The sequence below is a fragment of the Mus pahari genome, chromosome 1 (assembly GCF_900095145.1).
Source record: "Mus pahari chromosome 1, PAHARI_EIJ_v1.1, whole genome shotgun sequence".
Classification (NCBI taxonomy): domain Eukaryota; kingdom Metazoa; phylum Chordata; class Mammalia; order Rodentia; family Muridae; genus Mus; species Mus pahari.
Window position 1 is genome coordinate 123,097,085 of NC_034590.1, and position 51,301 is coordinate 123,148,385.

General features: G+C 41.3%; 3 protein-coding genes across 4 annotated transcripts in view; all 3 read right to left on the reverse strand.

Moving 5' to 3' along the window:
* Positions 1 to 8,509: 8,509 nt before the first annotated feature.
* On the reverse strand, positions 8,510 to 23,596 carry Ms4a1 (membrane spanning 4-domains A1). The gene is made up of 7 exons (XM_021209110.1): positions 23,478 to 23,596; positions 17,291 to 17,464; positions 16,739 to 16,858; positions 15,192 to 15,251; positions 13,105 to 13,341; positions 11,925 to 12,026; positions 8,510 to 10,687 (listed from the first exon to the last, which is right to left on the reverse strand). Exons 2-7 carry the CDS (start codon positions 17,447 to 17,449, stop codon positions 10,469 to 10,471), a joined length of 897 nt encoding a protein of 298 aa, XP_021064769.1. The 5' UTR covers positions 17,450 to 17,464; positions 23,478 to 23,596; the 3' UTR covers positions 8,510 to 10,468.
* A 7,291-nt stretch (positions 23,597 to 30,887) lies between these two features.
* Ms4a5 (membrane spanning 4-domains A5) lies at positions 30,888 to 40,152 on the reverse strand. Of its 2 annotated transcripts, XM_021220670.1 has the most exons (5): positions 39,925 to 40,152; positions 36,380 to 36,508; positions 34,946 to 35,002; positions 33,886 to 34,038; positions 31,157 to 31,291 (listed from the first exon to the last, which is right to left on the reverse strand). In XM_021220670.1, exons 1-5 carry the CDS (start codon positions 40,075 to 40,077, stop codon positions 31,190 to 31,192), a joined length of 594 nt encoding a protein of 197 aa, XP_021076329.1. In that variant the 5' UTR covers positions 40,078 to 40,152; the 3' UTR covers positions 31,157 to 31,189. The 2 variants fall into 2 exon arrangements, with proteins under 2 accessions (XP_021076338.1, XP_021076329.1); XM_021220679.1 differs by lacking the exon at positions 36,380 to 36,508 and having other exon boundaries at positions 30,888 to 31,291; positions 39,925 to 40,091.
* Positions 40,153 to 48,981: 8,829 nt separating this feature from the next.
* The window catches only part of Ms4a14 (membrane spanning 4-domains A14), a 19,738-nt gene continuing 17,418 nt past the window's right edge, over positions 48,982 to 51,301 (reverse strand). The window contains exons 8-9 of the mRNA XM_021210295.2: positions 49,930 to 50,357; positions 48,982 to 49,785 (exon numbers count right to left, since the gene is read on the reverse strand). Coding sequence (XP_021065954.1) covers positions 48,982 to 49,785; positions 49,930 to 50,357 — 1,232 coding nt within the window. The remainder of the gene's footprint in view (positions 49,786 to 49,929; positions 50,358 to 51,301) is intronic.

Here is a 51,301-nt window from a genome sequence, read left to right on the forward strand (position 1 = left end):
GTAGTGGGAGTGGGTGGGTAGGGGAGCAGAGGTGGGGGGGAGGGGTATAGGAAACTTTCGGGATAGCATTTGAAATGTAAATAAAGAAAATAATAAATAAATAAAAAAAAGAAACAGGGGAAGGGGGGAATAGGATAGGGGTTTCCTGGGGTGGGGGACTGGGAAAGGGGACAACATTTTAAATGTAGATAAAGAAAATATCCAATAAAAAATAGTGTTTGAAAAGAGAAGGAAGTGCCCATGAAGGTGAAGAATATTATGGAATCTAATGCACACATTTTGTTTTCGATTCCTGTTTCTCCTTCATTTCCTTTCATCCCAGAACCAACTGGCTAACCTCCAGGAACTAGAAAAATATCAATATCTTCCTCAAAGAGTGGATGTAAGGGTGAAATGGGGTGAGTATATAATATACTCAGTGTGCTTGCTGCCTAGAGAGGTTGACAAAATGCTGCAATTTTGCCTTAGAGACAGAAGAAAACAATCTTCAATTTTTAAAACAACAAAAAAACTCAATCATTTGATTTTATCAATGAAAACTCATGAGCTGGGGTGAAAGCCTGCTAGCTCAGAGAGGCAGAGAAGGTGCCCAGCTGACCATTCTGCTCTGTATTTGCAGAAGAAATGCCCCTCTCACAGAGTCTCAAAAAACCTCCTTCATACTGAATATCTCTCCCTTCCTCATCTTGTGGGTCTCTCTACCCATCCTCCTGACTCCCTCTTACTCTCTATGCTTTTTTCTTAATAATCCTATATACACTTCCTATCGACTGGTTGCTTGCTCTGCCTCTTGACTTACGGTTGACTTTATTTAATCCTGAGTCACACCACAACTAAAAACATCTTTTTCCATTAAATATCAAAACCTCCAGGTTCACATTGATGAAATATCTTGCAACAACCTTCAAAGCTTGAGTTGAAGTGGATGTGGGGAGCAAGGGTAGTGGGCAGCCATAGAGGAGAAGTGACAGACTTGTCACAGGGGACACAGAGGTTAGGGGAACAGCCTGCTGTGAGGAGTGTGTCTGTGGGGCCTGTATATTTGCTTTAGGTCTCAGGGCTTTATGATTAAGAGGTTCACATACACATGATTTGAAATATTTTCCTCTCAAAACCTAGGAGAAATAGTTCCCAATGTGCTTAGAATTGATATCTGAATTAATAAATTAATTATTTTAATTGGCGAATGAAAAATTGCGTTTGCTCATGGTATACAATATATATGCTTACCTTGTGGAGAGATTAAGTCAAGTTCATTAACACATCTATTTTCTCACATATCTCTCCTTTGCAGGGAAGTTAGCATAGTCTTTGCGTATGAATTTGGTGAGTTAGTGTTGCTGAAGAAAATTGTAATGAGGCGATTCCCCCAGGTTCTTGAAGAATGGAATCTGATGTAGATATTTGAAGATTATTGGCTGAGCAGGTGCTCAGGAGGCTGAGGTTAGCACTCAAGAAAATTACTTCCTAATGAGGGGGGCTGACCCAAGTATGGTGGTTTGAATAAGAATGGCTCTCATGGGCTCATATATTTGAATGCTTAGTTACCAGGGAGTGGTGCCACTTGAAAGGATTAAGAGGTGTGTCCTTGTTGGAGAAAGTGTGTCACTAGGGGTAGGGTTTGAGGTTTTAGAGGCCTAACAGGCCAGCCACTGAAACCCCACAGGCGGTGGTGGATGAGGATGTAGCTCTCAACTACTGCTCTAGTGCAATACATGCCACCTTGCTTCCTGCCATGACAGTAATGGACTAGTCCTCCAAAACTGTAAGCAAAGCCCTAATTATTTTCCATTATAAGAGTTGCTTTGATCATGATGTCTTTTTACAACAACAGAGCAGTGTCTAAGATTCCAGGGTAATGCACAATCCTGAAATCTAGCCTCTTTACCAGAAAAGCATATTGGGTCAGCAGGGAGGCAGGGAGGCAGTTAGCCTGGAATCTGCATGGGCACCGACCTTGTTTTAAGATGCAGGCCCGGGACTCTCTATGGCATACGAGCAATCCTTGGTTTAAAAGCAGAATTTAGTTTTGTTTCACACACTCCTGGCTATGAGTGTCCTCTTTGTACTCTCTTCCTGTCTTAGTTATGTTTTTATTTCTGTGACAAGACACCGTGACCAACACAACAGTTCATTGGGGCTTACACTTTCAGAGGGTGAATCTGTGGCCATCATGGTAGAGAGCATGGCAGCAGGCAGGCAGGCATGGCACTGGAGCAGTAGCAGCCCACATTTCGAGATATAACCATGAGGCAGAGACCTAATTGGAAATGGTGTGGGCTTTTGAAATCTCAAGGCTTGTTCCTAGTGACACACCTCTTCCCAGAAGGCCAACCTCCTGATCTTTTCTAAGCAGTTCTACCAACGGTGAATCAAGCATTCAAAATGTAAGCCTTTGGGGGTCATTCTCATTGAAACCACCACACTCATGGATTCTTCTCCAGTTCTAAGCCCCACTTATCAAAAAGAAGGAGAGCCCAGAGTCCTGGTAGCCATTTTTCTTTTATTTTTATTTTTTATTTTTTTTTTTATTCTTTGGGACTGGCAGGAAAGGAATGGAATCCTGTCCTATCTTTCTGTCGGAGAATAGAAGTGAGGAGTTAGACACAAGGGTGTCCCTGACCTGCATAATCAAACACTCTTCTCACTGCCCACTACAATGCATTGTTCTCTGCAGAAGAGGTGAAGATGGCACGTCTCCTCTTAGGAAGTTTTTCCATTATGGTTTTTCACCAAAGTGAATATCTGGCTCTACGTTATTATTATTATCATTGATATAATAATTTAAATATCTTTTCCAGCACTTTTTTCAAGTGTTAGTCATGTGCCTAAATACTTCATTGAACCTTTCATAGAGGTTTGTTGACATGTCATTATTTTGCTTAACTCTAAGATAGAAAAATTTCACCTACAATATAGTACAAATTTAAACATGTGAGAAAAAGTAAGGAATTAATGCAGTATAGTGCATCTAGGAAAAAGATGTTCAAATGACTCTCTTGCAGTTCTTTGTGGTGAAGGGTCTATAAATACATCCTAGGGTGAGCTTTATTATTTTTGACAAGCACAATAATTGAATTTATTTAAAAGAATTTCTGTTTGGTTGGTTGAAGAAGTTTCAATAAAGTTTTCTAACATATTGCAACACACACACTTTTCCTGTCATATGCTGAGATTCACTGCAGCTGTTTCCTGTAAAATATAAAAGCCAATTTTATCAAGTTTCATTTCCTCCAAAGATGAGGGCAGAGCTTCGCTGGCTAGCTGTGGGTGGCCCCTTACTGTGGGAGCTAACGCAGAGTCAAGTCTGAGCTGTTCCATGACAAGTTACTGTGGGAGCTAATGAAGAGTTGTGTCTGAGCTGTTCTGTGTCTGAGCTGTTCCATGACAAGAGTTTTTAAACCTTTTTCACCCATTCGCCTCTCAGCTGCTCCCTGGAGCTGTGTCCTTCCTTGTTCTTGGTGCTGCAGCCTGAAATTTTATTTTGACTGTGTAGCCATAGTGGTTATTCCTGACAAAGCTGAGGGATCAAGCACATGGTGAATGCCACACACTACTGTCAACATGCCAGTGGGTCATCAACAAACCAGGAGTGACATGACTGATCTTTAGTACCAGGTATGCATTACATACCTTGCTTTAACCACTGTCAAGAAGATGCAGACTAAAACATCTGAATTCTGTAGACCCAATGGAGTCTGTCAATGCTATTCACACCTGGTCTCTGCCCTTAGAATGACACTACCTGGTAGCAGGCAATACATTTCATTTATTTTGCTAAAAGAGGTAGCCTTCTGAGCAATTTCTTGCCCAGATTCTTATGCAAACCATTGCCCATCACTCTCCTTTAAAGTAAAGACATCTCAAAGGCAGAGTCAGCTCTCCGTGTGAATTTTCCATAGCATATTACTTTCCACAAGCTGTACTGTCTTTTCTTATTAATGCTTTCCCAAAGTTGCTTCCCCTAACCCTGAACCCAATGGCCTCTGCTTAGCTCTCGTTCTAGAGTTTCTCTGCAGCAGTGTTCTGCTTCTTCCTTGCTCCTTGAGGCTTCTTCTACTCAGCTTCTTGTGCTGGTTTGAATAGAATGGCCACCATAGGCTCATGTGTTTGAGCACTGGCATATGGCACAGTGGAATTCTTTGGGAAGGATTAGGAGGCATGGCTTTGGTGGAGTCAGGCTTTGAAGTTTCAAAAGACACTAGCCACTCCCATTGTGCTCTCTGCCTCCTGCTTGTAGATGAGGTGTGAGCTGTCAGCTTCTGCCCCAGCTTCATGCTGCTGTACCTTCAATCCACCATCATCAACTCTCTCTGGACTCATAAGTTCACTTAAACTACTTCTTTTATAAGTTACTTTGTTTATGATGTTTTTATCATAGCAGCAGAAAGGTAACTAAGACACTTCCACGTCCTTGCCTTACCTTCTGAGGTCGCTCCTTTATAAATTGTTCTTTGCCTACAGGTAAATGCAGGTGTTCCTAAGGAATCATCACTCTACTGGGGGGCTCTCATCCACCCCATCATATCAAGTGACTAATTCATGTACTTTCATTTTCCTTTTATGTATGATAGTTTTTTTTTCTTTTTCTCTTTCCATTTATTTACACCTATTTGCTGAGAGTCAATTCAAATTTGAATTGTATACTGATGGAAGCCATCTAGGAAAGGCTATGGCAAGCAAGTGAGTTTCCTGGAAATGGCCCACCATTTTGCATGTCTGTGATGGGTGCACTCTGGAGAGGCACAGCCCTAGAGACACCATCCCAGGACAGCTTCTCACTGCTGATATTCCTTTCCTGCCATTATTACAGAGCCTACTGATTCTTGGGCATCAGTCCACCCTATTGGACAAATTTCCTGAAGATCAACATGAAGATGAACTTTCATGAATTAATGTTTAGATGAATTGATGACTTTGTAGCATTCCTGATTTGATTAAAATAATTTTAGGAAAAAAAAGGATTAAGGAGATGGTTTTAGTTGTTTTGCCAGAATGATGTAATAAAGTTAGGATCAAGAATAGAATGTGGCCCCTCCCCATAGAGCAGTAAGTAAAGGCTACATAATAAGGAATACAATGAACTTTCATGAATTCCACTAAATAGAAGAGTAGGCTTGGGACAAATTTGTGATCAAAGAAAAACATTCATTCTAGGTCAGGCCTAAGGATAAAGTCACAGGTGTACACCATGATAAAGCAAGGCCATGTGAAATTGTTGCTTTGAACTCATAATAAGCTTATAGAATGAAATAATTTGAACTTAGTATTGACATTCTTCTGTAACTACACTCTTGTGTAACATTTTATGTACGAGGTAATTTTATAAGGAACTTTTGTCTAAGAAGGTATAAAAAGGCTGAGAGAAGAAATCAAGAGTGGCAATTGGGGCTCCGCTCCAGCTACCAAATATATCTATCTATTTATAGGTACGTAAAAACATATATGCATGTACACTTGTGAAATTGATGAAACAGGTGGTTGGGCCTGGCCATTGTGTGTTGTGTGTGTGTGTGTGTGTGTGTGTGTATGTGCGCGTGCGCCTGACTTCCTTCCTTCCTTTCTTCTTCTTCTTCTTCTTTTTTTTTAATCTCTGGCTCATGAAGAGTTAACTAACCCTGAGCCTCTAGCTTAGCCAGGATCCAGGGAGAAAAGAACTCAAGTAACTTTTTTTTTTTTTAAATCCCCTGATACTATCAGCAGGAGTTGTATTTCCAGAAGCCAGTAGCTTTTGGCCCCATCATCATTGATCATCACATGCCCACTTTCACTGCCTTCTTCTGGATATTGGATGCTGGGTTAGCCCCCCGCCCCCACCGGCAGAATACTTGCTCTTTCATGAAGTTTTCTTGTCAGATTCCACCTTCACTGAGTTCCCTCCTATGCTATATTATTGAACAATTATTTGATGCTCAGCAATGGGGCTTGTTATGTCTGTAGTCATTCCTGACTGTCTCTCATATCATGATAGCTTTTAAAGGCACTTTTATCAATGGGAGATTCAAATACCATTAAAATAACTCTTTTAGGTATTTTTTGAAAAATTGATGCACAGGATTGAGGAAACATCAGCACTCTATAATTCATCAATTAGTATTGACTCATGATTTTCCTCTACCTTTGGTCTCAGGAACCCATTGTGGGCATGCCATGGAAATAGGATCAAACAACATATGAACATTTAAAATGGGCACTTGTTCCCTAACATGATGACTTTTAAGTTAATGAGGAGTGCCTTCTTTTGGTAGATGAAAATTTCATAGTTTTTCCTGCTCACTCATGAGTTGGTAGATATTTGAGTTGTTTCTTTCTTTTTTTTTTTTCATTGTATTGTGTATGCACATGTGTTTTATTTTTCACTACATGCTAGGGGTTACAATTTCAGTCACAATTTGGAAGAACAAATAGGCCTTAAGGTCTCCATCTGCACCCTGGAGTTAACCCTGGGTGTTAACCCTAGAAGTGGCACAGCTCTCTGGACCCAAATCCCTCCTGGAGAGAGATGGTCTCCCAGGAGTGTGGTCACTCCTAAGTTCACAGGTGAGACAAGCATTTTTGCTCCAATAACTGGCCAAAGAGGGATCTGCCAGGAGACCACAGAGCATTTGAGTTGTTTCTAATTTTTAGTTATTTTGTCTTTGGACAACTGTACTCACGTTTGTGTGTTCATAGTTCTATCTTCCTTGGGCATCTGTCTGCCTGGTAGTGAACTCCTGGGTCAAATGGAAACTTTACATTTAGTATTTTTAATAATTGGAAAATAATTTTCCAAAGAAAAAAATATGTGTATACATAAATATGTATATCAGTATTCTATGAGCATTTTAATTCCATTAGATCCCAGCAACACTTTCTTGCTTCTTGCTGTTGATAGTCAATCTCATAAATGTGAGGCCATCTCACATTGAGGTTTTTATTCATATTTTCTTAGTGAATAATTATGGTGAATGGTTTATTTGCTTATTGGCCATTTGTGAAATTTGTTTGGAGAAGAATATGTTCAAATCATTTGCTAATTTAAAAGTTTAGACCACTGTCCATCACCTCATGTTAAATTAATTTAAGCTTTCTTTCTGAATTCTGGTGACAGCGCCTTTGTCAGATTCAGGGTCTGTAAATGTTTCTCCCTTATGTGAGTTGTGTTTACACTTTTAAAGTTTGTGTCCTTTAAGTCATAAAGTCTCAGGGCCCAGGAGATGGCTCAGTGCTTAAGAGCGTTTACTGTTGCTGCAGAGGACCTGGGTTTAGGTCCTAGCACCACATGGCAGCACAAAGGCCACTTTTATCTCTAGTTCCAGGGGATTTAGCACTCCTCCCTCTGGCCTTTGCAGGCTCCAGCACACATGTGGTACAAATAAACTCACAAAAGCTCACAGAAGTGCACATAAATAAAATAGTTTTTAAATATTGTAAAAAATTATAAAACTTTAAAGTTTTGGTGGCATTTAATCTTGTTTGTTGCTTATTCTTTTGCTTACTTAAGAAACTATTGTCAAAGCTCCTAGGGACTAAACCACCAACCAAAGAGTACACACAGAGGGACCCATGGCTCTAGTTGTATATGTAGCAGAGAACGGCCTTGTCAGGAATCAATGGGAGGAGAGGCCCTTGGTCCCGTGAAGGCCCTATTCCCCAGTATAGGGGAATGCCAGGACCAAGAAGCAGGAGTGGGTGGGTTGGTGAGCAGGGGGAGGGGGAAGGGGATAGGGGGTTTCTCAGAGGGAAAAACCAGGAAAGGGGATAAAATTTGAAATGTAAATAAAGGAAATATCTAATTAAAAAAAACTATTATCTAATCCAGGGTCACAAATTTTAAGTCTGTAGTTTTTTTTTTAATGGTAGCATGTACATTTATGCTTCTGATCCATTTTGAGTTATTTTTTTATTCTATATGAAGTAAACTTCCAGTTTATTTATTTAATTTTTTTGTAGCTATCATGAGTCTCATGAGCATTTGTTGAAATGGTTATTCCTTTCTTGGAGTCCAACTAATAGTCTTTGAACACCTTTTTTATTTTCTTCAATCAGGCACTAACATTTTTGAAGTTGCAGATCTCTGTCTTGTCTTTATAACCTTCTTAACAGTATTCCTTATCATATGTTGTGATTTGGATCTTAAATACCCTCTAAATATCTACTGCCAAAGCTCAAAATACCCTTGAGGGGCTATGGGGACCCAAACCTTTGCAGCCATCTTTTTGCTTCTGACCTGTCACAAGGTGGGCAGCTTTGTGCCACCACATGCCCCCTTGCTTGGTATTCTTCTGCCTCATTATTGGTCCCCAAACCACGGAGCTGATCAGTCTCTTCACTGGTGGGGTAGGGGTCTAGCCAGTGGGTGAAAGTGATTTTTTTAAAGCTTTTGTTTTTTATGGTTACAAAATTGTTTTTATAAAAATAAAAATTGAGAGGAAAATCTAACTTAAAGCTAAAGCAATACTTCTGCTTTGATAAACATGTCTGCCATTGGGTAATAAGATTTGATTCTACATTGACAGAGAATTCTTGAGGGAGGCTCACAAGATTTTTATTCTCTTTAAATAGACACTAAAATTATCTCATAGTCACGAGAAATTGACAAATACTAATTATTTGAGAATCTGATGATGGCTAACGTAAAATCCTTAAGGAAATGAGTTTCAGAGAGGGGGAACTTTTCAAATTGAATTCTGCATTTAAAATTTTCAGCTTGATACTCCTCCTCCCACCTCTCCAGGCACTGCCATATCTTCTTTAGTTCAGGGTACCTTCCATGTGCTGGATATGGAGAATCATGCTGTGGCTTGTAAAAGTGGGCAGTACTTAGTAATGACCTACTGGGTGAATAATTTCCTTGGGAGCATGTGTCAGAGATGTAGGAATAGCTCAATATGACTGGATGTGCCACTATTCAAACACAGATTAGTGTTATGCTGCAGAAGCATCCCATTGTTTGATGTTATGAAGAAGAAAGAAACATCCAAGGTGGAGTATCCATCGCAGGCATGGACACAAAGTTTTATTTACTTAGAGCTTGTTTTGAAGACCACACAGGGGAAAAGTTCTACTTCCATTTTCTTTGTAATAGCAGGAAATATCTCCCACTAGTAACCTCTAATAAAATAGAAATATTCCAAGGAGTGTAACTTAAGCTGTTCATATACCCATCATGAAGCAGACTTGTCATGGTCTCTGAATGATAGGCTATGGTGAGATCTTCTTAGGTTAACAGTGTTTCCAGGCCAGTGCTAGCACCCCTGCACAGGAACAGGGGCAGGAAAGTATGGTGGCCTGAGAGTTTGTATTTTAACTGTGTTGTTTCTAAGCATGATCTTTTTGTGGTCATTTATAGTTCATAGAAGATGTGTTTATAGTGCATCTTATAACTTTCCAGATAATTGCATATTAATGTCATGACTAGTTTTCCAAATGTTGTAAGATTCTGGGTGTCTATTAATACGGTGTCAAATCCAATTCTGACTCTTTTGTGACTCAACACATTGCTCACAGAATATGCTCTTTGATATAGCTTATACAGACATATGGGCATAGATAATTTGGTTATTTCAAACATCACTAGAATTTGAAGAGCTGGGTTTGACTCAAGTCCCCACAATTATTATAGAATATCTTGACTTGCTTCTTACGTTCAACTGAATTGCAAAATAGTCATAGGGTTTTTTTCGTGGTCGTGAAAGACCAAATGAAACTATTTCATAAACTACTCTGTTATCTGGAGAGCATCTCGTAAGCACAGCTGTTGCTTATGAGTTGAGATCTGGGTATCCATTAATGACATTTCTGTCTCACTATTCTTCTTTCTCTTGACTAAAGAATACAAGTACATAAATGATGTGACCAGAAGCCAAGAAACTGGAGTCGGGCAAAGTTAAGACAGGAAACTTGCTTATGTGTAAGCTATGCTTTTTGTACAGAGACAGGCTTAGGAATAGGCCTTTCACTACTCCCCAAGAAGGAAATAGAAGCTTGAAGAACATGCCATATTTTGTGCCTTCCCCACAGGCATATAGGTGTCTAATTTTCTCTTATTATTAAAACAATTCTCATGAAACAATTTCTCTCATATTCCTTAAAACAATAATGCAAAAGGGATTCCACTAAACATGAAGAAGGAGTCAGAGAATTCAGAAATGACCAGAACAATCATGTGTCTTTTTCCCTCTGCTGTAACTGCTGATGGAGGAAAGGCGGAAAAACCATTACCACTGCTGAGACACCCATCCAAGGAAAAGGTCAATGAGAACTGGGCTCTTCAACATTTCTGCCAGTGTAAGACTCCCTAAGCAAGGAAAAAGACAATCTTTTATAATCACTGCATTCTCCAAATGTGAAGGAGAGCTCAATGTGGCTTCTCTATGCAGATAAGCTGTGGAAATATGGAGAATAGATTGTGGAAGGCCACAGAGATGAGGGTAACTACATGTCTTGGAAGCTCTCTAAACAATAATGCTTATAAAAGAAAAAGAGCTTAAGGAGTGATATCATTTTCCACTGGCAAGGATTCCTGCTCTTGGGGAGGTGCTGGAAAATTTATTTCTGCTTCTTCTTCTTCTTCCTCTTGCACTGGAATAATTTCAATTTCCTCTTCAATCTTTGGTTGGGAAGATATTCCACTTAGCTCAATGATTTCTTCTTTTATTTTAATCGTCTGCTCGTTTTTTTCTCCAGCTGACAGCAGAACCACATTCTAGAACATAAACAAATAATGCCTCTTGGCTTTTACCCTCGACACACCTTCCAACAATCTACGTATATCCAAATGCCAAATTATTCTTAGGCTTCTTGTTTAGTTAACCATATACTGTAGATACCAGGATTGGCTACGTGGATGCTCAAATTCTTATCAAATCACCTACTTGTTAAATCTCAAGTCTGAGTAAATTGTTAAGGGCTTCAGGCATTTGCCATTTTGCCTGGGATAATCATACCACATGAAAAAACAAAATGTCAAAAATAGAGGGGCTTACATTCTAGAACTGATTTGACTTCAGTGATTCTAACCTGGGGAAGTTATTCTCATTCCACTTCTTCCCATATTTGTAATGAACAAATCAGTAATGACTACTAGGTTATAAGCTAAATCTTATAGTCTGTCACTTTGAGGGAGTTTATAATAGAGGTACTATTGGAGCATTCACATTTCCCACTTTTGGACACTCTTTGAAATACTATTGTTTTGGAAGTGGAATGAGGTGAAAGGAGAAGGCTGAGAAGGGAACACTAAAAAATCCAAGAACCAGGACTTTATCAGCCTTCCACTGTCCTATGTTCCACATTAAGATGGGAGAGGGCATGCCATCAAGGTGTGAATAAGAATGTCTACCATAGGCTCAAAACTTTCAATACTTGTTCTGCAATTGGCAGAACTGTTTGGGAATGATCAGAAGTGTGGGAGGGGATGTGTCATTGGTGGTAGGCTTTGGGGTTTCAAAAGTCGAAGCCATTTCTAGTTAGTTCTCCCTATATGATGCTTGTGGATCAGAAATAAGGGCTCAGCTACTTCTCCAGAGCCATGGCTGACTGCTCACTGCCATGCTCCTCCCTATGATGGTCATGGACTTCTGGAACTGTAAACACCAAATAAATGCTTTCTTTTCTAAGTCACCTTGGCCATGCTGCACTGCAGAAGAGGACAAAGTGGGAGTGGGAGTCTGAAGTCAAGTAGAGAGAAAAGCTAGTTGGCAGGAACACTTGTGTACATGTGGAAGGAACTATAGCATCTATCTAACTATAGACTCAGATACTCTTCAAAATATTTGCTGTCACTACTGGTGTTTTCTGGTTTCAAAAAAAAATACAACAAAACCATTTTTTTCCCAATGAAACTCCTAGTTTCAAATTTTCACCAGATCATATTCTATGTAAACATTTTTTTGGGTAGATATCAGTTTTCTAGACTGTATGGACAGGTAACTCCAACTTACAGATTTGGATCTGGTGCACATTCGTTTCCACTCATTCTCCACAATGCCGGCTGTCACAAGTTTCTGGAAGATGGCAGAGATCAGCATCACCGACAGAATGCCCTGGAAGCCAACAGCACGGAGGCAAAGGTGAGATAATAGCAGATGGACGTGCACAGTGTACAGTGATGACAAATGACTGGAACTCAGAGAGCAACACTTCAGTTCAGCGTTCTAGGTGAGTAAACTGAGCTACTGCGGGGAGCCATTGCTACGAGAAAGCATCTTCAGGTGCAAGAAAGCAAGGTGGGAATAGGAAACTGAGAAATCAACTCCTTTTAAGAAAGAGTCTCACATTAATTCTTTTAGCTTGCCATGGTACCATAGCTCAATTGGTAGGATACACCCCTAGCATACTTGAAGTCTTGGGTTCCATCCCACCAGGTAAACTAGGCATAATCGGTATATCCCTGCAAAAGCCCAGCACTAGGAAATGTGGAGTCAGGAAGACCAGAAGTTTAAGGTCATTCTTGAGTACACAGTACAGTGAAGGCCAGCCTGGACTATATGAGACCCTGTTTCAAAGAAATAGCATCATGTTTAGGGGGATGTGATATCACATTGAGGAAACTCCACAACACTCGGGAGATGTATTTCCTTTCCCCTTTAAACTCTGCATTCACAATTCAATGATGACTAATATGTCAATAACATGTTAGGAATTTTTTCATGTTTTTATTAATAATAGTAATTGTTAATGTCATCAATGATATTAACAATGATGAACAAATAAAGCTTGGTGTGCTGGCATGTGCCAGTAAGCCCAGCATTCAGGAAGTAGAGCAGGATTGTTGTGAAATTGAAGGTTGTCTAGGCTGAATAGACAACATTAGACCACCAAGGACTACACAAGAACATTCCTCGGGAGAAATGATAAAGTCACAAATAGAATCTTATACAAATGACACTGTTCTAAGTGTGTTGCTTATGGCAACTAATTTGTTTATCAAATCAACCCAAGGAGATACAGAGTATCACTCTATTTTACAGCAAATGAAATGGGGGTTGTATATGAGGAGGGTTCTGGTCTAAAGTCGCATACAGAAAAAATAGCAGACACAGAATACCTGAATCTGGAGTTGATGTTCATAAGAGAGCACAGCACATTTCTTCTCTGAAGAATCACTGCTTTCATACTTACCAAGAACACAGACTGAATGCTGTTGCAGTACTGTGTAGATGGGGAGTTTTTCTCTGAGGAATCAGATGGTTCACAGTCGTAGATATCAACATATGGCTTGGAAGTTTTAATAAGCTCCAGTCTCCTCATTTTTAAAAAATGAGAAACTGTAATGTTAAGTATGTCCATGATTGAAAGAATTATTCCAGAAATGGCAGCAAAGAGGCTTAGAGAACTCATTATCACTTTTGCTTTGACCTGAAACAGAAGCAGGTTTGTTCACTAGATTTGATTTCTGTTTGGAAAACATAAAGCAGGGTATGGGATTTCAGCTGTCATTCCCCTGAGTCATGAAGACACCACCCCTGAGTTCTAGTTCAGCTCTTGCTATGGGTTTTAGCATAGCCTCATTCTGCCCCCATTTTCCAGTTTCCTTGTCTTAAGCCATCACCATCCCATTCAATTTATGAAACCAAAATTCCAGTCATGCTTTACCCGCATTTTGTATCTCTGAACTTTTCATTGCCACCAACTTCCCAGACATGCAGTAAACACTTACTGAGCAAGTGAGGACTAGTGGTGTCTGGATCATTACCTCTTTGCACAATAAGACAGTGGGCAGAGAGATAAGAGGGCTTTTACATCATGACTAAATCTCACTGAAGTAGATATAGATAGAACCTTCTAGGTTTGTATTATTGTATTGGCTAGTCTTGTGTTAGCTTCTCACACAAACTAGAGTTATCAGAAATGAGGAAACTTTAATTGAGAAAATGCCTTCACAGGATATGGCTATAAAGCATTTTCTTAATTAGTGATGGAAAGGAGAGAGCCCAGCCCATTGTGGGTGGTGCCATCCTTGGACTAGTGGTACTGGGTTTTATAAAAAGCAGGCTGAGCAAGCCATGCGAAGCAAAACAGTAAACAACAGCACTCCTCCATGGCCTTTGTATCAGCTCCTGCCTCCAGGTTTCTGCCCTGTTTGAGTTTATGTATCCTGAGTTCCTTCGGTGATGAACAGCAATGTGGAAGTGTAAGCTGAACAAACCCTTTCCTCCCCAACTTGATTTTTGGTCATGGAATTTTGTCACAGCAATAGAAACCCTGACTAAGACAACCACCAAACAAAATGTATCAGCCATAACAGTAACACCAGTGCTCCCTCCTGATGTCATCCATTAGGGCAAATTTCTCTTGGTAGCACAGTCTGGAGGGCATGGCTGTGACTGCTCTGACCTGTGTGGGTGATAAAAGCTTGATATATCATGTGCCATATGGTGAGGCATTATTGGTGTGTTTCACTAACATTTCACTCCTGGCTATGTGACTTATTAATGGAAATTTGGTAATTTAGGTTAATTTGATATTTGTAAATTCCCCTAAATTGATTTTTTTTTCAGATAATATAAATAAGAAGCATCTCAATCCACTCAGTTCTTTACCAACTCAAAGTGACTTAGTAAGTATAAGTATTGTTAGAGGATTTTCCAGAGAGAAATTTGGTGGTGAGCTCTGGTCACCCATCTAGATTCAGGAATTCTGTAGGTTACTTATTTTAAGAGGATATAAATAAATCCTTATGGATGAGCCACTGTAGGCCTTATGACTACACTATCACACAAAATGCCCCATCTCATCTTTATATTGATTTTCTGTGTCAAGACTTGCACTGCTGTTCATGGAGGTGGAGGGGGCTCTAGGGCACTCCTGTACTCACTTGGGGTTCTGAGTCTAATTCTAAGGCTACAATTAGACTGGAACCCAACTCAAGCATCTGGATCATTTTCCTAAATGGTGTGTCATTTCCTATATAACATTCTATAATATGCCATGTCTGCCATCTCCACAGGGAACTTAGCCTTGAAAGAGCATTAAGGCCGGTCTTCTGACCCTGCCTTTGATTCCCTTGCCATGGACAGACTTAAGGCAGTGCTATTTTTGAGTTTCTTGTGAAGAAAATCACATCACAACCAGAATGATATAAGATCCATTGCTCAGAGAAGAGCCTGTGACTGACTGCAAAGATCTTTTTAGGGTCCCTGAACTTGTTTTCTACTGAGAAAGTAGCTGTGTGTCTTGTGTGTGGGAAAGGACATATGATTACTTGCCAAACTCTTCCTGGAGGTTTTCTCTGCTGCAGCTGCCAGGAGTGATCCTGAAATAATGTACTGCAAAGAGAGAGGTGGGCAGGGAGGGGAGAGGGACAGAATGGGGGAGAGACAGAAAGAATGACTGTTATTCACTGATAACTGGTCGGGAAGGAACCATCTACATTTGTTGTTGTTGTTATGTGTGCCTTTCATTAAACTATGCATTGAATTTTTATCACATTAAATTATTTCTTGGCAGCTATATTTCTGTGTTCTTTAGGTTCATACATGCAGTCTGTGCTGTTCAATATTTGGGACCATTATCTAGGAATAGAATAAAAAAAGAGAGACAGAATCCACACTTTTCCTTGTCTGTGAGAACCCTCTCCATCAAACAGAAACATAAGAAATCACCCCCAATAAGGTGAGGGTGATTCCCCATCTACAAGGCTACAATTATTCCTTATCTACACAGGCTACAATTAGACTTTGTCTCTAGTTTTAAAAACATAATTAGGCCAGGTGCCTAGGAAGCACAAGCAGGAGAGAAGGTGTAGATAAAGACATTTTCACTCTCCTTTTCATTAAAAAAATGAAGTTTATTTATTATTATTTTTTTATGTGTGTGGCTGTTTGGTCTGCATGCTTGTTTACCAAGAGCAGGCCTAGCCAAGGAGGCCAGGAGAAAGTGTTTAATTCCTCTGGAACTGGCATTACAGATGGCTGTGAGCTGCCGTGTGGGTGCTGGAGATTGAACCTGGGTCCTCTGGACGAGCAACTGGTGTTAACCACTGAGCCATCATTCTAGCCCATCTCTCTCATTGTAATTAGTGAAAATGTTCGTGGGGGGGCACAGTGATGTCATAGCCTTGATGCCACTGAGTGATCATGTAGAAGGCAGGACTTGAATATGATAAACTTCACCACATCATTGGTTGCTACAGGAAGCAACAGTGATTATTTCTTGTTTCCTTTCCTAAAGTTCGAGCACTAAAAGTGCAGAAAAGTTTTACAGCCAATCTACCTTGGTTCGCTGAAGCTTCACTTCTGGACTCACTCTTTGAGGGACACGGTCATGAAAAGTGTCCTGGTAAAATAAACACTACCTAGCCTCATGTAGCCCAAAAGAGTGTTGCTGAACTTGTAAGTTCAAAAGATTATTTGAGATGAAAATAATCTCATCAGGTGCCTTAGCAGTTAACAAACTTGTAGGGACATGGGAGGACTTTGGATGTTTCCATTTCTCCTTTCCTTCCAAAGTGCCAAATATCCAGCATCTAGTACCCTGCACTAACCGGCTATGCAGAGACCCTGCTTTGTCCAGTCTTCCTTCCCCGAGAGCAGCTGGCAGAGCTCCTTTCTGTGAATCCACATGGAGTATGGCCACCTTCAACCACAGGAGCCTGGTAGTGTAGTCTACCCTTCTTCCTACTTAACTATGCCAACCCCACAGGATTCTTCCTGCCCATATTATTTTCCTCAACTCAGAAACAACTTAGATCTTTGGGGCTTTTTTTTTCTCTCCTTCAACATCTCAAAAGTTGTTTCTGTTTATTGTAACTTACCATAATGCCTCCCCAGAGTGGGTACCATACGCTCAAACAGATGGGTGCGAAGACCCCTGTGGGGATCAGCAGTAGTCCCCCCAGGGAAATATGGAAGAGACCATTCATGATTTGGACAGCCTGAGGAGAGAAGAAAGGCACAGGTGGTGAACTGAACTCACTGGTGGAGGTCAAAGGCAACCTGGGAAATCCTGAGACCCACGTAGAAACCATGCAAAGGTCCTAAAAGGAGTGCTAGTGCTGCCCAGAATTTTGCCTCCTTGTTCAGGTCTCTCTCTCCCACCACACAGGGCATTTTCAAGGAACCAATATGCATGGAATCTGAACAATGGACCAGCCTGGTCCTCCAAACCAAGAGATGATGTAAGATCATTCTTCAGTGATCCAGGTGCTAAACTGGTGCCCTCTGGCATCGCCCACAGTGAGAAACATAAAGAACACAGCCACTTAAACCTGCCTGTAGAAGGCAGACTGAATTCCATGTACAGCCTGAAGCATCAATGTCTGCAGGCCAGAGTATCTCCAGAGTGTGGAATGGAGGAAAAGTCTTACCCCCAGAGCCTTTGATTCCCTCATGAAGAAGCTTTGTGTGGGGCCCACCAGTGAAGATGTCCTTCTGAGGTTCACTTTTTGAGCAGGTTGCATGGCGAGGGACCCTTTTGTAGGCTCTGCTTGGAAAGGTCCACTCGTTGAGTTTCTGGGTGTTGTCATTCTGTTTTCAAACTCCTGAAAATAAAACAGTGAGGTGAGATCAAAGTCTTTGGCAATCTTTACCTTCTGGCACTATCTAATACTTCTGTTAGTATTCCCTTGATGGTGCCACTGAGACATGTCCACTTCCTAGTAGCTTCAGATGTAAGGCAAGGTCTACTACCGTGTTATAGGAAAGGATCTGGAGGGGCTATCTCAGGCAAGGGCACACAGGCCCAGGAATCTGAGGTAGAATGATAATCATGTTTGGACACATGTTAATGTTCAAGAAATCACAATGTAGTCAGTTAGTCTACCAGTGAGCTATACTCTTAGAACACACTCATACCATGAATTTATGTCCATATGCACTTTTTTCTCTGGTTTGGCGTGAACTCTCTTTGTGACTGCTAAGAAAATACCACAGAGCTTCATCTCTGCTCTATGCATTTGTCTAGCTGGTCCCTCCTTGGGTGTTCTTATGATTTAATATTCCAAAGCATACTTTTATTGGCTTGTTTATATGTTCAGAAGAACAGTGTAGTGGCCCAGAGATGTCATTCCTGATTATGACTAGGACTGTCCTTAAATTCAGGAGGAATGGTTTAGGTCTCTCTCTCCCTCTGACTCTGACTTTGAGCAGGTCACTTCAAGAATATTCTCTGATACCACATGTAAGATCACAGCCGGTGAGTCAGACTGTCTGGTTTTAAACAGTAATTCTAATTACTCTGAGGTATTGGGCCTCAGAGTCTTCAGTTCTAGACCGAACATAGTAAGAATCCTTGTCTCACAGCGTGGTACAGGAGGTAGATGATGATGGTTCATGTTGGTGAGGGTTTTTTTTTTTCACCCAGGTGTAGCTTAAACACCAGCTATCCCCAGAGGCCTTCTGTAAACCCTCAACCTATCACACATGCTCTTGTGTATGCCCCCTGCCTCAACACATCCTGTTCTAGTCACCTCATTTCAGTCATGACTATGGTAAATTACCTTATATGTGAGTTTATTGCAGTTCTCTTTTGACAGAAACAAATGATGTTGTTGCTTCTTGACTAGTATCTAAAACAATGCACACGTGTTATAGCTTCTTAACATCAAGGGGATGCTAGATTCATGAAAAGCACCCATATCTGAATAAATATTAGCTGCTCTGTTGAAATTCCTGTTATACACCTCTAAGCTGTAATTTTACTTTATGCATCTATTAAACAAGAGCAGGGTCCCTCCCATAGAATTATCATAAGAAGTGAGTGGACATACGTGGCTAGGACGGGGTAAAGGGCAGCGAGTACCATTTGCTAGTAGTGATCATGAGCTGCTTCTGAAGTGATGAGACAATGGGTCACATTCATTCCAGCTCTGAAGGTTAGGGCTATTTAGCTTTCTTTATGTGTCTTGTGTTGGGAGTATCCATCCACTGGTTATGTCAGCCACGTATTTGAATTTCGTTGCTATTTTATGCACTCTGGATATCCCTCTGTAGGGCCACACATCTGGCTAATTGTAAACTGTGGAATTTATATGCCCCAGTGCAGGGGAACACCACCAGGGCCAAGAAGGGGGAGTGGGTGGGTAGGGGAGTGGGGGGGGAGGGTATAGGGGACTTTGGGGATAGCATTTAAAATGTAAATGAAGTAAATACCTAATAAAAATTGGGAAAAAAAAAGAGTGTCTACCCAGGTTGCTGAATCTTACTAAGACATGGAGGGCTGGGTGGGTGAATCTCTTAACTTCATCCTATTTTATACGTACAAAGAAATTCCTCCTGGGACATCTCTTCTGACCCCAGCAGAGGAGACAAGGGGTGAATCGTTGCCTCTGTTTTACAGAGGAGGGGACAAGGACAGACAGGTTAGGTATCTCACTTGAAGTTATATAATTACTAATGATCTGAAAAGAAGACCCTAACTCGTCAACTGAAGGGCAGATTCACTGCTCTGACTCAAATGGGGAAAAGTTTTGTTTCTCTTCCTTTCCCTTCAAAATATGCACACTCCGAATGACTTAAAGCCACACAGAATGTGACCTGTCTGCAACATCATGGGCTTTAGGGAAGCATTTCTTACTTCATTTCCCTCCTGTCCTAAATTAGCAGCTGTCACTTGGCCCAGGGGAATCTGTTTCATACCACAGACCATCCCATGAGACCACTAACCAAAAAAAAAAAAATTTATATAGCCCACCAAGGAGTTTGCAAATGAATACTGGTTTAGAAGTAGAAAAATCACAGAAACCAGTTTGTTCATGTCACAAATACCAATCCTTCCCCTGGACACGGGACATCCTTTTGCAAAGACCTTATACCTCACTCTGTGGTCCTCCAGGCTAGATTGTGTGACCACAGTTGTTTACTTGAACATGTACTGTGTCCCAGGGTTATCAGTTGTGCTAGTTCCAGTTTTTCTCATACCTCTCTCCCAGGAGGCATTGTATCACCTTTTAGTGGATGTGTTAATAGAAGTTCACATGAGTTATTTTCCCAAGATCTTTGGCAACTACGGAATGAGATAGAAGTCATTTCACTCCATTCTAGGGAACTAATTTTACTGATGGTGACTTACAAATGCAAGGTCATTAATTGTTCAGGGTGAAGGAAATGATTGGACCACCATTATTATAATTTCACCTGAGTTATCAGCTGCTCATTAAGTCTTGGGTCTGTGTTGTTACTGAGATAAACCTTTTATTTAGGCAAAGTCAAGTGGGGGTGTCTGTATGGCCTACTGGCAGTAATAATATGGAGAGAAGAACATCGTTCTTTTAGAAAAATATCTTTGTAATAGTTGTATATCTACAAAGTGTTGAATAACTATTACTACAAAATAATATTTTGTAGTCAAAATAATAACTTTTATATGCCATCTTATGCTAATGATCTCCCTCTTCTCCCTCCCTTTCTCACATATGAGAGCACTACAGGCTGGTGTAATAAAATTACATTTAATGGCAACAGAAGCTAGAACTGGTCTACATACTCCCACAAATGTAGGTTTTTGCATCATTGCCTTATTAAAAAATCATACAAAATTGCTTCAATAGACAGCTCACAGCAAAGATTGTTTGGTAGATTAGTAGAGTTATGGACCACATTGGTCTAATATGACAATATAGGCTTTATTTTCACAAATAAAAAAATCAATACTGATACTGAAATGATTTAATTTGCTCACACACTGTTCCATCTTATCACCCACTGCAGCTCCCATGAACCCTTTTGACTTCTAAAAGCATGACCATCTTTTTGTTTGTTTGTTTGTTTGTTTGTTTATCCCCTCAAGATCTCACAGTATCTTCTCTGGTTTGGGCTTAAATAATGACTCTTAGGTCCAATAATTCCATCATCTTCTGAGACACTTGAGGCCCCCCACCCTCAACTTCCCCCTTTGCCACTCAAAAGAGTTTTGCATTTATTCTCCCTGCCCTGTGCTTTTGACTGTGGTAAATCTTACATTCTTCTTAACTTTTTCAGTCCCTTTCCTTCCACCAGATGTTTGTTCTTTCCAGAATTCTCTTCTTCCTGGGACCTACTCTCTCTCCTTGTGAGACAGTATTGTAGTAGAAAGAGCTGTCTATATTTGTGATCTCTCTAAATTAGGGTAAGTTGTAGTTGTCCTGCGATTGATACGATAATAAACATTCAAGGAATAATTCTCACTACTGGTTCTTATTACACTACCTGTCTCCCAGTCCCCAAACTCTCATTTTAAAATACAGCAATATACCCCATTACTACCCCGTTTCCCCTTTTTTCACTTCAGCTTTTAAAATTTTTGCTTTTTACCCTTTTCCCCAACTTCCTCCTCACTCACACAGTCCCTGATACTCTTCAACTAGAGCCTGCCATTCAACCGAAACTTCTCTGTACAAAGGTTGTGCTGTAGCCTGTGGCCCTTTCTGCACAGTACCTCAGGTCATTTTATTTTGCCAGCTGTTCAGACTTAAGACGTTGGAACCAGGGGGTATGTGAGATGGTTCGGTCATGTTTCACAAGCATGAAGACCTGAGTATGGATTTCAGCATCTTCTCAAAACACCCGCTGTGGTAGCATGCACTTGTAACTTCAGTACTTAGGAAGTATAGATGGGCAGAACACTTAGGCTTGCTGGCCAGCCCGTCAAGTCAGATATATGTAAGTTTCAAGTTGGAGAGAGACCTTGTTTTGGGACTGAAGAAGGTATCTAACATTAATCTGTCTTCCACATGTGTGTGCATGGATGAGTGTGTATGTGTGTGTGTGTGTGTGTGTGTACATACATACACACACACACACACACACACACACACCCCAGAGGTTTGAAGGCAGATTTTACTCCTGCTCCTTCAGCTCCCTTACATATTCAGGCAATAGCAACATCACGCCATTTCCACCTCTGTAATACCTCTTACACATGGACCTTTCCCCTACATAGTATCACTTATATATTGATTCTGATTTCCTTTCCTGGTATAGCATAAGAAAAAAAATCTTGTGGGTCAGGCCAGCCAGGTGGCTTACTGCTAAGGCTGATGACCCAAACTCCATCCCCAGGACTCACATGATAGGAGGAGAGAACTGGTTCCTGCAGATTGTCCTCTGACTTCCACATATGTGCGCATGTGTGCATGCATACTAAATAATAAGCAAATAACTGTAAGAACTGCTAGAAATGCTGTGGTTATTGTTTTCCAATATTTGCTCCACAAAGCAACAGTGACACATCAACTTAAATCTCTAAGTCGCGCTCTCCCTGGGCTCCGCTCTCACCAACCCACCCCACTGTCTCTAACTCTCCTTTGCTTTCTTGAGATACCCTTCTGACTCTTCAGATGACTTTCAGAGCCCATGTCCTCAGCAGTCATGCTTGGACACGTCTCCTGTCCACTTTGCTGAATCTGCAAAACCTTTGAGCTAGTCCTTCCCATTTCTCTCCACATTCTGTCAACCCCCACAAAAGGACCATCATGTTACCTCAGGCTGTTCCTTGGCTGATGGTAAGGATTTCTTCAAAGTCAACAGCTGTTCATGTTTATCACTTTTCTACAACTACTTTTATTGTAGTGTGGCATGTAACTCCTGAAACACAGTGCCAATCCAGTATGGGAACTGTGCAGGATTATCTGGCAAACCTGCCTCTTGTGAGGCTGATGCTGTGAGCTCTGTCTTACACAGACCGTTAAGCTCAGCTTCCTCCTTTGGCAGATCAATGCTCAGGATGTTTTCTAGTCACAAAATGATAACCTCCACTTCACCTGACCATCAGTGAGACAAAACCATTATAAGGAAAACAGAGAAAGTCTCTCTGTCTTTGTGTCTGTCCATCTGCTGTCTCTGTCTCTTTCTCTCCCCACCTCACCCCTACATACATACTTACTTTACTGTTTAATTTCAGGAGCACATTAGCACCTGTTTAAAGTCAATCCCTCTATCCTGTCTCTAGCACCCACTCTCACCCTTGGCTTCTTCATAGAGAGAAAACGGGATTTGTGCTCAGTATTCCAATGCCACGTAGAAAATGCTAGGTAGTAAGGATAAAGCCATCTATGATGGTGATTACACTGAAGTTTTATCTTTGGAGACAAACTCAATGGAAGCAAGAGGAATGGGGGTAGATTCCTGTAGCCAGGATTATTTTCTATTTGGTCTTAGGCAGTCCTAAAAAGATTCTGTGTTCTAGGTTTACTCTTCATGATGCAGAGGACCTTGATATTGTTCCCATTTTATGGGTGAAGAAATTGAGGCATGGAGAAGTTTAGTAACTCACCCAAGGTTATGCAGCTTCTAAGTGGTAGAGCCCCAGGCTGAACACAACATTCTTGAGACCTCATCTCCATGTTAGAATCCACTCACCACCCATTGCCCAGAGTCATTTTTGAGAGAGGGAGCAGATAGGATAGGGGTATCCCATTCAGCCTTGAAATTGCCACACTTCAAATCATGCTGCCATTTGAAAGTCTCACCAGGGACACCCCAGACTGAGAGCTGACTCTCTAGTCACTAAAACCACTCCTCTTTTCATCCAGCCTTTCCTTTTATTAGAGTCAGTAAAACAGCAGATCTAACCCTTACCTGGGTCTCCAAGGTTCCAAGGGGGCCAAATTAACCGCTCACAGCTGAGATCAGCTGGCCTCTTCTATCTCAGGTACTTGAAGATGAGTGAGATAGACCAGGCCGGGAGTGGTACCTCTGATGGACACCAAGTGACAGGAAATTAGCAGCGTCTGCTACCTTGAGAATTGCTCCAATCACTTTGCTTTGCCTTACCAGGTTTCACTTCTTAAAAATTACCCTGGGGACTGCCTGGTATGCTTCATGCTACCTTAATTAGAAGAACTTCTGCAGCCCCCACCCTGTAAGCAGGTGTGGATGGTGGGTCCCTAAGGGCTGGAAAAGGGCAAGAAATTCTCCAGAGATGGGCTGTTAGAGCCTGACCTTACCTTCATGCTTCACTTTTGGGGCTGAGTAGGTGGTGGTGGGGCACCCATGCAAAGAGTCAGAATCCCTTATGAGGTACACTTGGGAGCACTGTATCTGTTGGTTTTTTAAACAGTACCGTCATCCGCTCATACTCAAAGCTCTAGAGGGCCATGTAAATCTCATGTCAAATTTAGCAGAAATGGCCTGAAATCTAATTTGTCTCCATAGAACAATGCACCCAGAAGCGTGAGGCAAGACTCAGCTCCCATTTCAGGTGCTGTGAACCAATACAGCACTTTTACATCCAAGCCCACCCTTCTCCTTCCTGCTTCCCTCTCTTTGCAGTATTGCTTAGAGCTGTGGTGGCTGTCTTCAGTGTTAGAGCAAGTAGCAAAGTGGAAGAAGTTGGTGACGTGGGGGAAAGTCTATAAACATTTAGGAGGCAAATATTAGATTTTTCTCAAGACTTATCCTCTCTTCCATATACAACCTCATGCATGTTAGACTTTTTATTAATTTTTTGTTTAAAGCTGTTTTTGTTTTGTTTTATTATTATTTTTTTCTAGTCCAGTCATTACTCCCTCCCTGTCCATCCTCCCACAGTTCAACATCCCATTCCTCCTGCTTGGCTTCAAGAGTATGTGCCCTCCAACCCCCACCAGGCCTCCCCACTCCCTGGGGTGGAGAGTTAGTTAACCCTCTCGAGGGTTAGGCGAGTCTTCTCTCACTGAGGCCAGACCAGGCAGTCCTCTGCTGTGTAGGTGTCAGGGACCTTAGACTAGCTAGTGTACGAAGCCTGGTTGGTGGCTCAGTGTCTGATCTCAGAGACTGCTGGTCTTTCTATGAGGTCACCCTCCTCAACTTCTTCCATCCTTTCCCTAATTCAACCAGAGGGACCCTGGACTTCAGTCCATTGGTTGGGTGTGAGTATCTGCTTCTGTCTCAGTCGGCTGCTTGCTGGGCCTCTCAGGAAGCAAGCAAGCTGGGCTCCCATCTGTGAGCACACCACAGCATCAGTAATAGTGTCAGGCCTTGGAGCCTCCCCTTGAGATGAATCCTAAGTTGGACCGGTCACTGAATCTCCTTTCCCTCAGTCTCTTCTCCATTCTTGTCCCTGTGGTTCTTTTAGACAGGAACAATTCTGGGTCAGAGGTTTTGACTGTGGGATGGCAATCCCATCCCTCCACTTGATGCCCTGTTTTTCTACTGGAGGTGGATTCTATGAGTTCCCTCTCCCCACTGTTGGGGCATTTCATCTAAGGTCCCTCCCTTTGAGTCCTGAGAGTCTCTCACCTCCCAGGTCTCTGGTGCATTCTAGAGGGTCCCCCCACCTCCCACCCACCAAGGTTGCATATTTTCATTCATTCTACTGGCCTTCAGGGCTTCTCTTTGCCCTCCCCCCAATATCTGATCATGGTCCCCTTTCCCTTCCTCGTCCCACCCATATCCTTCCCTCCCTCTGCTGCCCCTGCCCCCATGATTGCTTTCTTCTCCCTCCAAAGTAAGTAGATTGAAGCATCCTCACTTGGGCCCTTTGGCTTGTTAACCTTCTTGAGTTCTGTGAATTGTATCCTGGGTATCCTGTATATTTTTGGCCTATATCTACTTACTAGTGAGTACATACCATGCATATCCTTTTTGGGTCTAAGTTACCTCACTCAAATGGACACTATCTCCATTTTACCTAAAGGTTGAAACACAGTAACTATAGTAATATGAGGCTATTTCACCCCTCTCCCTCTTCTCTTTTCTCCTCTCTTTCTGCCATTTAAGATGGTTTAGAGCCATATGGTTAGGATTACTAAACAGAAGTATTTCTGGGGAGGCTGGTTTTGGTGGAACATAAACAAAAGTGCTGAAGTTGCTGAAGTTATTAGTGGACCACGCTGCTAGCTAGGTAGAGAACTTATTGCCATTCAGAAAACTCAGGTCACAGACTTTCAGTCTCCTACAGGAATGTTGTGGTGAGGAGGGGAGTGTAAAGGGCAGGTCCGCCATCCATTCAAGCTCCCAGCTGTGATTCTTTGTATCTATTGCAATGTGTTGGATACAATGACATAATGCCAGTCTGTTTTGGCTGTCTCCTTAGACTATCTTTTTTGTTGTTGTTTGTTTTTTTCGAGACAGGGTTTCTCTGTGTAGCCCTGGCTGACCTGGAATTCATTTTGTAGACCAGGCTGGCCTCGAACTCAGAAATCCACCTGCCTCTGCCTTCCAAGTGCTGGGATTAAAGGCGTGCGCCACCACGCCTGGCTCGGTAGACTGTCTTAAGACTTTATACATTTATAAGTAACAGATTTATTAATTGAGGTTTAGGAGTCTGGGATGTCCAGGGTTTTCACGCTCTGATATCCCAGGCAGACCAGCAAGAGAACACACATTCATGGAAGGGGATTGGGAATGGGTGTTAGCTAGTTGTCATGGTAACAGTGTTGTATTATAAGGGCAAAGTCCTATGGCCAATCACCACTTAAGACCCACTTCTCAACACTGTCACACTGGGAAATAACTTTTCTAATGTAAGATCTTTAGGAATGTATCCAAACAAGAGCTCTCCAGGCCCAGGCTGCAGATGAGACTCCTATCCAGGCATGGCAGGTGGGCTGGGGATATGTACCTGTCCGTGTATTGCATGTGGGGGCAGGGTAAGACCTGGCAAATGTATGGCTTTTGAGAGGCCTGACCTAGAGATGTATAACCCGATGTTCACACCCAAGTCCCATTCTCCAGTCTTAGGCTGTTTGTTCTTCTAGTCTTTCTAGCCACTTGACTTTGGCTCAATGAAAATCCCTCCCAAACTATCTCGAATTTAGTTTATATGGTCAACTTAGGCTGTCTTTGCTGATGTGGACTGAGTATGCTCAAATGTTCTCCACAATTAGGACTTGTCAACTGCACTGCCTTTGATTCTATGCTTTTTCCTGTTTTATGTTTGACATTTTGTTGATTCTATAACGCACTTGACATTTTTCCTTCGAACTATACTCTTATAATTCTGTGGCTCCAATTTTGAAAAGATGTTGACTGACAGTGTTCACAAAAGTGTAACAACTCTTATCCAGGTAGCATTTGCAGATCCACATATACCACCCCCACCCATCTTCAGTACTGTGTTTCTCTCTTCTGAAGAATACATTCTACAACATGATTATTTGTGCCCTCGCCTCACTCAGCCTTTGGTCTCCATTTTTTTTTTGATATTTTCTTTATTTACATTTCAAATGTTTTCCCCTTTCCGGGCCTCCCCTTTGAGACCCCCCTATCCCATCTTCCCTCCCTCTTGCTTCTATGAGGGTGCTCCCCCACCCAACCACCCAATCTTGTCTTCCCACTCTGGCATTTCCCTACATTGAGGCATCGAACACCTTCAGGCCCAAGGGCCTCTCCTCCCACTGATGTCCAACAAGGCCACCCTCTGCCACATATGTGGCCAGTGCCATGGGTCCCTCCATGTGTATTCTTTCCTTAGTGGTCCAGTCCTCTCAAGCTCCAGGGGATGGGGTGATGGGGTCTGGCCTATTGACACTGTTGCTCTTTCCATGGAGCTGCAACCCCCTTCAGCTCCTTCAGTCCCTTCTCCAACTCCTCCATCGCCCCCCTCCCCTCAGTTCAATGGTTGACTTCGAGCATCTGCCACTGTATTTGTTCTTTAAAAGCAGGGGTAGGTTTTCTGGGTCTTGTGCTTTCTGCAATGTTATGGGACCTAACAGTTCTTCTTGGCTCTATCTCCCATGGTGATAATGACTAGCAGGCAGCTCAGAATTAGGACGTAAAGGCATGGCATGTTGCCAGCTCCTCGGCAAAGCCCTGACACCCAGGACAATTTGCTTCCAGCGGCATTTTGTTTCAGTGCATTGGGGAGGGAGAAGCAGGCCACTCAGAACTGAGGCTGGATTTTTGAAGAATGAGAGAATCTGGCTACAGGCCTGAAGATACAATGTTGTACCTATAAGATGAGTTTAAACATTTAACATTTGTTTTTTAGTTCTTTGTGCTCTGAGGAAATACTTCATATGTTTAACAGGAATAACATTCATCAAATGCCCATGTGTATGTCAAGCACTGCCCTCGTAGAAAGTCTGATAACACATATACAGTATCAACTGATTGTTTTATGATTAGAGAAACCAATGCTTTGGAAATGGAGAAACTGGTTCCCAAATGCACTGCTAGGAATCAAGAGAATAATGTTTTAAAAGCAAGAAAATCCGGATTAAAACCCCCTACGCCATTTATCTAGTGACTTTAAATTCCAAGGGCTGAATGCTCACAGAACTAAATTTTAGCCTAGGGATTTAAAGTCTGTAGTGTTTAAATATGTTCAAGTCATGGCACTGTGCATGATAAAATGATATTTAATATTTGCTGTAAATTACCAGTCCTTACTGTCATGTGTCAGGTTTCACCTTTAAATACTTCTAAAGCCTCATATATGTTACCAAATATTCTTTCACCAGAACCTCTCTCCATGGGAAATAAAACGTTACCTCTCTTGCGCCTCACCTATACATACACCTTCAGCTTAGAGCACACATCAGCTCCTTCCAGCTTAGAGCAGAAATCTAAGAAAACTTGTTAGTTTATTCATTTGAACAGGGTATGATTCTCCCTATATCCAAGGCATCGTAAAATATGAGGCTTGTATGTGGTGATCTTCATTCAAATCCTGTTTTTAAATGAGAAACCCTTTGTGCTCTTAGAAAAGTTGGCTGCTTTGGGTTTCACTTTCATGACTGTGACCGAAGGCACACCTCCCTTAATGAGCAGCCATAATAGTTGAAATGACACAGGAAGTGCCTCAGTGCTTAGCAGTAGCCAGCGCAATGCAGTGCAATGTGGTGGTTCTCAGACTGGAAAGCTTCTGCGGTCCTCAAGACCCTTTTTAGGATCCATGAGTGCAGAAGTGTATTCAAAGTGTATTCAATATGACACAAGGACCCTAAAAAGTGTTATATTCTCTCTCTATCTCTCTGTCTCTGTGTCTCTGTCTCTGTCTCTGTCTCTGTCTCTCTCTCTCTCGTGTGTGTGTGTGTGTGTGTGTGTGTGTGTGTGAGTGTGTGCATGTGTGTGTGTGAGTGTGAGTGTGCTTGTGTCTGCATGGGCATATGTGCACCACAACTATGCAGGTGGTCATGGGAGCCCGAAGAGGGTGTTAAGAGACCCTGAAACTGAAGTTAGAGGTAGTTGTGTTCTGCTCAATGTGAATGCAGGGAAATAAACTATGGGAAAACAGGAAATAATCTTCAGCCATCTTTCCAGCTCCTACACTAAGATCTTATTTAGCTCTTTCACTGGGTCACACTGGTATATTCCACAGGTTACAGAGCATGAGACATGACAAACCGACTACAGGCAAGAGTCTTCCGAAGTATCTAGTTGGCCCCATTTCCCATGATGCTGCCTTAAACCAGTCTCTCCCAGATATCCTATGCAACGCAATCATCCCCATGAATCTCTCTCTGAAAACTGATCCAGCTCCCACCACACTCTGATGGAATTGATATGTGCCTGGGTGCATATCAATTAGGATCCTGGAAGTTCCTTAGATGATGTAAACCAAGTCTGTGACCCATTTCATTAAGTGATTTTGGAAACAAAACCAGTGCCTTTCTACATGCTACTCTAGAAAATATAGTTGTTTATGAGGAAACATTATTTCTGTCAACATGTAATGACTATTAATTTTGAACGGTGTAAAGGAGTTAGTTAGTTAGACTCAAAAAGAGCTCGGGAGGTAGATATTGTTAGATAAGGAGTGAGACCGCTCAGGTTGTGGAGCCAGACTACCTGTTGCTGTGAACCCTGTGACCTTGAACAAATCTTATCCCTTTTGCATATGAACTTCCTTGTTTGATTATAACAATAAAATTAGCCCCAGGATTTTTGTGAGGTCAAATAAGCAGCAGCTGTATCTTTTGGCATAAAGTCTGAGATATAGTGACTTCACCAATATTTGCCATCATTATTGATTTGAGTATTTACCCTAGTTTGCTTCTCTGTTGCTATGGTAAATACTACAGCCAAAAGAAATTTAGGGGACAAAGGGGGTTATTTGCTTTATACTGTCAGATAACAGTTCATCATTAAGGAAAGTCAGGTCAGAGACTCAAAGCAGGAGTCTGGAACAGAAACCATGAAGGGATGCTGTTTACTCTGGTCTGTTACCCACTGTTAATTCGACTAAAAATGTCCCACATAGGTCCATAAGGAGTGGCACTTTTAGGGTGTGGGGCCTTGTTGGAATATGTGTAGCCCTCTTGGAGGAAGTATGTCTCAATCTTCCTTCTTGCTGCCTATTATCCCAGACTAAAACTCTCAGCTCATGCTGCCGTACTTCCTACCATGATAGTGGACAAACCTCTGTAACTGTAAGCCAGCTTGCAGTGAAATGGTTTTCTTTATAGGTGCAACAACAATATGAACTAACCAGTACCCCTTGAGCTCATGTCTCTAGCTGCATATGTAATCGGCCATCATTGGGAAGAGAGGCCCCTTGGTCTTGTAAACTTTATATGACCCAGCACAGGGGAAGGCCAGGGCCAAGTAGTGGGAGTGGGTGGGTAGGGGAGCAGGGGTGAGGAGGGGTATAGGGAACTTTCGGGATAGCATTTGNAATGTAAATAAAGAAAATAATAAAAAAAAAGAGTTGCCATGGTCATGCTGTTTCTACACAGCAATTGAAACCCAAACTAAAGCATCTATACAACCAGCTAGCTTTTTAGTATTAGCACCCCCCCCACCTGCTTGGGATGATACCACCCACAGTGACATGGGCCCTCCCATCAAGCATCACAGTGTCCCACAAACATGATCACAGGTCATTTTATATGGGCAATTCCTCTTCCCAGATAACTCTGTTAGTGTCGAGTTAAAAATAAAAACTAACCAGCAATAGCACAGTTAATTTTGTAGATGTCTGGCTCATAATATTTGACGATCTTGTGACTTCAAGGCACAATTTGCTGACCAACCCATTTTTCTTTCCAATTCATCTTTCTGCTTCATGGAGCAGGAGCCCTTGTGTGGAGTCTCTTAGGGGACTCATCAGGAGACTGTCACGCATAGCAAAGTCATATGACTTGGTCACCCCTGAGTCTGAGCTTTGGCTTTGCTTATAGTAGCCATGCCACAATGAGCAAGAGGGGGTGATTACACCAAGGAGATCATTCTACTGGAGGAGGAAATGCCATTATCAGGGAGATGAATGTGTTTCACCAGCCAAAATGGTCCCCTATGAGTCACTCCCAACCCATTTTGCCTTAAATAATTGTGAACTTTAAGTGTGTAAGTGTGTTGGTTCTTTATCACAAGCAGGACTGGCCTCTGAGTTGTATCATTTTGCGTTTTTACTTGTACAGTGCTATTCAACAGCATCCCCTTCCTTCTGAGTAGCATCCCAAAACTGAGGAAAAGAGGGAAATGAAGAGTTCAGCAATGCTGAAGATCATCAACATAACCAAAATCCCCTGAAACAGAGAGAAACAACGGAGTCATTATATTAGGACAATGGTGGGTTTTCTGATCACCACAAAGTCATACACCATTACCACATAATAAACCATCACCTCTCAAATTAGTGAAAGATAATGGGAATATAAGGAGTACCAGCATAGCATAGCATAGCATAGCATAGCATAGCATAGCATAGCATAGGATAGCATAGCATAGGATAGCATAGCATAGCATAGCATAGCATAGCATAGCATAGCATAGGACAGCATAGCATAGCATAGCATAGCATAGCATAGCATAGCATAGCATAGCACAGCACAGCATAGCATAGCACAGCACAGCACAGCACAGCATAGCATAGGATAACATAGCATAGGGTATCATAGTACAACATAGCATAGCATAGGATAGTATATCATATAGCATATCATATCATATCATAGCATAGCATAGCATAACATAACATAACATAGCACATCATAGGATAGCATATCATAACATAGCAAAGGATAGCATAGCATAGAATAGCATAGCATAGGATAATATAGCATAGGGTAGCATAGCATATGGTAGCATAGCATAGCATAGCACAGCATAGCATAACATAACATAACATAGCACAGCATAGGATAGCATAGAATAACATAGCATAGGATAACATAGCTTAGCACAGCAAATTGTTTAAGAAAAATCAAACAGGATATTTGCTAAGTTATATACAAGAAGTTCTCCATTTCATAGGTATAGCTTTAATGGAACGCACATCAGAAAAGTGGTCTCTTGAAGAACAAAGAAGAATGTCAAGAGATAGGAAAATGGTAAAGACAAAAATAGGAAAGGGAAGAAAAAGCAGGGAAGAGAGAAAACCCCTACTCCAGAAAAAGAGTAACTCAGGGAACAAGAGACACGAAGAGAAGCTGAGACTAAAGGTACCACTTGGTTCTTTCTAATTGGTGCAGAAGACTTTTATAGTAGGTTGCACCATGGAAGCTAAGAGCACACATAGCCAGCTCTACACACCTGGCCAGGAGTCGGCATGCTAGTCAAAGCTCTTCTAAGAACAGATCCTTCTATTGCCATTCCAAACGCCCATGTGGCTAACAGTCTGTTCTATGCTATATTTGTACCTTTTGAATAACTACTATTCGAGATTACCTTTTTTTTTTAAAACAGCGACATGATATGTCATGGTGTACAGTATTTCGATACATTGCACTTGTGTCACAGGAGCTGATTTATTTCCTTCATTTTTCTGTGGTTTTCTTTCCTGTTTCTGTTTTGCTTTGAATAATGCTGCAGCAGAGTTCCCAGAATACATGTGTTTATATAGATGATTTAAGTGTCGTGGAGATATATACTGGATTGAGAGCTCTGTGTGCCTTTTATGTGCGTGAATGTTGTCTCGTTGCTGAGCCCTCTCAGGTAATGATGATTTCTCACCATACCCCTGCCTGCCATCCTACTTCCTCATTAATCCTTTAATGCAGCCTGGAAACTTCTGACTGAATCCTGGTGGATGCTGATCACATTAATCAATAAATTCCCAGACACTTGAGAGAGAGAGAGAGAGAGAGAGAGAGAGAGAGAGAGAGAGAGAGAGAGAGAGAGAGAGAAAGAGAGAGAGAAAGAGAAAGCAAACTGAGGGGTTTTTTTTTGGGGGGGGAGGGCGGGAATAAACTCATTTTTAAAAATTAATTAATTTGTGTCCCAGATGTTGCCCTTGGCCTCCCTCCCAGAATTCTTCCCACACCCCCCCACCCCTACCCCTTCATCTCTGAGACGGTGCCCTTGTCCCAGGCATCCCTCTTCTCTGGGGCATCGCATCACTACAGGATTAGGTGCACCCTCTCCTAGTGAGGTCAGACAAGGCAGTTCTCTGCAACATATGTGCCAGGGACTTCAGACCAGCCCATGTATGTTCTTTCATTGGTGACTTAGTCTCTGGGAGCTCCCAGGAGTTCAGGTTAGTTGACACTGTTGATCTTCCTATGGGGTTGCCAGCCCCTTCAGCTCCTTCAGTCCTTCCCCTAACTCTAACATAGGGGTTCCAGACCTCAGTCCAAAGCTTGAATGTAAGTATCTGCATCTGTATGTTATCAACTTTAATATACCTACTTGACTCTCATTTTTTTATTTATAGATTTATTCATACCATCTTACATTATTTTACACCAATTATCATAGTACTTTGGACAGAGCAGAAATGTCTATTTTCAATTTGCCATACCTTATATAGACAATGTACCATACTTTGTCAGAAATCTAACCTAAATATTAAAACCAAATAAAAACCATAGACACTCACAGTTATAATGTATACTGGGAACTATGAACCACGAGGACATTGCTAAGCCTCTGCCTTTAAGAATCATTTTATATTTATATTATCCTTAGTTACTTGCAAGTTTTATACCTTTTATAAGTTGTGAACATTTATTGTTCTATTCCACAATGCATGGTCTAATGCTGATCTAATACAATGGGCTCCTGAATGAGCAAAAGGAAATACACATGTGTTTATAATACTATCTGGATGGTACTGACCGGGTGATAACCTTTTTGTTTACACCATCTGCTTCTCACTATAGAAACGGCACAGGATACTTACAACGAATAGAATGGTAATAGCACCACACTGCATACCATCTGGAGAATAGCCACAGATGAATTCCCCATCTAGAAGGAAGCCAAATATGAGGAGAATGATCCCAGCTGCTGCTCCCAGAGCACTAAGTAAATTCATTGCCTGGCTCATTTTTAGCTGCAACAGAATCAGAAAATAAGACACTTAGGCCTGCCTTGTTTCACAGACAGAGCAGTGGGGGTGGAAGACTGGAGATATGGATTTTCACAGTGCCAAGAAACCACATATACATATATACTTACCACACATACAATTTAATCTGTGCCTGGTTAACTTCCATTCAAATAGAGGTAGCTATGACTTATTTAAATGTCCATTTAAAGACTGCATTTCTCCATCACTTTTACATCTCCCTAAAAATTACAAACTTTAGGGCTGGTGAGATGGCTCAGTAGATAAAGGCACCTCTGCCACCTGACAACCTGAGTTCTATCCTTAGGACCCACACGGTAGGAGAGAAGAAAGTCCTAAAGCCTACCTTCTGATCTCCACAGGTATCCTGTTATCCTTCCCACCCCCACATACACACAGCTAATAAATCAAGGCACACAAATTTTAATATTACAAAATTTTAGGATGTTCTTTGATGCAAATAACTTACTGAGTTATTACTAGCTAATGTCTTTGTTTATTTGAGTGAGATAGAATACTAACAGCAAAGTATTCTTTACCTCTGGAGTGTGCTTGTGATTTAATTAGGTTGTGTGCACTGTGCTTTTTCTGTGAGTCAAGCAATAGCCTGTTACAGCATCTGGCATCTAGTAGGCATGAAAAATACTCATCAAAAGGACAAATGAATGAATGACTAGATTACTGAGACCTACTCTGCATTAACAACTGGGGACCAAGGACGGAGTCACTCAACAGTTCTATGCCTCAATATCTTCATGTAAAGCATGAGACTCTGACATGACAATCTGGAAAAGTGTCCCAGTATGAATGACTTCAGATTCTATGATGATTTTTGAAGCCAGGAAAATTACTCAACAATTACAATTTTTAATAAGGTAGACATAGAACTCACCAGAGTGTCTGTAGTTTTGCTTTTTAGAGCAATCAGGAAGGCCCCAGAGTTAATGAACTACAAAAAAGAAAAATAAAGAATAAGTATCCTAGTGATGGACATGATAAGAGGATGCTGAAGGTCTCTCAAGTCAAGTCTCTGAACACTTCTCAATGTCTTCATTCTAAGCTCACAGAAACCCAAGGGAAATGAGGAGGGTGAATCACCTCACAGAGCAAAGGTAAAAAGGCTGGATCTTTAGTCTGTGCCACCTCTTTGAACAAAAGGATGTTTCTACCTTACTGGGCTTTCATATCTTTATCCATTTTCCTGTTGTTAATCAGTTATTGGTATCATGACTCAGTTTCCAAATTCCCAGTGTCATCAGTTTATGAGCACTAAGACCATATAGTTATCATAGTCCAACCAGTTTATTCTGTTGGATGCAACCATAAGGCACAATTTCAGCCAGCAAACACAGACTGATAATTGAAAAAAAAAAAAAAAAGAAAGAAAAAAAGAAAAAGGAAAGAAACCGCCCCCCCCCACTAATTTTCATGGAGGCGGGTCAGATATGGCAGCCTCATTGTCTAGTAGAAACTTAAAATCTGAGTTCAGCCTAGCTGTGTTTAAATTTCCTGCCTCTTCCTCCAGACCCATTAGAGAATGCTCTCCTAGACCTTCTGACAGACAAAGAAACCTTCTTGCCTTTTCACCCAGACACCCCCTGTTCCCATCTTATGTAGATGCTTTCAACCTAATTAGACAGCTCCTCATTTGTTAAGACTTGGTCCAACTGGAAATGACTCTGGACAGTGTCCTTTCCTCTGGAAATGGCTTCTGTGTCCTGTGTCAGTATTTCTCACACCCTATGAGGAATTGCCACTAGGGACTGGCTTCTACTGAATCCTCACACCTTGCCCATTCTCTGAAGCTAAGTAGGTACTAAGCTAATAGAGATAGCATACAATTAAATAAGCATCTCTTTGTGCTCAGCCACTTGGGAGCTGTCCCTGCTCCTTCACTTCCTACAGAGTAAAGTGCTTATCAGCATCAGTAGCAACATCACATACATGTAAGGAGTTCGCTGATCTCATGGAATGATTTCTTTCTTATTAGAGTAATCTACTGGAGAATAATCACTGTACTAAAATTTGGATCTTCATTGTCTTGCTCTGTGAATACAGTTTATCATATGTTGCAAGTAATTTTGCATGGATTAAAGGAGTATAAAACCACCATAAAACCTAAAGGATTATTCCCTCCAAATTTCAAGACCCCCAAATGGGCTACCGTCAACTCTGGTGATTCAAGAGAGCAGAGAGCTTGCTTTAATTGCCATGAGGTTAATGTCTTAGTGGCATTTTCTGCAGATTCACATACCCAAGTCTATCCAATCACTAACACCTCGCCTGATTGACATACTTTTAATTGAACTAAATGCACTATACTCACCAAAGCAGAGCCCCAGAAAGGATATCCTGAGATAAATATAAAAGGAAACCTTGGGTATGGGTTTACCAAGGTGAAAAGGAAAACGACTCCAAATGAAAAGTTCATGATTCCAAACAGGATCTGGGTGGTCTACAAATAGAGAGGAAAGTCAGCACTCATGGGATGGGACTAGTCCCACTTAAATCGTTAGTTCAAGGATTTGGCAGTTACCCTTTTTATAGCCAAGGGAAGGAGGATGAATGCTCCTCTACGATATTCCTACATGGTTCCTTACCCACACTCCCATCTGATAATTACTAAGAGGAAAATGAATCTAACCCAGTGCTCCCAACCTCAGGGTCAGCTGCGCCATGAGTGGACGTTTCCAGGTCCTATTCTTGTCTGACTGAAATCTCCAGTTCATCAGCACATATGTGTGAATGCTGACTTTTAAATTACTGAATCAGGTTGGCCTCAACTGGACACGCAGGGAAATCCTCTTGTGTAGGGGGAGGAGCTGATATTAAAATCTGGTTCCCTAATTGGTTCTTGATTGTGTCAATAAAGAAGGCAGAAAGGAATTACTGGCTGTAAGGAAAAAGGTAGGATTTCTGGGTCTGAGAGGAAGAGAATGGACACAGGGAAGGAGGCTTTTCGGCTAGGCTTTGGAATGAGAAAGCGCAGCAGCCATGTAAGGTCTTAGGGGCAACCAGAAGCAGCAGCCTCTGCCATCTGTAGTTGGCTGAAACAGGTAAGAGCCCAGCAATTGTGCTAGCTGGCTAGTTTTAAAAAAATAAAACTGTCTAGTTTTTGTTTTGTTTGTTTTTCCTCTAAGCTAAGGTTGGCAGGGGAAGGAGAGAAGATGGCATGATAGCTGGCGGTTTAGTGAAGCTAGCTGAGAGGGGCCTGTGGAGTGCGGACAGCAGCTCCTGGATTTCTCCGGATAGTTGCAATCGAGTTGAAGCAAGGAGAACTGAGAGAAGTTAGAGTGTGGCCAGGGCACTGGGCAAGGAAATAGCACGTTTTTAAAATCACATGTTACACTCTTGAATGTGAATGGTTCTTTGAGCCTTTGGAAGTAGTGCTGCATTGCCAGGCGCAGTGCATCCTTCCTGGGCTGTTCTTTATGCTCCCTGTCCTATGCTTGCGGGGCTGATTCTCCACAAGCTGTTAATGTTAGGCAGGGGGTTGATGGGTGCTAGAGAAGCCTGGGAAGAATGACAAAAAGAGTTGAAGGCTTATGGTCAGGGGTTATGTCCTCTGTGACCTTTTCAGTACACTTCCTTGGTGAGCTCTTTTGTTACTGTACTAACATTTAGTGGCTGAGTCATAAGAGGTATTGTGTACATTTTCATCACATCTGCATGACTATTCCTCTTAAAAGTACCACTACCAACTTATATTCCATGTCTTAAAATGGGTTCACTTTCTCCCTTTAAGCCTGACTTTCTGACTTCTATTTCTCTGTTGTTGATGCTGTCATCTTTGTAGGCCTAGGACCTTTGGGTCATCTCAAGTTTCTTAATGGCTACAATCCCAGAGTAGCTAACTTTTCTATTATCTCGACTCATGGAATCATACATACTTCAGCCAGCAAGATGGCTCAGCAAGCCTTGCCACTGAGCCTGACAATCTTGAGTTCAATCCCTGGAACCCACATTGGTGGAAGGCAAGAATGGACTCCTGTAAGTTCTTCTCTGTCTCCATACATGTGATGTGGCATGTGCATGACTATGTATACACACACAAACGAATAAGTACATGTAAAAATATAAGTTGCAATCTGGCAGAAGAGTTAAAAACAAGTACATATTTGACTTTTATCCCATTTTCCTGTTGTAGACAGCATTGCGATGTGCATTTCATAGCTCTCCTGTTTCTCCTACATGTCGGTGGATATGTAGATGCCACACCCACTCCAGTAGTGACTTGCGTGACAAGCCCAAAAGCTTGGACGCAGTCCCAAGGCAAAAAGTTCACAGAAACTTAGTCTCCTGGAACCATGGCATCCTGTAAAATGAATGCTCCAAATCTGTCCTTGCTTTAGTCGGTGAACAGATCTGTGTGCTTTCCTTCAATATTGTTTTATTATAAGTGCCTCTAAGGATTGATTTTGACATATAGCTAAGTTAGATTAGCCTTCACCAGTGTTCCAATATCCTAGGAAATTGTTGGGCCAACTTTGGTCTTTGATCTTTGTAAGAAAGTTACTCATTCAGATGAAAATGCCTCCAGTGTTAGTGATAAAAATCAGGCATTAGATTCTACTAGAATAGAGCTAGTAATCTCAGGGCTAGTCTACATAGTATACTTAGAACAATAGATAGCTGAGTCACTCCCATACACAGGAATTTACAATGGCCTAGGGGGAAGGTGGACTATACAATAGACTAGAATAGGAACTATGGCAAGGGCACGAAGCCCTTGCCCCTGGCTTCTAAGATTAAGCTGACCTTAGGTGGGGCTGCTTTTGATCCCAGTTGTTAACACTGATTTTTATCCCAGTTGGTTCCTGTTAACTTTTATGTATGCATTCCTCTATTTTGTTGTAAAAGTCATTTTGCATCAGATAACTTCAGTGTTCTTTGGATGACCTTAATGTATCACTTAACTTCCTTGTCTCCTTCTGTAATATAAACCTGATGCTCCCTTTGAGAAATTACATTCAGATACAACACTCCCTTGTGTTCACGTCTGTTGGTCACTTTTTGGCCAACTCCCTGCCCACCTGTACCGGGACCCTGATTCTCCTGAAGACTGAGGGGCCGACTGAGTCCAGTCCGAGGCATGTAGAGATATTCCTCCATCACCCATCATTACCTAGAGCACTCACTGATTCTTTCATGTAACAATATGAATGTTTGCCAAGATCCATCTAACCCTAGACAAAGAACTTCAGGCAACTAAAGATTTCTGAGAAAGGGAGAATTGATCTTTTCTAGAGATAACCCCCACCTCCAATAGATTATCCAAGTATCAGCCAGCAACACTAATCAAACTCAGAAAGTTGTATTTATATATTTGTGCATTTATACACATATGTAAACAATAACAAAGAAAAAGAGACCATAAGTTTGAGAGGGAGCCCTGGGGAGGAGCCACAAATGAGGTTGGAGGGAGATGATGTACTTATATTATTAATTTAAAAAATTAAAGAGGCCATTCTAAAAATATCTTTATACTTATATGCAAAAGCAAACATATATATCTGAATACTATGTAAGACTATGAGTTCTGAGGTCTGCTTGGGAAGTTGTAAAAGTGTGTGTTGCAGTTTGCTAAGAGGGAATCTGAACTAACTTCTGCTCAGATATCCTTTTTTCTTTTTTCCCTTAAGATTGACTAGAAAATTCTCAAAGATGGTTAGTTTGGAGGCTGTGGTTTTCAAGAGTTCAGGAACATTGAATTTACTCATCTTGTGTTTTCCTACTCACAGAATCTTGGTCATAACTCATGTAGAAGCACAATCCATACTTCCTGAATTGAATGGCAGTGACATATGGAGTTGATTCCTTTTGGACGCTGTGTGCTACCAGATTTTATACATAGGGACACATTTTACTTACCCCTAAGATCTCCAATTTCCTAATAATGATTTTTTGCACTCGGTTTTGGGGATTGTAGGCTGTGGCTGTAAGTTCTGTTGTTTGGTATTCTTGAGTGGTGACCTCTGGAGGAAACACCAGGAACAAGGGACTATGTACATTTTTTGAATCCATGATGGTATAGTTGTTTTTTTCAAGTTGGAAGGAGAGGATGTAGCTGACACTCGCATTTAGACCATGTTCGTTTCCTGTACTGAAGCTGTCTAGAGCACTGGCATTGTTGTACTCTGACTTAGAATTATAGAACCATAAAGTCACAGAGTCATAGAATTTCAGGGATGGGCAGGAGCCTAAAGAATTAAAGTGCCCTTGCCTGTGTATTGTAATGGTTTGGAGAATGTGACTCGTAGTCTTGGTTTGCTCAGAAAACACTGTGTCCTTAGGCAAGTCACATACTCCTTTGTTCTTACAACTACCTCATTCACATATATATTAACCTGTCAAATCTTTTAGTTCCCAAGATTCTAATTCTTCCATTTCAAGTGTAGAGAGGACAAAACCTCTCAGGCCTTAGGACTAATCAGTCATATTATTCGTGTTGCCTGTCACTTAAAAGGTTTTTTTTTTTGTTGTTGTTGCTTTGTGTCAATGTCATTTTAGCAGACGTGTTATATACCACCCTAAAGCAGAGTGGCTTTAACAAACTACAATTTTGTTTTGTGGGAACTCTGACAGTTACATTGCTAGTTTTTCTGGCTAGTACTGTTCTATTTACCCCTGGAAAGTTTTCTCATAGGTCTGTGGTCCACTAGTGGATTGTGCAGAATTAGATAGCCTGTCACGCATTGTCATCAGTGGATCTGGCTGCCAAATTGCAAGGATATAAATGAGCAAAAGAATTTATTATTTTTTAAAGTGTATGTGTGTGTATTGGTGTTTTTGTGAATGTATCCAATTTGTGTGAAGATATATGCAGAGGCCAGAAGAGTTCATCGGATACCTTGGAGCGAACTACAGGCAATTTTGAACTGCCTAGTATGTGTTCCATGTTAGAGCAGTAAGTGCTCTTAACTACAGTTATCTCTGTCCCACCATGTTATGTTGGATATATATATGGACCTTTTAAGTGGATTATAATGCACTTGGTCTGTAAGTCAATGTTAGTAATAATAGAAAATGCTATTAGTCAGCGTTACTTTTTATATCATTTCTGTTCTATCTATTATGGTCAAATATTTTATCTCAATTTATTTCCATAGTTCATTTAAGCTGTTTATTTGTTTAATATGTATCTATGAGCTTAACCATAAGAACTTGACAGTATCACAATGAGTTACGGCAAGTGTTACTAATCTGTGGTTCTCTATTGCAGGTGGTTGCTTGCTAATAGACATCTCAGGTGTGTTCATTCCCACATGGATGGTGCATCTGAGCTCAGCTTCAGAAAGCTTCATATATCCTTATGTGTCTTATTTTCCAGCATTACAAAATCTCCCTTCACGGGAGGTCCTCTAATTTTAAAGTGGTTTATGAATGACTGAATACTATTTTTTAGGCCTTAATGTTTCCTAATCAAACCTTCATCTTGTTGTTACCTGTTCTTGGGAAGTTATGATGATGCAAGTGGTCAGACTGAGTTCAAGGCTTCATCTCTGATTTCCTTGCTGCGTGGTTGTAAGAAGGTTTCCTATGTTCCTTCATTTATGTCACACTGTAGATGAAGCTTACTTTTTTTTGTTTTTTAAATTTCTTGTCTTCCTATTAAAAAACTCTCTCCTTTCATAGACCCATATCCAACCCCGAGAGAATAGGACAGTGGCAAGTGTCCTCTGCCTGGAGGTCTCTAAATCCTCTGGGTGTCATTGTCTCTTTAAGTCACAAACAGTGAGTCTAGATCTTATTCCACAAAGGATTGTGAAAAATCCATTATTTCTCCCAGTGCATTCAGCTGTTGGGAGAGCTATAAGAGGAGGAAAGTGGCTGGGGTTCCTGTGTAGCCTGGGCTGCTGCTTTCTGGGGTTCCTGTGTAGCCTGGGCTGCTGCTTTTAGGGCTGTCTTCACACTGTGCTGTCCTGCTGGTCATTGAACTGAAGCCTTAGTACTTTCAATTAGAAATGCTGCAGCATTTCAAGCTGCAAAGATTATTTTAAAATAAAAATGGCAACTTTTTTTATAGAACCTCTAAGAGCAAGCACTAGGGATTTCCCACTAGCTGTGTCTTCTGACACACATTCTAATGCCTAGGCACTGACTGGTCAGTGTATGCATACAAATGTCCTCTGTGTAGTACTCCCCTTGTGACTTCCAGGGATTTTGCTGTCAAAGGCAAACGGGTATTTGATTTATGAGGATTGATTTTTATTGTAGTTTTCACGCCCTTGTGCTTTCTACCATATAAGAAAAGGTTTGTGTTAGTATGTTTGGGCCACCATAACAAAGTACCTAAGAATGGGTGATTTAAACAATACAATTTTATTTGTAATTTCAGACAACAGAAAATACAAAATATTGGTGCCAGTAAACTTATATTTTTAATTTTTTTAGATTATAATACAATCACATTGTGTCTCCCCACTTTGTTCCCTCCAATCTTTTGTATATATCCATCCTTGCTCTCCTTCAAATTCATGGCCTCTTTTTTTTCACTAATTGTGAGTATATTTCTGAATATAACCTGTTCATTTTGTATAATGCTACTTGTATGAATGTTTTCAGGGATGACCGTTTGCCACCAGACAATCATTTGGTGTGCCCTTTGACTGGGAAAGACTTTACTCCATTCCCAGATTTTCTCAGTTGCCTGAAGGTTGAGGAATCATGGGCTTTCTACTTTATTCACCTTGGCATGCCAATTGGTACCATCCTCATTCAGTTCATGATTGGGCAATCATATTGCTAAGACTTTGTGAATATAACTTGTGATGTTACAATATGACACAGGCTCACAGTAAACTCCTTGATTATGTGGATTTTCACAATCCTTTTTCCCACTCTTTCACAATATTCTCTGAGCCTTACATGGCTTTGTTTTATATATGTTTTCCCTGAGACCGTGCTCCAGAAATCTGCATTTTGGATCTTATGGTCTTCTGTGAACAGAGACTTGTCTGTAAGCTGGAACTGACTTGAATATCCCTTCCCTGAGGACTAGCTTTCTGGCGCCAGAAGGCACCATGTAAATTTCCAAGAGGGAGATGATCAACAGTCCTAGCAAGCTATGATGCCAATGAACCACATCAACAATCAGTATGACACAGTAATCCTAAAAGTACAGTAGTAACACACAAATCTTGGTGGAAACTAAAAGCAAATTATATATAAGTTCAATTCAACGAGAGGAGAAAATCATTCTTGGTACTAGAAATCTAGTTTTCAGGCTGGTGAAATCACAGCTATTGGGAGATAATGTACAACCTCTAATTTACTAAACTAGCATAATCCTTAACAACAATCTATAAATCATTGTTCTTATACCTGCAAACGTATGTTTTTATGGTGGTTCTTTTTCTGGCTGATTTCTTTTGATGCCTTTATATGACATTTCCTCAGCTCTCTGGATGTCTTTATGCATAGTCTCAGTCTCTCCCTCTCCCACCCTCTCTTTCTGTCGTGTGTGTGTGTGTGTGTGTGTGTGTGTGTTTGACAAAGTGTAGTCCAACTTATCTTCAAGCTTACTGGTCCAGGCTGCCTTTGAACTCACAATTCCTGATTCTAGAGTGCTAAAATTATAGGCGTGTGCCACTATAGCAGGACATTACTGCCATCATGAGGGTCCCTCTCTTGTATTTTAATCGGAACCTAGTATCTTCAAAGCTCTATTTCCAGAGTTATCGTATTAGGAGTTAGGACTTTTGCATTAGAATTTAGAGGTGGTACTTTCTCTAGCTCCTCCATTAGAGAAAGTGCCAACAACGATACGGACTCACCAGCACCCCTGAGCTCGTGTCTCTAGCTGCATATGTAGCAGAAGATGGCCTAGTCGGCCATCATTAGGGAGAGAGGCCCCTTGGTCTTGCAAATTTTATATGCTCCAGTACAGGGGAATGCCAGGGCCAAGAAGTGGGAGTGGGTGGGTAGGGGAGCAGGGCGTGGGGGGGTGTTCAGGGGACTTTTGGGATAGGATTTGAAATGTAAATGAAGAAAATATCTAATAAAAATTGAAAAAAAAATTAGAGGTGGGATATTTTGGTCCAAAGCAGAGAGATAATTAACTTGATTAGTGCTATGAAGCAACATCTACCATCTCTGTCATCTATCTATCTATCTATCTATCTATCTATCTATATATCTATATATCTAATTTATTTATCGTGTATCCACCCAGCTAATAATTATTTGTTTATCCAGATATCTATGACTAATACAATTTTTGATCTAAGCAAAGCTTCTGTGGAACAGAATAAACTCCCTTTCCTGATGTGGCTCTTATACATTTGTTCTGGAGTTTTCTAAATAAGCTCTTCAGTCCCATCAAATATAAAGATGCTAATGAGTCTGTCTTCAGTCCTAGAGCACTATTAGTCCATGGCTTGACCTGGCTTTAGAATCTTACAAGGTTTCCATACCTACTGCTTCTAATTAAGCATTTATTGACAAGAGTCTGGGTGACACTGCTCATGACACTTGAAAATGTTTTGCAGAGTGCATAAATATGAGGTTGATTGTGCCACATTTTTTTTCTGGGAAGAGTAGAGAGAGAGAGGGGGAGGAGATCAGGGATTTTAATTCCTAAATCAAGTACAATAGAAATGACCCACTACTGTGTGTTTTGAAGAATCCTCTTTTCTGTAGTACACAGTTAATGTTACTGAAAGCTAAGTGCAAGATCTCATTTAGCAAGTGGCTGGACTGCAATGCAAATTGAATTCACTGTTCTTCGAATCACTGCTATTAAAGTGGGATCCTTGTTAAGGACAAATGGGATTCTAAAGTTGGAGTGGCTAAGTATGGTAAGATTTTGTAAATCTGAAGATATTGAACCCTGAATTCTAATGAGTCTACTATATTCAGGGGAAGTCTCTGTCCCATCAGGGCCTAACTATCTGCGAATAAACCCTGTTGCCTGAAGAGACTTCAATGGCCTCATCTGAAGGAGTTGCTATGTTAGATGATACTCCTTCATTTCAAGGCACATTTCTCTTTCTTTTCTTTTTTTTTTTTATGGTTTTGTATGATTTTTTTTGTGTTTTTTTTAAAATTAGATATTTTCTTCATTCACATTTCAAATGCTATCCCTTTTCCTAGTTTCCTCTCTGAAAGTCCCCTATACCTTCCCCAACCCCTGTTCCCTAACTCATCCACTCCCGCTTCCTGTCCCTGGCATTCCCCTATACTGGGGCATATAATCTTTGCAAGGGCCTCTCCTCCTATTGATGGCCTACTAGGCAATCCTCTGCTACATATGCAGCTAGAGACACGAGCTCTCTGGGGGTACTGGTTAGTTCACATTGTTGTTCCTCCTATAGGCTTGCAGATCCCTTCAGCTCCTTGGGTACTTTCTCTAGCTCCTCCATTGGGGGCCCTGTGTTTCATTCAAAATATGACTGTGAGCATCCACTTCTGTACTTGCCAGGCACTGGCATAGCCTCACAAGAGACAGCTTGTGAGGTCCTGTGAGCAAAATCTTGTTGACATATGCAATAGTGTTTGGGTTTGGTGGATAGTTATGGGATGGATCCCCAGGTGGGGCAGTCTCTGGATGGTCCTTCCTTCAGTCTCAGCTCCCAACTCTGTCTCTATAACTCCTTCCATGGGTGTTTTGTTCCCCATTCTAAGAAGGAACAAAGTATCTACACTTTGGTCTTCCTTCTTTTTGAGTTTCATTTATTTTCCAAATTGTATCTTGGGTATTCTAAGTTTTGGAGCTAATATCCACATATCAGTGAGTGCATATCATGTGTATTCTTTTGTGACTGGGTTACCTAACTCAAGATGATATCCTCGAGATACATCCATTTGCCTAAGAATTTCATAAATTCATTGTTTTTAATAGCTGAGTGGTACTCCATTGTGTAAATGTACCACAGTTTCTGTATCCATTCTTCTGTTGAGGGACATCTGGGTTTTTCCAGCTTCTGGCTATTATAAATAAGGCTGCTATGAACATAGTGGAGCATGTGTCCTTATTGCCAGTTGGAACACCTTCTGGGTATATGCCCAGAAGAGGTATTGCTGGATCTTCTGGTAGTACTTTGTCCAATTTTTTGAGGAACTGCCAAACTGATTTCCAGAGTGGTTGTACCAGGTACCAGTTTGCAATCCCACTAGCAATGGAGGAGCATTCCTCTTTGTCCACATTCTCGTCAGCATCTGCTGTCACCTGATTTTTTTTTTTTTTTTTTTTGTTTTTTGAGACAGGGTTTCTCTGTATAGCCCTGGCTGTCCTGGAACTCATTTTGTAGACCAGGTTGGCCTCGAACTCAGAAATCTGCCTGCCTCTGCCTCCTGAGTGCTGGGATTAAAGGCATGTGCCACCACGCCCGGCTCTGAATTTTTGATTTTAGCCAATTCTGACTGGTATGAGGTGGAATCTCAGGGTTGATTCGACTTGCATTTCCCTGATGATTAAGGATGTTGAACATTTTTTCAGGTGCTTCTCAGCCATTCTGTATTCCTCAGTTGAGAATTCTTTGTTTAGTTCTGTACCCCATTTTTAATAGGGTTATTTGGTTTTCTGGAGCCCAACTTCTTGAGTATATATATATATATATATATATATATATATATATATATATATATGATATTAGTCCCTTATCAGATTTAGAATTGGTAAAGATCTTTTCCTAATCTGTTGGTGGCCTTTTTGTCTTATTGACAGTGTCCTTTGCCTTACAGAAACTTCGTAATTTTATGATGTCCCATTTGTGGATTCTTGATCTTACAGCACAAGCCATTGCTGTTCTGTTCAGGAATTTTTCCACTGTACCCATATCTTCGAGGCTTTTCCCCACTTTCTCCTCTGTAAGTTTCAGTGTCTCTGGTGGAGTTCCTTGATCCACTTAGACTTGAGCTTTGTACAAGGAAATAAGGATGGATCACTTCACATTCTTCTACACGATGATAACTGCCAGTTGAGCCAGCACCATTTCTTGAAGATGCTGTCTTCTTTCCACTGAATGTTAGCTCCTTTGTCAAAGATCAAGTGACCATAGGTGTGTGGGTTCATGTCTGTGTCTTTAATTCTGTTCCCTTGATCTACCTGTCTGTCACTATACCAATTCCATGCAGTTTTAATCACAATTGCTCTGTAGTACAGCTTGAGGTCAGGGTTGGTGATTCCACCAGAGGTTCTTTTATTGTTGAGAATAGGTTTTGCTGTCCTGGGTTTTTTGTTATTCCAGATGAATTTGCAAATTGCCCTTTCTAACTCTGTGAAGAATTGAGTTAGAATTTTGATTGGGGTTTGCATTGAATCTGTAGACTGCTTTTGGCAAGATAGCCATTTTTACTATTTTAATCCTGCCAATCCATGAGCATCGGAGGTCTTTCCATCTTTTGATATCTTTTTCGATTTCTTTCTTCTGAGTCAAGGCATATTTCTACCCATTCTCGCCGTTTCTGTACTTTTATTGGACTTAATTGACTGCAGGCCCCAACTTTATGGCAGAAAATGTGGCTTAGGAGACTTGCTAGACTGCTTCAAAGTACCTGAGCCTTTTCCCTATAAAATACAGAAGCCTAGAGAATACACATGGAAATAAATATTATAGATAAGGGCTAATTTTGGAGACACAAAATGTTGGATCTAGCCGGGCAGTGGTGGCACATGCCTTTAATCCCAACACTTGAGAGGCAGAGACAGGTGGATTTCTGAGTTTGAGGCCAGCCTGGCTTACTGAGTGAGTTCCAGGACAGCCAGGGCTATACAGAGAAACCCTGTCTCGAACCCCGCCCCCCATTGTTGGATCTAGATTAATTTATTGATATATGTTTATCAAGCAGAACCTCTGTATTTAATGTCTTTTTAGCAAAGAGTTAAAAAGGATTCTCACTGGTTGAAAATCAGATCAAAATATGGCTCATGTGAGTAAACTAAAAATGCCAGACCTGTTTTGCTTTAATGTCAAGGAGGGATTAAAAGATTTTGAAGTATTTCATGTTTGCAATGATCTGTTCACCCAGCTTGGGGAGTTTCAAAGACCATATGGTGATACATTTGTGACGACAATGCTCTGCTCACAGGTATAAGGCAAGAGGTGACTCCTCTGGACGCTTAGGATGATTGACAGTAGGTCCAGGATGGCAGCTGTATGCTGGCAATGGAGTTTAAGACCTTTGGCATCTCTTGTAGAGGGTCCCTCAAAGAGGACTTAGCATTAAGAAACAATGCATTGAGCATCTTTTAAAAAAAAAATAGTAGGAAGTTGGAAGATGAAAAACAAGTAAGAAAACAACAGACCCAATTCCAGGGCAAAGAAAACATTGTATAGGCAAGTAAATACAAAACTTTAGATCTGTCAGAAAAGCAAAACCTTGTCAAAGACATCAAACAGAAAGAGGATTAGGAAACTGTGTTTGGCTTGGAAGTTAGTGCCTAACACAATTCCTTTGACCACTGAAGGTGAAATTGGCTCCCAAGACTGACCAAAAACTGAGAGCAGGCATCTGTGAAAGAGAACAAAGTGGATCTCCTTTCAATACAGCCTGCACATATTTTCTATAACATGCACATGGCTACCCTTCCCTGTGTTCTACTTTTCTGTCCCTAGCTGTTTCCTGTTTCACCAAGTCCTAGACAAGCATAGCACACATATATTCAACATGAATGTGGGAAAAAATAGTATTATAGGAGAATAGATCCATGAAGTAGTAAGCTGAGAGATGAACTAATTGATAACAAAAAGTTTACAGTTTACATGAGATTTATTCCTTCAACCCCAGAAGGTTCTGATATAGTGTGAACATTTAGCTTGTTGTCATTTTGATTAAAAAAGGTTCTTTGAAGGTCCTGCATGCCCTTCATCTGTGGTGTATTAGACAGCAAGCATAGGCAAGAACACAGGTTAGGGAAGAATCAACTGCTTTCTCCTCATTTGGTTCCATTATCTGGCACCTGTGATTTTTGGTTAGATGTGCATGTTAGTCTGAATCTTCAGATTGCTGTTGATCTCTTTGATATGATGAGGACGAAGTGGCGTTTAGATCTTTGGATGAGCCTGAGCAAGGTGTGTTGTTCTGCACCTCTTGCTCTGAAGCTATGTTGGATAAACAGGTTACATATGTGTATGGAACCAGGCTCTGACAAGAAACAGGATAATTATCTGGCCTCATGTCTTCTGACTGCTGGTCTGTTAGTTTCTGACATGTGTCTTCTGTATTTCCTGGTTCTCTTTCTCTTGACTGAACATCATCTTCATACACATCTTCTATTAAAACACCAGATTCAGAGTCTTGTTGCCTACTACCTTGACACAGACCTACTTGAAATATAAAGTTTGGCAATTGATGATCTGGGGTCTGATGAACTATAGTGGTCTGGGGTTGGATTTGTTGGTATAGTGCCCGTTGCCTTAAGGATTCTCTCTCTAATAGCTCTTGGGATTCCCAGTCTAGGGAAGGCTTCACTTCAAACTGCCATTCTTGTGCTTTCCAATCTTTGTTTCTCCAACCTTGACTTATCCAGTCTTGGGATCTCTGGCTAATAGGCTGCCAGGATGGAGTTGACCAGAATGAACATGACTTTTCCGTGTATTGAAAGCTTTGGGTTTCCCAATTATCACACAACTGCCTTGGGGCTCTCTTTACTAGTACTTGTTGTCCTCCCTGCCAATTTTGGAGCTGGGTCTTTGGGGCTTTCTGCTCTTTGGGTTGCTGATCTTCAACTGGTTGAACTTGAGCTTGCTCTTCTGGAGGTTGCTCTTTATCAGACTGCTGACCTTCATCCTCTCTGTCATTAGGATATTCTTCTGGTAATAGCTTCTCTATAGACTTTTGGTCTTTGATTTGCTCATCTTGGGATTGTTGTACTGGGAAACTCTCTTTGGCCTGCTGGTCATCAGCTTGCTGAACTTGAATTTGCTGCTGAACTTGAGCTTGGTCATCTTGAGCTTGTTGATCTTCAGTTTGCTGATCTTCAGCTTGTTGATCTTCAGCTTGCTGATGTGGCAATTGGTCTGCGGTTTGGGTATATGCATCTTGTTTTTCTGCGGTAGTTTTCTTTGGGGATATCCATGCTTTGATTTGCTGATCTATGGATTTCCGTCTTGGAGTTTTACTTTGTAAGTCCTCAGAATATCTCCTTGGTTTCTCACTTTTGACTTGCAGGTCCACAGAATATCTTTTGGGATGGAAAGGCCCACGTTTGCCTGGCAAGGATAAGGAAAGTCTTCTTGTGGGTTTCTTGCCCTGATTAGACTTCCATTCTTGAGTCAGCTCCATGACTTCTGTTCGAATGTCTCTATAAAATACTTCTGGATATTGCTGGATTTGAACTTGAGTGTTTAGTATTTGAAGATCTGAGAATGGCATGTCTTGAAGTACTGAATTTTGGGTTTGTGAACTCTGGGATATTTTGTCTTGAGATAGTTTATCTTGATATTGTATATTCTGGGATGGAGTATTTTGGAATGGAGTATCTTGGAAGAAAATATCTTGTGTTGGAGTCTCTTCATATTGGGTGTCTTGGGATGGTATATTTTGAGTTACTGTATCTTGGAATGGAGTTTCTTGGTATGTAGTCTCTTGAGATGATGTGTCTTTAGTTAGTATATCTTGGAATGATAGCTCTTGGGGTGAAGTCCCTTGGGGTGCAGTTTCTTGAGATGGAGTCCCTTGGGGAGGAGTTCCTTCAGATGGAGTCCCTCGGGGTAGAGTTTCTTGAGATGTAGTCCCTTCAGATGGAGTCCCTTGGGATGGTGTACCTTGGGGTGGAGTTCCTTCAGATGGAGTTCCTTGGGGTAGAGTTTCTTGAGATAGAGTCCCTTCAGATGGAGTCCCTTGGGTTGGAGTCCCTTGGGATGGAGTGCCTTGGGGTGGAGTTCCTTCAGATGGAGTTCCTTGGGGTGGAGTTCCTTGAGATGGAGTCCCTTGGGGTGGAGTCACTTCAGATGGAGTCCCTCGTGGTAGAGTTTCTTGAGATGGAGTTCCTTCGGATGGAGTCCCTTCAGATGGAGTCTCTTGGGGTAGAGTCCCTTCAGATGGAGTCCCTTGGGGTGGAGTCCCTTCAGATGGAGTCCCTTGGGGTAGAGTCCCTTCAGATGGTGTCCCTTGGGGTAGAGTCCCTTCAGATGGAGTCCACTCAGGTGGAGTTACTTCAGATGGAGTCCCATGGAGTGGAGTCCCTTGAGATGGAGTCCCTTGGGATAGAGTCCCTTGAGATGGAGTCCCTTGGGATGGAGTCCCTTGAAATGGAGTCCCTTGGGATGGAGTCCCCTTGGGTGAAGTCCCTTGCGATGGAGTC

Coding starts and splice junctions, on each gene's coding strand:
- Ms4a1 (XM_021209110.1), bottom strand. CDS start 17,449: ATGACAACACCCAGAAACTCAACGAGTGGACCTTTCCAAGCAGAGCCT. Junction 16,859..17,290: donor GGGAATCAAAGGCTCTGGGG/GTAAGACTTTTC, acceptor TTCTCTCCTCAG/GCTGTCCAAATCATGAATGG. Junction 13,342..15,191: donor AAACCTCCAGGAAGAGTTTG/GCAAGTAATCAT, acceptor CTTCTGTTTCAG/GTCAAAGCAAAAGTGATAAT.
- Ms4a5 (XM_021220670.1), bottom strand. CDS start 40,077: ATGGATTCAAAAAATGTACATAGTCCCTTGTTCCTGGTGTTTCCTCCA. Junction 36,509..39,924: donor GGAAATTGGAGATCTTAGGG/GTAAGTAAAATG, acceptor CTCTATTTGTAG/ACCACCCAGATCCTGTTTGG. Junction 34,039..34,945: donor GCAAAACTACAGACACTCTG/GTGAGTTCTATG, acceptor ATTCTGTTGCAG/CTAAAAATGAGCCAGGCAAT.